General features: G+C 48.2%; 3 protein-coding genes and 1 long non-coding RNA gene across 4 annotated transcripts; all 4 read left to right on the top strand.

The window, feature by feature from the left end:
* The first annotated feature begins 14,757 nt into the window (after positions 1-14,757).
* On the top strand, positions 14,758-20,732 carry LOC144946523 (uncharacterized). The gene is made up of 5 exons (XM_078875490.1): positions 14,758-15,013; positions 15,895-15,995; positions 16,483-16,600; positions 17,355-17,447; positions 17,754-20,732. Exons 2-5 carry the CDS (start codon positions 15,926-15,928, stop codon positions 17,908-17,910), a joined length of 438 nt encoding a protein of 145 aa, XP_078731616.1. The 5' UTR covers positions 14,758-15,013; positions 15,895-15,925; the 3' UTR covers positions 17,911-20,732.
* Positions 20,733-26,494: 5,762 nt separating this feature from the next.
* Positions 26,495-40,195, top strand: STAR (steroidogenic acute regulatory protein). The gene is made up of 8 exons (XM_078875510.1): positions 26,495-26,651; positions 28,252-28,386; positions 29,396-29,550; positions 30,945-31,007; positions 31,189-31,284; positions 31,921-32,105; positions 34,075-34,168; positions 35,232-40,195. Exons 1-8 carry the CDS (start codon positions 26,588-26,590, stop codon positions 35,367-35,369), a joined length of 930 nt encoding a protein of 309 aa, XP_078731636.1. The 5' UTR covers positions 26,495-26,587; the 3' UTR covers positions 35,370-40,195.
* An 8,957-nt stretch (positions 40,196-49,152) lies between these two features.
* Positions 49,153-54,764, top strand: RACK1 (receptor for activated C kinase 1). The gene is made up of 8 exons (XM_078875489.1): positions 49,153-49,393; positions 50,316-50,487; positions 50,799-50,946; positions 51,637-51,732; positions 52,808-52,918; positions 53,131-53,271; positions 53,702-53,812; positions 54,553-54,764. Exons 1-8 carry the CDS (start codon positions 49,285-49,287, stop codon positions 54,616-54,618), a joined length of 954 nt encoding a protein of 317 aa, XP_078731615.1. The 5' UTR covers positions 49,153-49,284; the 3' UTR covers positions 54,619-54,764.
* A 4,219-nt stretch (positions 54,765-58,983) lies between these two features.
* Positions 58,984-62,743, top strand: LOC144946521 (uncharacterized). Its single transcript, XR_013639903.1, has 3 exons — positions 58,984-59,353; positions 59,996-60,088; positions 60,203-62,743. It is a non-coding gene; the product is annotated as an uncharacterized LOC144946521 (long non-coding RNA).
* The last annotated feature ends 7,261 nt before the right edge of the window (positions 62,744-70,004 follow it).

Here is a 70,004-nt window from a genome sequence, read left to right as displayed (position 1 = left end):
ATGATGACATTGATAACGCGCCAGATGTAGCCGACAAGTCAACAACTCGGAGGCGCGGGCGTCAAGTTCGTGGCCGCTCGACAGCGTCGTCCCGACGCAGACCGAGAGGCCTCTCTGCTGGGTGTTGCTGTAACGCCCGAGTGCATTTGACGTTGCGGATGTGCAAAGGGAACGAAGAGTTCCACACCGAGAGGACGACTGCAGAGAAACCCACGTGAGGCTGGAACAGTGTAGTGTATAGTGTAGTGTATAGTGTAGTGTATAGTGTAGTGTATAGTATAGTGTATAAGAGTATATAATAGTGTAGTGTATAGTAGTGTAGTGTATAGTGTAGTGTATAATAGTGTAGTGTATAGTAGTGTAGTGTATAGTAGTGTATAGTGTAGTGTATAGTGTAGTGTATAGTGTAGTGTATAGTAGTGTAGTGTATAGTAGTGTATAGTGTAGTGTATAGTGTAGTGTATAGTGTAGTGTATAGTAGTGTAGTGTATAGTAGTGTAGTGTATAGTGTAGTGTATAGTGTGTAGTGTAGTGTATAGTGTAGTGTATAGTGTAGTGTATAGTGTAGTGTATAGTGTAGTGTATAGTGTAGTGTATAGTGTGTAGTGTAGTGTATAGTGTAGTGTATAGTGTAGTGTATAGTGTGTAGTGTAGTGTATAGTGTAGTGTATAGTGTAGTGTATAGTGTAGTGTATAGTAGTGTATAGTGTAGTGTATAGTGTAGTGTATAGTGTAGTGTATAGTGTAGTGTATAGTGTAGTGTATAGTGTAGTGTATAGTGTAGTGTATAGTGTAGTGTATAATAGTGTATAGTGTAGTGTATAGTGTAGTGTATAGTGTAGTGTATAGTGTAGTGTATAGTGTAGTGTATAGTGTAGTGTATAGTAGTGTATAGTGTAGTGTATAGTGTAGTGTATAGTGTAGTGTATAGTAGTGTATAGTGTAGTGTATAGTAGTGTATAGTGTAGTGTATAGTGTAGTGTATAGTGTAGTGTATAGTAGTGGATAGTGTAGTGTATAGTGTAGTGTATAGTGTAGTGTATAGTGTAGTGTATAGTGTAGTGTATAGTGTAGTGTATAGTAGTGTATAGTGTAGTGTATAGTAGTGTATAGTTTAGTGTATAGTAGTGTATAGTGTAGTGTATCGTGTAGTGTATAGTGTAGTGTATCGTGTAGTGTATAGTGTAGTGTATAGTGTAGTGTATAGTGTAGTGTATAGTGTAGTGTATAGTAGTGTATAGTGTAGTGTATAGTAGTGTATAGTGTAGTGTATAGTAGTGTATAGTGTAGTGTATCGTGTAGTGTATAGTGTAGTGTATAGTGTAGTGTATAGTGTAGTGTATAGTGTAGTGTGTAGTGTAGTGTATAGTGTAGTGTATAGTGTAGTGTATAGTAGTGTATAGTGTAGTGTATCGTGTAGTGTATAGTGTAGTGTATAGTGTAGTGTATAGTGTAGTGTATAGTGTAGTGTATAGTAGTGTATAGTGTAGTGTATAGTAGTGTATAGTGTAGTGTATAGTAGTGTATAGTGTAGTGTATCGTGTAGTGTATAGTGTAGTGTATAGTGTAGTGTATAGTGTAGTGTATAGTGTAGTGTGTAGTGTAGTGTATAGTGTAGTGTATAGTGTAGTGTATAGTGTAGTGTATAGTGTAGTGTATAGTGTATAGTGTAGTGTATAGTGTAGTGTATAGTGTAGTGTATAGTGTAGTGTATAGTGTATAGTGTAGTGTATCGTGTAGTGTATAGTGTAGTGTATAGTGTAGTGTATCGTGTAGTGTATAGTGTAGTGTATAGTAGTGTATAGTGTAGTGTATAGTGTAGTGTATAGTGTAGTGTATAGTGTAGTGTATCGTGTAGTGTATAGTGTAGTGTATAGTAGTGTATAGTGTAGTGTATAGCAGAGGTGTGGACTCGAGTCATGTGACTTGGACTCGAGTCAGACTCGAGTCATGAATTTGATGACTTGCGACTCGACTTGGACTTGCATAACAATGACTTTGTCCCACCTATGAGATGTGGACTCGAGTCATGTGACTTGGACTCGAGTCAGACTCGAGTCATGAATTTGATGACTTGCGACTCGACTTGGACTTGCATAACAATGACTTTGTCCAACCTCTGGTGTATAGTGTAGTGTATAGTGTAGTGTATAGTGTAGTGTATAGTAGTGTATAGTGTAGTGTATAGTGTAGTGTATAGTGTAGTGTATAGTAGTGTATAGTGTAGTGTATAGTGTAGTGTATAGTAGTGTATAGTGTAGTGTATAGTGTAGTGTATAGTGTAGTGTATAGTGTAGTGTATAGTGTAGTGTATAGTAGTGTATAGTAGTGTATAGTGTAGTGTATAGTGTAGTGTATAGTAGTGTATAGTGTAGTGTATAGTGTAGTGTCTAGTAGCGCAAGGCGAGGCTCACGAGGCGCGGTGGTGAAGATCAGAGGCGGCTCCTGCTCGCGGTGACCAGCGAGGTGCTCGAGGTCAAGAGGTCATCGCGGCCAGTGCCCTCCACGCGTGCCACCGTGAGCCCAACTGGACGAGGGTTTTTTACTTCCAGCGCGCCTCGTCAGCTCGGCGTGGCCCTCTACAACCGTTGCCTGCAGGGGGTTGTCTGATGCCACGGGGGCAGGGGGGTAAGGGGGGTAAGGGGGGTACGGGGGGCATGGGAGGCAAGGGGGGTAAGGAGGGTAAGGGTGGTAAGGGGGGCAAGAGGTAAGGGGGTTAAAAGGGGGGCAAGGGGGCATGGGGGGCAAGGGCTGTCCACCCAAAGTCGTCCGCTTGTGCCCTCTGAGCGACTCATTCATGCCGCCAGCGCGCGGGGCAGGACCCCCTCGTGAGAATCGGATATCCCAGATCCACCAAGACGCACATGCTGCTGTTTACATGATGCAGGTTTCTTTTTGAGTTCGATGGCGCAACTATAAATGCGTCGCGAAACCCGCCACAGCCAGTAAGTAATGTATGTCACGTAAACAGAACCGTGGCGATTCGCCACTAGTCCAGCACTAACCGGTGTGTTGGAAAGTGAATCCACAACATTTACAATCTGAGTACGACGTTTCGTCAGTAATTACAACTAGCAAAATCAGGCGACGGCCAGTTGAACGACACATTTATATTTACGCGATCTAACCCCCCAAAACAAAGCTGTATAATGGATATTATTGGTGCGAAAGCCTACGTGTTCAACTTAAAAAGTTGTCATTTATTTGATTACATTGCCAGCGTGCTCCGCCGATGTTCTAAACGGAACGTCCCATTGTTCTTATTTACCACGTGTTTGGGCATTCACGTGGCACGGATGTGCGGCGTGCCGCGTCTCCAGAGATGCTCAGTCTGTTCCTGCCATACGGGGGGACATTTGCGTTTGCATGCGCAGATTGCTCTGTGAAGGCGCACGCACTGCGCACGAGAGGAAACGCTCTAAATTCAACATCGGCCCACGCAGACAATTGACACGGGCAATAAAGCACCGCAGGATCATTAACATTTCTGCGGGCACGCAATGTCGAATCATAATCAACATCTGAGGCCAGGTCAAACTCCAGCAGACAGCGCCACGCAGAGTGTGATGGGCAGAGGTCAAGGCGCAGCCCCTGCAAGATCTCGCTCTCACCGCTGCTGCGGACTGCCGCTCAAGAGGGAGTTTGGCTCGCTCACTCTTCCACCCTGTACGGTCACATCGTGGAAGAGGTGGCGGTGCCCACACCTGAGCGCACCACACGCAAGCTGTTCCGATCGAATAACTGGGGGGGGATTGGAGTTGACTTGCGCAATTGTTTCAACGCGCACGCGCATCTCTCTCTCATACACACACCCAACACACACAGACACACACACACCCAACACACACACACACCCAACACACACAGACACACACACACCCAACACACACACACACCCAACACACACACCCAACACACACACACCCAACACACACACACAACACACACACCCAACACACACACACACCCAACACACACAGACACACACACACACCCAACACACACACACCCAACACACACACACACACACACACCCAACACACACAGACACACACACACCCAACACACACAGACACACACACCCAACACACACACACCCAACACACACACACACACCCAACACACACAGACACACACACACCCAACACATACACACACACACCCAACACACCCAACACACACACACCCAACACACACACACCCAACACACACACCCAACACACACAGACACACACACACACCCAACACACGCACACCCAACACACACACACACACACCCAACACACACAGACACACACACACCCAACACACACACACACCCAACACACACAGACACACACACACCCAACACACACACACCCAACACACACACACCCAACACACACAGACATACACACACCCAACACACACACACCCAACACACACACACACCCAACACACACAGACACACACACACACCCAACACACACACACACCCAACACACACCCAACACACACACCCAACACACCCAACACACACACACCCAACACACACACACCCAACACACACACACCCAACACACCCAACACACACACACACACCCAACACACACACACCCAACACACACACACCCAACACACACACACCCAACACACACAGACACACACACACACCCAACACACGCACACCCAACACACACACACACCCAACACACACAGACACACACACACCCAACACACACACACACCCAACACACACAGACACACACACACCCAACACACACACACCCAACACACACACACCCAACACACACAGACATACACACACCCAACACACACACACCCAACACACACACACACCCAACACACACAGACACACACACACACACCCAACACACACACACACCCAACACACACAGACACACACACACACCCAACACACACACACACACCCAACACACACACACCCAACACACACACCCAACACACCCAACACACCCACACCCAACACACACACCCAACACACACACACCCAACACACCCAACACACACACACACACACCCAACACACACACACCCAACACACACACACCCAACACACACACACCCAACACACACACACCCAACACACACAGACACACACACACACCCAACACACCCAGACACACACACACACCCAACACACACACACACCCAACACACACAGACACACACACACCCAACACACACAGACACACACCCACTCTGTCTCACCCAGACACACACACTCAGTCTCACACAGACAAACACCCAACACACACACACACCCCTCTGTCTCACACAGACACACACACACCTCTCTCAGACACAGACACACCCAACACACACCCTCTGTCTCACACAGACACACACACACCTCTCAGACACACACACACCCAACACACACCCTCTGTCTCACACAGACACACACACCTCTCAGACACAGACACACCCAACACACACCCTCTGTCTCACACAGACACACACACACCTCTCAGACACAGACACACCCAAAACACACCCTCTGTCTCACACAGACACACACACACCTCTCTCAGACACAGACACACCCAACACACACCCTCTGTCTCACACAGACACACACACACCACTCAGACACAGACACACCCAACACACACCCTCTGTCGCACACAGACACACACACACCTCTCTCAGACACAGACACACCCAACACACACCCTCTGTCTCACACAGACACACACACCTCTCAGACACAGACACACCCAACACACACCCTCTGTCTCACACAGACACACACACACCTCTCAGACACAGACACACCCAAAACACACCCTCTGTCTCACACAGACACACACACACCTCTCTCAGACACAGACACACCCAACACACACCCTCTGTCTCACACAGACACACACACACCACTCAGACACAGACACACCCAACACACACCCTCTGTCGCACACAGACACACACACACCTCTCTCAGACACAGACACACCCAACACACACCCTCTGTCTCACACAGACACACACACACCTCTCAGACACAGACACACCCAACACACACCCTCTGTCTCACACAGACACACACACCTCTCAGACACAGACACACCCAACACACACCCTCTGTCTCACACAGACACACGCACCTCTCTCAGACACAGACACACCCAACACACACCCTCTGTCTCACACAGACACACACACCTCTCTCAGACACAGACACACCCAACACACACCCTCTGTCTCACACAGACACACACACCTCTCTCAGACACAGACACACCCAACACACACCCTCTGTCTCACACAGACACACACACCTCTCAGACACAGACACACCCAACACACACCCTCTGTCTCACACAGACACACGCACCTCTCTCAGACACAGACACACCCAACACACACCCTCTGTCTCACACAGACACACACACCTCTCTCAGACACAGACACACCCAACACACACCCTCTGTCTCACACAGACACACACACCTCTCAGACACAGACACACCCAAGACACACCCTCTGTCTCACACAGACACACGCACACCTCTCTCAGACACAGGCAGACCCAACACACACCCTCTGACTCACACAGACACACACACCTCTCAGACACAGACACACCCAACACACACCCTCTGTCTCACACAGACACACACACCTCTTTCAGACACAGGCACACCCAACACACACCCTCTGTCTCACACAGACCCACGCACCTCTCTCAGACACAGACACACCCAACACACACCCTCTGTCTCACACAGACACACGCACCTCTCTCAGACACAGACACACCCAACACACACCTTCTGTCTCACACAGACACACACACACCTCTCAGACACAGACACACCCAACACACACCCTCTGTCTCACACAGACACACACACACCTCTCAGACACAGGCACACCCAACACATACCCTCTGTCTCACACAGACACACGCACCTCTCTCAGACACAGACACACCCAACACACACCTTCTGTCTCACACAGACACACACACACCTCTCAGACACAGACACACCCAACACACACCCTCTGTCGCACACAGACACACACACACCTCTCAGACACAGGCACACCCAACACACACCTTCTGTCTCACACAGACACACGCACCTCTCTCAGACACAGACACACCCAACACACACCTTCTGTCTCACACAGACACACACACCTCTCTCAGACACAGGCACACCCAACACACACCTTCTGTCTCACACAGACACACGCACCTCTCTCAGACACAGACACACCCAACACACACCTTCTGTCTCACACAGACACACACACACCTCTCAGACACAGACACACCCAACACACACCCTCTGTCTCACACAGACACACACACACCTCTCAGACACAGGCACACCCAACACATACCCTCTGTCTCACACAGACACACGCACCTCTCTCAGACACAGACACACCCAACACACACCTTCTGTCTCACACAGACACACACACACCTCTCAGACACAGACACACCCAACACACACCCTCTGTCGTACACAGACACACGCACCTCTCTCAGACACAGACACACCCAACACACACCTTCTGTCTCACACAGACACAGACACCTCTTTCAGACACACACACCCAACACACACCCTCTGTCTCACACAGACACACACACCTCTCTCAGACACAGGCACACCCAACACACACCTTCTGTCTCACACAGACACACGCACCTCTTTCAGACACAGACACACCCAACACACACCCTCTGTCTCACACAGACACACACACCTCTCTCAGACACAGGCACACCCAACACACACCCTCTGTCTCACACAGACACACGCACCTCTCTCAGACACAGACACACCCAACACACACCTTCTGTCTCACACAGACACACACACACCTCTCAGACACAGACACACCCAACACACACCCTCTGTCTCACACAGACACACGCACCTCTTTCAGACACAGACACACCCAACACACACCCTCTGTCTCACACAGACACACGCACCTCTCTCAGACACAGGCACACCCAACACACACCCTCTGTCTCACACAGACACACGCACCTCTCTCAGACACAGGCACACCCAACACACACCCTCTGTCTCACACAGACACACGCACCTCTCTCAGACACAGGCACACCCAACACACACCCTCTGTCTCACACAGACACACGCACCTCTCTCAGACACAGACACACCCAACACACACCCTCTGTCTCACACAGACACACACACCTCTCTCAGACACAGGCACACCCAACACACACCCTCTGTCTCACACAGACACACGCACCTCTCTCAGACACAGACACACCCAACACACACCCTCTGTCTCACACAGACACACACACCTCTCTCAGACACAGGCACACCCAACACACACCCTCTGTCTCACACAGACACACACACACCTCTCTCAGACACAGGCACACCCAACACACACCCTCTGTCTCACACAGACACACGCACCTCTCAGACACAGACACACCCAACACACACCCTCTGTCGCACACAGACACACACACACCTCTCAGACACAGACACACCCAGCACACACCCTCTGTCTCACACAGACACACACACACCTCTCTCAGACACAGACACACACCCCCTCTGTCTCACACAACAACAACCGCCATTCGCCACTAAATGGCAGTGACGTCACCACGACGCTTGTGCCAGGCTACGTGCACGTTAAGGCCACGTTAAGTGTTGAACGCCCGCTGGCAGGAGGTCACGGGGCAGACCCAGGTGCCATGGGTCGACTGACTGAGATGACTCGCCGATGCACCACCTATGCCCCCTACTGTGCCAACGTGCTGTTTATCCGCCAGGGGGTCTGCTCGTTGTTGTGAGCGTCGCTCCTCTGCCTTCCGTTGTTGCTGGAGGGCGACTGCCTCCAACTGCCCAGTAGCGTCCTTCACGAGCCTCCTCCACTGAGGCCGATCTTGACACCGCTGGTACCAGTCATCGGCAAGTCCACTCAGCTCCACGTCCTCCTGTGCCACATCACTCCATCTCTTCTCTAGCCCGTGCCTCGCCCGTTTAGCCCACTCTATCGGCCGAACAAAAAGCTGTTTAGGAATGCGGTGGCTGGGCATGCGGGCTACATGACCCAGCCAACGCAGCCTTGCCTGCCAGAGGAGCTCACCGATGGGACTTTGTCCAGATCTTTCATGGATTTGTGAGCTCCTCACACAATCCAGCCTGGTTATACCCAGGATGGATCTTAGGCAAGCCAGCCTGAATGTTTCTAACCGGCGAAGATATTCCATTAGGGGGGTCCACGTTTCGCAAACGTAGAGGAGGGAGTGAATGACCGTGGCCTAGAAGACCTGAAGCTTCATGTGGAGCGAGAAACAGGGTAGCTTCCACACAGCGTTACGCAACCGATGAAAAGATATTGCCGCTCGACTGATTCGGAGTGAGACCTCTGCTGTTAAACCGGAGCCGGTCATGAGCACGCTGCCAAGGTATGGGAAACTCTCCACTCTCTCCACAACTTCCTTATCACCATTTGGAAGTTGTGGGGGTGGAGTGTCCGATGGTACAAAATACCCAGGCAGGAGCTTAGTTTTGGTGGGGCTGATGGTAAGGTCCCACCTCTTGTTGTCAAGCTCCAGGTTCAGCAGCAGCGCCTCCAACTCCTTTTGAGTGAGCGGCAATTACCAGATCATCGACATACATAACACGGTTGACCAATAGGGAGCCATCCCTTGACCACACCCGGACATCGATCAGCCTCCCATTGTATCTGTACCAGATGGAAATTCCTCCGGTACAGCCATCGAAGGCTTCACGAACTAGAAATAGATGATAAATAATGTGGGAGCTGGAGGACATCCCTGTCGCACCCCAAGGTGAACAAGGAATGGCTCCGACTCCCGGCCACGTAGTTTTACCCGGGCCTGCTCACCATCATGAAAGTCCTTAATGATTGTGTGAGAGAGTCAGGGACTCCGAAAGCACGAAGAACAACCCAGAGCCCATGCCTACTGATGGTACCATAGGCCTTGACTAGGTCAATAAAGCAGAGATGTAGGTTCTGTTGGAATTCCTACACCTCTACTGTAGCAGACGGACAGAAATATGGCATCTGTGTAAGACTGCCCTTTTCTGAAACCACATTGGGGCTCTGTAAGCCTCTCCTCAGCGTGCCTGGCAAGGCGATGTTGAATAATCCTTGCCAGGACATTTTTCAGCACACTGAGGCAGATGTCCCTGTAGTTGTTACAGTCTGTGTGGTCCCTCTTTTTAAAGAGGGGGGGGGCACAAAGGGCATCTTTCCAATCCTGTGGAACCCGAACAGAGGTTCAGACTTATTATTATGTCATGTAGGGCAGTCTGCGCAGAAACGCCCCCCCACCCCTCCCCCCTCAGCATTTCACTTGGGAGATCATCTCTGCCCGGTGATTTTCCTGGTGTTCCTCAACAGATGGCACCTCAGCCAGCCACTTACAGGGGGTGACTACTTCTTCCAATAGTTAAGGTACTGCAGCCTCAGCAGGGTCGCCTCACTTTGCCCCATGATGTTTACCAGGTTGAGGAATTTCCCCTTCACCAAGACCTCATATAAATGCTCAGCAAATCTGCAAACCTGTTCCTGGCGGTCGGAAATTGGATCACCTTTCTTACCCCTAATGATGGTGATAGGTGTGGCGTTGCAAGTTACTCCATCTCCCCAGCAACCCGCGACCACCACCCATCCTTGCAGTGTCTCACGGCTCTCCGAACCTCCTTGCAAAAGCTGCGGTAAGCCTCCTTATTCTCTGACGTGGGATGCTGTAGACGTTGAGAGTGGACCTGTCGCTTTTTCGCAACCAGCCTGAACACCTCCTCTGTCAGCCATGGTCTCTGGGGAGGTCTGGACCGTGTAGCCAAAACAGCCATTGCAGCTGCATGAGTCACAGTCCTAAACCTCGCCCATTTACCCTCGACATCAGGAGGAGTGGGGGACGATGCCAACCCCAAGATGCAAGTGATGATGACATTCTTGCTTGCAGCTTTCATCAGCTAGTTGAGATCAGGCCATTGTGGGTTTGAATGGGGTCCTGGGTGTACACCCACCACTGGAGTGGAAGAATGGCAGGCGCATCTTACAGATGACTAGCCGATGGTCAGTGGGCAGATCAGCTCCAGTGTAGCTCCTGGTGTCAAAAACATGGGCCCACATCCGCTGTTCCGTCACTATGTAGTCCAGCAGATGTTCTTGCTTGGACCCGGCATGCACCCATGATGTTGTGTGGATGCGCCGATGCCGGAACAGCGTGTTGGTAATTACAAGCCCATGGGCTGCACAAAAGTCTAGCAGCATCATACCGTTTTTATTTAGCTGATCTGGCCCATGCCTTCCAATCACTCCTGACCAGGTGCCAACATTATGACCAACTCGGCCATTAAAGTTTCTGGAGGAACCCCGAGGGTAAGGATTCAGTCTTCTGGCTCCACCACATGAAGTTTGACCAGGATACGTCATGGACGACTGTCCCCCCGGGGCCTAAGCTAAGGGTAATGAATTGAAGGTGGAGGGGTTACCAGCCCCCCGCACCCGGGCAGAGCCCCATTTGGCCGCTGTGGTGGCTACAAACGCCATGAGGGGAATGGCAAATCGAAACTCCCCCCATGGCACTGCTCACCACAGCGTTACCGTCTGGCTCCAACGAGGAGGTAGGGGGTTGTTTTGCCGGACACACACACACACGCAGACACACGCAGACACACACACGCAGACACACACACCTCTCTCAGGCACACAAAGACAAATATCCCCTGTATAGCCTGAACAGACTATTGGGGCACGTGCTGTTAGCGAGCACCTATGAAGGCCAGAACGACACACGAGGGGGTGGGTGGCCAGCACCACGCCCGGCCGCCTTTGTCTTCCCAGTGGCGATGTTTTTACGCACTACACAAGGTACTCATTTGAGGCTGAGTCGACATAGGGGAGACCCAGGACCGGTTCAGATAATCGTCACTGGTGTTGGCCGTGAGCGGGAATCGAACTCGGGTCGCCAGGTTCATAGCGCAGTGCCCTAACTGCTACACCGCCGCTCCTCAGACACACACACCCTCTGTCACACACACATACAAGTCTCTTAGACACACACACACGTCTCTTAGACACACACACACGTCTCTTAGACACACACACACCTCTATCTCACACACACCCCTATACATGCAGACACAAACTGCTATCTCTCACACAAAGTGAAGATGACCGATGGTCTACTCTGGAATGACGACGGAGTCAGAGCCAAGGGACGAAACGCCTCCCCAAGGACCTCCGCTAGGGAGATGGAGCGATGAAATCCGCTAGTGCGCAGCTTTTGGTGGATTACTACATCGTGGGATCGGTGAGATGGCGCCGGTTGAGGGGGAGGCCTTCATCCAGCCGTGGATGGACCCAAGGGTGGTGATGATGGTAATGATGATGATGATGTCGATGATGGTGGTGATGATGATGAAAACCACGCTGAGGCCTCTAGCAAAGCCTCTCCCTCTTGCTGGGCCGACCGCGCGATGGGCTCTGACTGCGAAAGTTCTTGCCCTCTGCGTCACGAATTTCGCAGAAGATGAGAGAGAGAGAGAGGGTCTAGTGGTTCATATGGAGGGGGCGAGGTTAATTCGTAGGATTACCACTTTTTGCCTTCCCCCGCAAAGTAATTTGGAACGTTGGTGAAAATCGAGAAGGGAGAGTGATTATTTGGTTCTTTTCGGTTAAGTCACGTCTAAAAATAAAATAATAAATTAAAATAACATATTACGACGTTTCGATTGCAACACAAGCAATCATCATCAGGTATAAAAGAAATAGCAACAAAAATCTAACTAGAAAACTATAGACAGACATACAAGCAGACAGACATCACAACGGCACACAGCAAGAGGACACACATCGGCACAAAGAGAGGGGTCGTTTCTGTGACGGTCCCTTAAATATAGAGAGGGGGGGCGGGGATGGAGAGAGGGAGGGGGCAGAGAGAATTAGCATATCAATGAGTGTACGGCCACGTACTCCTGTTGCAAGTAAGATGACAATGTGGAAGGGGCACGCAAAATTGAAAATTAGGAGACAGGCACACGAAAATTAAATAACCTAGCAAAATATCGAAATGTGATGTAATACAACACAGAGAGTCGGTTAACACACAATTAACGCATAGCCTGGTTGATTACGTGTTTCAAAATTTGCTAAGTTAGAATTTTAAGTGTGAAAATTCCGAAGAGAGGACACAGGCAGAGAGAACAAATAGCCAGAAAGAAAAAGGATAAGCTTATAACTTCCCCGTAGAAGCTCCTAAATTAAGGGAGAGTGAGTGAGTGAGTGAACGGGGGACAGCGGACCGCCCGGATGAGTCGTTCGGGGTACGCGCAGAGCCACTCTTGGGGTCACAGCGCCCTCTCGCACGCGTCGCTGGCCACGTCGCCTGCAAAGCTGCGGTCACGGCGGCTGCGTTCGTTGGTTCGTTCTGAACACGACGCTGAAGGCACCCGACGTGATGCGCGCGGCGCCAAGGGCGCGATCAAAGGTGAGCGATGAAGCCGCTTCGCGCGCGCGCGGTGCCACGTCTCGACGGCTCCGCACCGCGCGCTGACAGCCTCGCTTCGGACACCAACTCAATATTAGTTGAGGCATCTCTACTGCTGCCTGGACAGAGGCGTGTGGGGTGGGGAGTGGGGGTTAAGATGCTGGCACCGTCATTGCGACTACCGCGCCGCAAGTCGAGTGCGCCAACCGCAGCAGCAAAGTAAAAACATCAACAACACAAATACGAATTAAAATCCCCAAATTGGGCTGGAAAATCTGAAAGTCTGATGTGTGAACGAATCGCAAGTGCAACTCGTTACGAAAGTGACTTTCCTGCGGCACTGTGCAGACTTCGTGTCGGCGGTGAGCAGGAGGGGGCGCTCGATCCACAAAAATAAGAAATTGCGTTGCCTGAAAGCCACCCCTGCTCAACCACGCAACCCATCCCACGCAACTCATCCCAAGCAACTCATCCCACGCAACTCATCCCAAGCAATGCGACCCACGCAATTTAACCCACGCAACTCATCCCAAGCAATTCAACCCACGCAACTCATGCCCAAGCAATTCAGCCCACGCAATTGAACCGACGCAATTTAACCCATGCAAATCATGCCCAAGCAATTGAACCGAAGCAAATTAACCCACGCAACTTATCCCAAGCAATTCATCCCAAGCAAAGGGTGCTCAGTGAGCGATGTGGGGGTGGGGGTGAGTCTGTGAAGGAGAGGGGGGGCTCAGTGAGTGAGCAGGTTACGGGGAGGGGAGGGTAGGTTTGGTCACAATGGCATCGTGTGGTTGTGGTGTTGTGGCCGTGATGGCGTTGTGGTTGCATTGTGTTGCGGTGGTGTTGTCGTTGTGTCAGATTGTAGTTGTGTCAGGCTGTGGTGTTGTGCTGGTGGTGTTGCGGCCGTGTCAGGCTGTGGTGGTGTTGTGGCCGTGTCAGGCTGTGGTGGTGTTGCGGCCGTGTCAGGCTGTGGTGGTGTTGTGGCCGTGTCAGGCTGTGGTGGTGTTGTGGCCGTGTCAGGCGGTGTCGTGGTGGTGTCGTGGTGGTGGCGACGTGGTGGTGTCGTGGTGGTGGTGTCGTGGTGGTGTCGTGGTGGTGGTGACGTGGTGGTGTCGTGGTGGTGGTGACGTGACGTCGCTGGGTGGTTCCCGGACGGCCGCGTGGATTCCGGTAAATAGCTCGTGGGGAACTCCATAGAATCCGCGTCTCCCTCCCCCCCCGCCCGCTCAGAGCGAGCAAAGCAGCGGAGAGAGAGAGAGGACCAAGTGCTCAGCGGAGAGAGAGAGAGGGGACCGAGAACTCAGTGGAGAGAGAGAGGGGACCGAGAACTCAGCGGAGAGAGAGAGGGGACCGAGAACTCAGTGGAGAGAGAGAGGGGACCGAGAACTCAGCGGAGAGAGAGAGGGGACCGAGAACTCAGTGGAGAGAGAGAGGGGACCGAGAACTCAGCGGAGAGAGAGAGGGGACCGAGAACTCAGCGGAGCCTCCTGGGTGCCTCGGGTGAGTGCTGCACCGCACGCGGCTCGACGTCGATCAGCGTCGCCAGCGGTGTCCGCTTCTAACGACGGGCCCTGTTTGCCGGTGATTGTGCAAATTCCACATTTCTATGGCCGGGGGATTTGTGTGTCCCCCCCCCCTCCCGCCTTCAAATGCAACTGAGAAGGGGTTCCTTAGACGGAGTGTCGCGGGCCTCGGCGGCGGGGCTCTCGTGCTGATTTTGATCGCTCCGGGAAGAGACGGCGGCACGAGACGCGGCGCGTGAAGACGAGAGAGAGAGAGACGCGCGAGACGGAGGGGTGGCGATCATCAGGCGTAGACAGAGATGTGGAGGGGGGAGATGTAGACGAGATGAGCGAGATAAAGACAAGATAGGGACGGAAGGGATCATCCCGCGCGTCACATTGATTAGGAATCGAACTGAAGCCGATATTTGGTTCTCCCTGCTACTTTTTTTGTTTCCGTAATGAATCCGGGACCATCATGGGACCTCCTAGCTGCTCACCCCGAGCTCTCATTACTCTGATAGTGCGTTGTCTTTGAACTGTGCGCCTTTTGGCGTCATCTGGTCGAACACCATATGAGACTATAATAAAGCTGTCTCTGGTGTGGACCAATCAGTTTCGAGGACAATGCATACATTATTAGAGTATTGTTTTTTTGTTTGCATTTGACTGCAAGTATTGTAGTTAATGTAAACATGATTCCTTGCAAAAGGTGTCAGTTTTGTTGCCAGAAAAAAGGGGAAAACCCCTATTAATCCGGGACCACTTGAGCCGCTTGGGGCTCTGTCCCCTTCGCTCGCCGTCCCCTCCGTTCACCCGTCTCCCTTCGAGCGGGAGTGGTGAGCACAACGCCGCTCATCATCGCCGCACTGCCCACAGGACACCGCGGGACACGGAGGAGGAGGCCGCCATGCGCGCCTCGCTGCTCGTCGCTCTGCTCGCCGCGCTGGGCGCCGTCGTCGTCGCTGCCTTCTCGCCGGGTAAGAGGCGCCCGCGGCATCGCAACCAACCCTCGGCAGCTCCGCAGGGCGATCGATCAACGCTGCAGATCAAATGCGGCATCAATAGAGCGACATCTCAACATGTCAATAGATTAACATCTGCATATTCAACTAGTCATGAGGCTGATGTATGTCACGTGTTGTACTCACCATGAGGCTCCTGCATGCCACGTGCTGCACTCACCATGACGCTCCTGGTCTTAACAGTCTCACCGGCTCATCGAGTTCATTTATGATTGCGGATACTCCACCTGTGAGCATCGCCCCACTTGTTGTACATATCAGTGTCAGAGGTTCGTAGTTTGATGCCAGCGGCCGCCCTGGTTAATACCGTGGTTGTTTTACACACTAACTGAATTGTAGTGCTCGCAGTATTACCATCAAGGAGCACCAGCCGGCGTATACTCGTCGCTTAACCCGAGCTCCCACGCGCGCCCGTCTTTGTCTCCCTCTGCCTGGGCGCCAGGTTACTACGCAAGGTGCGAGTGTGTGAACGACCTCTTCACGGGCAAAGTCAAGCCCAGGTCGGTGCGCAGGGCGAGGCTGGTGGAGAGGAGCTTCAGCTGCAGCCACGAGGAGGTCGTGTGAGTGGACACGTACACCCGTGACGTTGTGTGCCCTTGTGTGACGGGTCCCCATATCGCCACCTGTTCCATCTGTGTGGGATAGAGTGTTTCCCCCTCGCGTGTTAGAAGGGGGTTTTCCCCTTTCTGGGTGCTCCAGTTTCCTCCCACCTGCAAACACTCATTAATTGGCCGGAGGCAGAGCTTAGGCAATTGTCACCATCATCCACCAGTGGATTTGACAAGGGACTGAAGAACGATACGTATTGCTGCATTATGAACATTATGAACATTATGAACAATATGAACATTATGAACATTATGAACATTATGAACAATATGAACAATATGAACATTATGAACATTATGAACATTATGAACAATATGAACATTATGAACATTATGAACGTTATGAACGTTATGAACGTTATGAACATTATGAACATTATGAACATTATGAACAATATGAACAATATGAACATTATGAACAATATGAACATTATGAACATTATGAACATTATGAACAATATGAACATTATGAACATTATGAACAATATGAACAATATGAACATTATGAACATTATGAACAATATGAACATTATGAACATTATGAACAATATGAACAATATGAACATTATGAACATTATGAACAATATGAACAATATGAACATTATGAACATTATGAACATTATGAACATTATGAACAATATGAACATTATGAACATTATGAACATTATGAACACAGTTGTTTTTGTGTGTTTGCTCTGCCTTGCAGAATCGGCATACAATGGGAGAAGGAAGTCGTCGATCTGTGCCTCGACACGAGCGTGTCTTGGGTGGTCAGCGCTGTGGACTGCATGCGGGCAAGGTGCGAGAGCGTGACCCACCACCACCACCACCACCACACCGCGCGCCCACCACTCGTCAACAAAGACAAAGTTCCCCCGTATAGCATTAACAGGCCGTCGGGGCAAGTGCTGTTATCGAGCACCTATGAAGGCCGCCACGGTACACGATGTGGTGGATGTCCAACACCACGCCCGCCCGGCCGCCTTTGTCTCTCCAGTGCGGATGTTTACACGCCGCAACTGGGTACTCATATAAGGCTGAGTCGACCTAGGGGCATCCTCTCGATTTGCGGCGGTTGACGTTCGCGTGGGTGCGTGGTCCTCAGCGGCTCTGCAGGCCACGTGGCGTGCGTGCAGAGGGCGCTGCGACGACACCACCGCAGGAGGGGCCCTGCGCCGACGAACGCGCCGGGGAGACGGCGCGGGAGGAAGCCCGCGGCCGGGAATCAGCGCCGAAAACCACGAAGGAACGGAGACCGCTAAACCGGATGTGGGTTACCGATTTTCAACGGCGACATGGAACTTCACATCCGATGTTATTCTCTCTTGCCCTGACAGCGTCGGCCTTAGCCTGGCCGCCGAAACGTTAACCGCTGGAGCAAAACTTGTGACCACATAACCGTGATGGGCCCGTCGGGTTTCCAGGCAAATGTTGTCCCTCAGCCATTGTTTAAGCAAGCAAGCCTGGACTGGTTTCGGCCATGCGAGTCTCGTCAGCAGAAACGGGCTTGTTCAATGCTGCTGTGTTGCCAGAGGCGATTGGAAGACGTGCTCAACGCGAAGCGACGATTACGCTCGCAATACGTGCAACGAGCCGTGTGTGTGTGAAAAGGTCCGTGCATAAGTTATGCTAGTGAGATGCGATGTTACATTTCGGCAGACGGAGAAATATTTGCACACCTGTCAACCCCTTATCAGTGCCCGAGCTTATTACAGACCAATTCAGACCTTATCGGTCACCGCGTGCCCCTCATACAGCTCAACGTTCATCCTGCAAAGCCCTATTTAATCGGCTGTACACCGTTTGGACCTGAAAACGCTCTTTCCCTGTACAAGAATGCGGTTAAAACGTATGCGTCGCCAGGTGTGTATTGGTTAATGTACTCCATGTATATTTTGTCGATGTTTTACAACCAATTCTAAAAGCGAAAATTCATCAGCGACGTCTTCCGATCTGTAACCGACGAGACACCATTTGAGAAGACGATCCGACATGTAACAAAAAAGAATTGCCACGGTAGGTCACGCAGCCTTTCTTAGTTGTGGACTTTACCTCGTGCGACAAGAGGCCACGTTGCTCAGAGCGTCGCCCCAAAAGTGGGAGCTGCGTCTTGCGCGGTATAGCCGGCGCGTCGACCTCTGCAGCCGTGAACGTGACACTTTTGGGGAAAATAAAAAGTAATATAAAAAAAAAACTTTTTTTTAAACACGCTTTTATGAGATGTACTAGTAATGGCACAACTCCAGGAAGTGGCCCTGAAGCTTGCCATAACGTAAGGCACCGTGGCCAATTACAGCCAACGTCAGTTGAGTGTGGACAATTATACCCAAGCCGAAACATAACATATAAAAAATAAAGTTTAAAAATATATTTTTTATTATAGAATATAGTGTTGTCATCAGTATGACATAAGTTTACCAAGTTTGCAGTCGATACCACATTGGGAAGTGGGTTAAAATTGAGTTACAAGATTTGAGGATACGACAACAACAACGACAACAGAGTGAGTTAATAAAAACGTGTAAATAAAGATGCGTGTTGGAAAACGAAACGCAAGACAACGTGTGTGTTACGGGGTTTTTTTCCCCTTCCAGACTTCTGTTACCCATCAGCGCGTGTTGAATACATTACAAATTCTGCGCTGGTTTCTCCCGTCGTGTTGTTTGTGAACTTTGCGCCGCTGTTAAGTCTCCGCGCGTGCTTGTTATGACACTTCCCACGTTTGTTGCCACCTCTCGCGTCCGGCGCGCTGGTTAGCGCGCACTGCCCTCTGAAGCCCAGTCACCCACGAAGTTCAATGTCCGCAACGGTGGCGAGTGACAAACGAACAGCGCTTGGGCTCCCCTTTTTTCGTGGCGCTGTATGCTCAAACAACCCCGATGAGTGTCACCGTGTGTGGCAGCCTTCCTCTCGCAGTGGATTGACACAGGGGGCTATTCACAGTGAATACAGTCCGGCGTTTAATCTCCACTCTTCTTCCTTCTAGCGAATGGGAAGTGCGTGCGAGCCACGCGTCCAGGTTTAAGTCCGCGAGCCACGCGACACATTCGGGAGTAGCCGCGAATTCAGTTTCATGTATTAGGTATAGAGCCCTGTGAGCCATTCGGCTCTTGAATCGGGTGCAGCCGCAACATACAAAAAACAACAACATGAACATGAAAACATCTTAAAGTGAAAGAGAAAAAAAAGGTGTCAGTTTTGTTGCCAGATAAAAGGGTAAAAAAACTATTATCATCTTAAAGTGACTATGCGCAAACAGAAAAATCCAGGACAAATCCAGCAAAAAACTGCAAAATCTTCCAGAAAAAGCACCGCACACCAACGCTGTGTGCAAAAATCCCGTGGGATGCAAGTCAAACAACAACAACCACAAGACAACTTAGATTAAAGCCATCAGTCTAACTCCGTACTACAACAACACAAACATGGCCCAAACACCGCTGACACCGCTCAGTCCGCCGGAGAAAGCGGGCGCGCAGGATGATGCAGTTGTTCGTGCGAACGGCGGTGCCATCGTCTGGTTCGGGCGCTCCGCCGTCACACCGTGGGCTGTGCGTGGTTAATGCACACTTGATCCCTTGCAAAAGGTTTCTATTTGGTGTTTGAACATCTTAACACCTCCTGTGTTATTGCCAGAAAGGGTAAACCCTATTTTGTATATGTGTAGTGTGATAGCGCCGGCTGGTGGACAGCAGCGGCAACTGCGGTGGACAGACAGCGCACACGCCGGTGAGGGCGCACACGCCGGTGGGGGTGTGAGCACGGTGTTGGCAGGGCGGAGGAACTGGGGCAAGGGTCACGGAGGACCCCGTCTGGAGGCCCCTGGAACCTGCTGGGAGGTTCGAGAAGGGAGGCGTGGTCAGGGCGGAGCCAGGCCACGCTGGGAGCATAAAAGGAGGCGAGAGTGGGAGCTCGAGGCTGCCGGTTCTGAGATTGGTCTCGTCCCGTCGTCGCTGCCGTGTCCGCTAGATGTTGCGCTACAAGAGAGCAGTTGGCTGTCTCAGTGCCGTCAGTGTCAGACTGCCGGTGTTGTGTACAGGCCAGGCTGAGCTACTGTGGAGAGTGTGTGGACGAGCCCGTGGAAGTTGTGGTGAATAAAGAAGGTGCCTCCTAGAAACTCTGTCTCCGAATCGTTGACACTACATGTATATACTTCGATACTGGCAAAAATGTCCCATTTCGGATGTCGTTTGTTGCAGTGAGTGTTCTAAAATGCGCGATGTCGCTGACCGAGTAAGTGGCTGTTTACCGGGCGATGTTTTTAGTAGGCAGGCGTTGTTGTGTCCGTGAGCAGGTGTGACGTGGTTGTTGTTGTTGAATATGCGGCCGTGGGCTGTCCCAGGACACGCGTTGCAACAAGGGCACTGCATGCCCCGGCCAAGCGAGGCTGGCTTACGGAAGCAAGCACAGTCGCTCAGGAAACCATCGCGCCTGTCGCCCACGGGGTACACACAGTGGCAGCCTTTGTGCAAGAGCCGCTACGAACCAAGAGACACACCACTGCATACCTGTCAACCCCTTATCAGTGCCTACCTTATTACGAACCAATTCTCACCTTATCGATCACCCCATGCCCTTATACATTTCAACTTTCATCTTACAAAGTCCCATCACAAGGGAGAGACACAAACAAACAGACCATTGTTTTCGTTTCCTGTATTGAAACGGCTGTACGCCGTATGGACCTGAAAACTCAATTTCCCTGTACAGGAATACGGGGTAAACCGTATGGGTTGACAGCTACGCAACACAGCACTTCCATACCCAACCTCCCACCCACGAAGAGTGCGCAATACTTGTATTGTTCTGTGTCAACATTTTAGGTGCTCGAGTCGTGTGAGTAGAATATAACATGTGAGCAGAATAAAAACAACGAACCTTGTTGCTCGATCGTCACTCAGAAGCAACACGTAAACATTGCGAGGACATCCCAGTGGCCTTACGCGCTTGTGGTAGCCAACGGCGTCTCTGTTCACAGCCTCACCCCTGCGTGGTCTCAACAGGGCTCGTTTACGCAGACGATGCTCACCTGAACGACGATTCGTGAAGCGGCGATATAGAAGGATAGGTATTGAAAGGGTAGTCCGGCAATGCGATGCGCTTCGACCAAAGTTATTCACGGTGACAAAATATTTTCTCCCCCGAAAGAAATTGGAGCGTAGAGGGAAAGGCATGAAATATTAATTGAGAAAATATTCGTTCTCGCATTTGAGTGTCCAATGGGAACGAGCTGCTGGGCACGTGATCATGTGTGACTAACGCAGGCTGCGAAGTTGTGCTCAGGATGGATGTGAGCAAGACAAAGGTGGCACGCAACAATTTTCTCAAGGATCATGCTCCCTCTGTCATGGGAGCACGCTGTTGCCGGTGACCACGTGGGCAGGTGTCTGGCACGCTGTTGTTGGTGACCACGTGGGCAGGTGTCTGGCACGCTGTTGTTGGTGACCACGTGGGCAGGTGTCTGGCACGCTGTTGCCGGTGACCACGTGGGCAGGTGTCTGGCACGCTGTTGCCGGTGACCACGTGGGCAGGTGTCTGGCACGCTGTTGCCGGTGACCACGTGGGCAGGTGTCTGGCACGTTGTTGCCGGTGATCACGTGGGCAGGTGTCTGGCACGCTGTTGCGGGTGACCACGTGGGCAGGTGTCTGGCACGTTGTTGCCGGTGACCACGTGGGTGGGTGTCTGGCACGCTGTTGCTGGTGACCACGTGGGCAGGTGTCTGGCACGCTGTTGTTGGTGACCACGTGGGCAGGTGCCTGGCACGCTGTTGCTGGTGACCACGTGGGCAGGTGTCTGGCACGCTGTTGTTGGTGACCACGTGGGCAGGTGTCTGGCACGCTGTTGCTGGTGACCACGTGGGCAGGTGCCTGGCACGCTGTTGTTGGTGACCACGTGGGCAGGTGCCTGGCACGCTGTTGCCGGTGACCACGTGGGCAGGTGTCTGGCACGCTGTTGCTGGTGACCACGTGGGCAGGTGTCTGGCACGCTGTTGTTGGTGACCACGTGGGCAGGTGCCTGGCACGCTGTTGCTGGTGACCACGTGGGCAGGTGTCTGGCACGCTGTTGTTGGTGACCACGTGGGCAGGTGCCTGGCACGCTGTTGCTGGTGACCACGTGGGCAGGTGCCTGGCACGCTGTTGCGGGTGACCACGTGGGCGGGTGTCTGGCACGCTGATGGTGGTGACCACGTGGGCAGGTGTCTGGCACGCTGTTGCGGGTGACCACGTGGGCGGGTGTCTGGCACGCTGAGGGTGGTGACCACGTGGTGTTCCGCGTGGAGCTGTGCGCTAGCACAGAACAGCGGTCTGCAACCGAAATAGCAATGAGCCATTTGTTTCGCGTTCGGTACAAACAAACAAACAAAAACTCGATATTTCATGATATTTCAATGCATGTTAATAAGAACGTCACGAAGCAGCCCCTAAAGAACCGCATGCGCCTCCACAGCGGCGGGTTTGCCGACCCCATGGCCGCAGCAGTTCCAAAAGGCGACTGCGACCGTGCAGCTCAAACTTGCGGAGCGTAGAGCAAGATCGCTGTGGCGGAGGAGTAAGCAGCAATTACACGAACTCTTGATTTGAAGCTTTCGTAACTGCAGGAATCCATACTCTTTGGTTATTTCGGAAAAGTCGCGTAGGTAGTAAAATATTAGATCACGACGTTTCGATCGCAACACAAGCAATCGTCATCAGGTGGGACAACCACAGCAAGAAAGAACTGCCGAAGTAGGCCACTTCAAAGAGTATCTCTCCTGAAGCCCCTGTCCCCGTGGCGAGCACATTGGCATCTCGCTCCTCAACATATCGCCACGGGCAAGAATGGACTAGAATGGCCCCGCCAACCAACGAGTGGCGCGCTAGCCTTAATAGGTGCTCGCTAACAACACTTTCTGCGCGGTGTGCAATATGGCTAGAGGGGGGGGGGTGGTCTTTATCTGAAGACAGGCAGCTCTGACGCCGAAGTTCTTCCCCCGCTCGCCTTGATCTTATCGGCGGCGCCTCGTCTATCAGAGTTGTCGCAATGGAGGGACCTTGACGTTCAATGGAATGAGAGGACAACTCCGTGGCATTGAATGTGGGCACACTCTCCCCTCCCCTCTACCCCCGCCCCTCCCCTCCCTTTCTACCAAAACCCACTCACCTCCATTATGACTGAAACATTTGGGGGAAGAGTCCCAGCGGTGTAAATGGGTAAACGTCGCGGTGAAGTCAAGTGCGGCTTGCTCGCGCCTCGTCCAACACGTCTGGCCAAATGCCCTCTCGAGGGGCTACCCAGCGAGTCATCTCCAGCGGAGGCCCCTTGCGCCGGCAGTGGCGAGAGCGAGCACTTGCAGTTGCAGGGCTGCGCCTCTACCTTGCGTGTGATGGAGGGCAGCAGTAGAATACCGTCCAATGCCCCCCCTCCACTACCTTTGCTCTATTCGCTGCTGGATGAGGCCTATCCGTAATAGAGGTGTTGGGCTATATCGCGTCAATATAAATGTGTCGTTAAACACAGGCAATTAGTAAGGTTTGTCGCGTAAACAAAGCGTGCCGATTCGTTACGCGTGCAGCACACCGGCGTGATGGAGAGTAAACACACGACATCTACAATGTGTAACCCCACAATGGGTTTACTCTCCGAGGCACCGGTGTGCTGCACTCGTAACGAATTGCCATGTTTTGTTTCCGTGAAAAACCCTTACTAATTGGGTGGTGGCGGGTTTAACGACGCATTTATATTTACGCGATCTCACCCAAAAAAACCTCTGTTAATGTCGAATATTGGTCGCGAAAGTCTACCACGTGCTAAAACTGAGGCCTATCTTTGTTGATCATGTGGATTGTTTGGCCACACGTCACCACGCGTGTCAACGAGGGGGGTGCATGGCTCTGGGGTGGCCCAGGATCCGTTCAGATGTCACACGCCGCTGATTTTAGCCGCGGCCGGGAGTCAAACTCAGATGGCTGAGGTTTTAGTTGCATGGCGCGATTCATTTTGCAGGAATCCCAGTTCTGAGATTTTAGATTGCTCTGCGCATCTTCCCAGTACAGTGGGGGGGTCGCCTTTCGAGGTATAAACAAAAGTGACGGACGCTTCACGAATCAGGGATGTTTTGGTTAATCTCTTTATTGTTGAATAGAGGCAGTCATATTTTTTTGCTCGAACGTAAATAAAAACACGCCCTGAACTTAATTTTGAAACAAAACATCAAACATATGAGCGCATCAAATATCAGCTGAAATTAAAATCCACGTAACCATAAATGTAAACAAACATCCGATTCAAGTCTGTCATCTCCATGTCTCTCTGCATCTCTTAGTTTCGTTCACAGTTATCTTCTTTCACGGCATCTGCATCTCTTGCCTCGATGTTTTCCGTCGTCGCACGAGGATTGTGTCCACTGAAAGTGGGCCGAAGCTGTATGTCTGTCTCGGGCCACCAATGGGCCTTGAGCTGGTGTTAGAAATTCCGCATTCACGTGACGAGCTGTGTGCAATTGTGCTGCTGTGTCTCGTGTACACAGCGCGTGTCATTGTCCAGAGGAGCGGGGAACCAATGTACCATGTGTTTAATTTGCGCAATTCTTCAACATTACTTCTTATATATATCAGATTTTAATATGTAATATATTATTCAGATTAGAGGTTTTTTTGGGTTAGATCGCGTAAATATATATATGTGTCGTTAAACCCGTCACCACCCGACACAGCCAACGAGTAAGGGTTGTCACGTAAACATAACGTGGCCAATTCGTCACTAGTACAGCACTAGTGTATAGTAGTGTATAGTGTAGTGTATAGTGTAGTGTATAGTATAGTATACTAGTACAGCACACCGGTGTGTTGGAGTGCCAAACCACAACATTCACAATCCGAGTACGACGTTTCGCCAGTAATTACAACCAGCTTCATCAGGCGACAGCCAGATTTGTGGACGAGTCCACCTGTTTCGTTCCTTGTATTTATAATAATTATGTAATATATGGTTATATATTAATATTATAATATGTATTCTATATTATTATATATAATATAACATATACTATTTATAAATCATATTTATATGCATTATTTTACGTGTAATATTTTTCTTTATTAGGTTTTTGTTGTACGCAAGCACGTAGGCCCGCAGCAAAACGCCGGGTGACAACAAACAAAACAACAAACAAAACAACAAACAAAACAACAAACAACGCTACGCGAATATCCGCAGGCCTATGCACTCGACGTGTTCCGACTGATAGTGGGGGATAATGGGGGGTGGATCATAAAATATCACAGATTGGGTCATCCAAAACTTCCGACCACCAACATCTGTGTCCGGATATCTGTGACACGGACATCTGTGTCCGTGTCACGGGACACAGCAAGCGGCTCTTCTGACCCTGCGTCGTGCCTCCGATGTTTGCAGGCATCGCTTGTGTCAACGTGGCCGGTGTCTCTGGGGACGAGTGTCTGCCAGGGACACAACTCTACGCCTCCGGACGTTGGCTCCCCTTGGGGCGATGCCAGCCACCGCTGCCCCCCCCCACCCCCTTACAGAGGGACACAGCCGCACGCACGAAACGCTTTTTAACCTTCAGGTGGAAAGTGTGAAATACAAATATACTCACTTTTTGATGGGTCTAATCGGCCTTGCGCGTGCGCGATGCCGTTTCAAGGCTTCGCGTGTCGCGGGCTCACGCAAGGACTGCAAAGATGAGGCGGAGTGATGGGTCTGACCGTGAGATGTTCCACGTGGCCTTGCGCTCATCTCCTCCTGCCGACCAATAACCTCCCCCCCTCCGCATGCCGTGCCAAGAAAGTGAACGTACGCACGCGCGAATCGACGAAGTGAATAAGATAACAAGGGCGATCGTCTGCCGAGGCGTCTCTATAAAGGGCGAGAGCTGAGAGGGGACGCGCAGAGGCGCTGCGAGCGGCATCGGAGTGAGCGAGAGTCGACGCGTGTGCACCATGCTCCCTGCCACATTCAAGCTGTGCTGCGGAACCTCCTACCAGCACTGCCGCACGCTCACAGGTGACGTGGTGCGCGCGCCTGTCACTGTGGTCCAGCGCATGTGCGTGTGTGTGAGAGAGAGAGAGAGAGAGACAAAGGCGGCCGGGCATGGAGCTTGTCACCCACCCCCTTCGTGTAACGTGCCGGCCTTCATGGGTGTTTGCTACTCGCTAACAGCAATTGCCCTGGCAGTCTGTTGAACGATACACTGGTGGATTTTTGTCTTGTGTATATTCCTGTATGTGTGCATGAGCATGTGTTTGTGTATCCAGGGATGGCTCCCTATTGATCAACCGCGTTGTGTATACTGATGATCTGCTAATGGCTGCACCTGGAGCGTGCCACTAATAGCCCCACCTAAACAAAGCACCTGTCTGGGTCATCAAATACTCCACCCCCTCAGCTCTACACGAGTGATGGGGCAGTTGTGGCCAGCTCTGGTTTGGCAGCGGAGGTCTCACTTCAAATCAGTGAACCGGTAATGTTGTTTGGAAGATCCCTGACCTATCGACTCCATACAAAGTTCCAAGTTTTCTCGACCACAGTTATGCCCACCCTTCTCTATGCTTTAGAAGCAGACACCCCTCTACTGGAACATCTGCGCCGGTTATAAACGTTCAGGCTAGCCTGCCTACGATTCATCCTGGGTTTCACTAGACTGGATTGTGTGAGGAGCTCCCAAACCATTGAAATATATTGACGCAATCCTACCATGTGAGCTAGCTGCTCCAGCAGACGAGGCTGCGTTGGATTGGACCACGTAGCCCGCATACCCAGCCACCGCATGACCAAGCAGCTGATGTTTGACCGGATAGACGGGGCTAAACGGGCGCGGCACGGGCCAGAGAAGGGATCGGCTGATGTGGCACAGAATGTGGAGCTGATCGGACTTGCTGATGATTGGTACCAGCAGTGTCAAGGTCGGCCTCTGTGGAGGCGGGAGGGAGTTTGTGCTATTGGGGCAGTCGGAGGCAGTCGCCATCCAACAACAGCGGAGGGCGAGAGTGGCGTGGGGCTAGTGGCCGCGTGGGCGTGGTTATGCGAGAGTGACGTGGGGCTAGTGGGCGTGGTTATGCGAGAGTAGGCGGGGCTAGTGGCCGCGTGGGCGGGGTTATGCGAGGGTGGGCGGGGCTGATGGAGGTGAGGGATGAACCGGCTCACCTTGAGTCCCCATTTGAGCCTCTTGGAAATGCGGCCGCTCTCTCGCGCCTGTCGGTCTCATGCCCCTCCGTTAACTCGTGCGGCAGCCGAATACGCCTCTAACTCTTTGGAATTAAACATTGGTGTTTAGGAGCACGTAATGGCATTTACCCCAAATAGCCATTCAATTAATTGGTGAATATTTTAATGCAATGTGTTCAGGGTCAATGATCTTGTTGAGTGTTCGTCAGTGATTTGCAGTCTCTGATAACGTGACGCAATCATCTCAATCCGCATCTTCATACAAACTCGTTCAGTCGCTTCGGTCTTCGGTGGCCGCTGCGTTCACCGTCAAACTTCGACGGTTTTCGTCTCCTGCCATTGTTTTGGTGATGCTGCCGCTTTGACCGACGGCGCCTGTCATCCGTGATAACTCAATGAAGCCACCTCCCCCCCCCCTCTCTGTGCGCGTGCACCGCAGGCGTGGGCACGCGCCGCCTCGTGCGCACCGCCATCCAGCACGACGCGCTCGGCTCGCTGGCTCGGCACGCATCCTCCGCCCTCGGCTCCCTGCGCGCGCCCGGCGGGGGCGGGGGGCTGCATCGCTTCCTGCCGGGTGAGGGCGCGGCTCGGGGCGCGGCGTCGATGGTGCGGGGCCCTGGGGGCAGGGAGTGCAGTGGGCACCTTCCCCGTCCAGGTTCTCCCCCTGGGGCCTCCTCCGACCCCTTCGGGGGCCCTGATCCACGCCGAGGCAATTGCCCACGGAGCAGTGCCGGATTATCCCAGTAGCACAAGTAGCTACATATGTAGCAGCTACTACATGTGTAGTCGCTGCTACACATGTAGTAGCTACATAATGCTACCGGCACCGCACTTTAAAGGGCCCCGCGCTAAATGTTTTCAAGCTATCAATTCCGGTTCAGTGATTCTGCACTTGCTCTATTACTATAGTACTATACTGCCTTCAAATGTTATGAACGACTGGGTGTTTAAGGTTAGCGATTTGTCGTATTATCTGGCCGTATAGCAAATGAAAACATGCAATTACTTTACTATGCAAGTAAAACATTTATGTGTTTTAATATTTATGTTTTATTTTAATTTAGGGCCCCTTTATAATATATGCTACAGGCCCCGCACTATCTTAATCGGCACTGCCACGGACCATAGGAATGTGGAGTGTCCACGGCCAACGGAGATGAGTGCCGTTCCCATCGCTCACTCTCCTCCCCTCGATGGGCCCTATGCCCGGCCAAAGATGATCGCAAACTGCGATGAACATCTCAGACGGGTGACGACGCTTACCAATCTCCTCGCTCGGTTCCCATGACGTCTAGACGCCCATGAAATGTAGGGCAGAAGCTTGAGCTGTCGAGCAGCAAGAGTCGTCTCCAGGAGCAATTGAGGATCGGTTAGTCCACTCGAATGTCCTCTGAAGCCAGGAGCTGGACCGACAACTTTTACGACATCGATGTATCGTGTGCCACCCAACCCGTATCCATACGACGCGCGTAATCGGACCGACAATGATCATCATAATTATTGAATATCCCAAATATCCCAGCTCTGTCATGATTGTCATCACGTGACTCCCCCCCCCTCCGTCCTCCTGTTCCGCCGGGCAGCACTGGGGGAGAGCGCGAGCCGCGGAGGCGCTGACGCCGCCGCGGTGTCCGACGCCGAGCTGCGCTACCTCAGCCAGGGCCGCGAGGCGCTGCAGCGGGTGCTCTCCATCCTGGACGGCGGGGACGGCGGCGCGTGGCACAGCGAGGGCGGAGAGGTGAGGAGCCCCCCACCCACCGGGCACTGGAGCCCCCCCCCCCCACCCACTCACCACCACCCCCCCCCCAACTCTCACCTCATAGCGAAGAGACGAGTGGATAACCCCGCGAGAGATACTCGCCACGCAAGTGTTGATGATTGTGGTTGTCTCCTTGTCCGCGTCTCTCCCTCCGTCTGTATTCATGTCATTCGTTATCCGTCTCACCTTTGTCTCTCTGCATCTGTCTCTCTCGCTCTCTCTATCGTTGTGTTTGTCTCTGCGTCTTTGTCCCTGTGCTTCTATTTGCGTAGAGATCGCAGGCTGTAAACAAACAAACACCTCTCCTCCCTGTAAAATTAAATGATTTCGTTCCACCACCTGCGTTCAACGTCACGTGACATCATGATGCTCCAGCACGTGGTCATGTTACTGGAGTGCGCTAAAGACAGCATGCCAGTGGCCGTCAAGTATCGGGTTCTCACGATTTAAAACTGTCATCTTCTCGTGGGATAGCCCACGGCACGGCCTGTGTGTACAGCTGGGGAATAGGAATCTCTACATGGGATGGACGGGCAGCCAACACATGAGCACACACATGAGCACACGACAAAGATCCCCCGTATAGCTTTAACAGCCTGTTGGGGCAAGTGCTGTTAGCGAGCACCTATGAAGGCCGGCACGGCACACGAGGAGGTGGGTGGCCAACACCACGCCCGGCCGCCTTTGTTTCCCGAGTGGAGATGTTTACACATCGCACCAAGTACTCGCTTGAGACTGAGTAGCCCTAGGGGAGGCCCAGGGCCTGTTCAGATAATCGTCAATGGGTGTTGGCCGTTAGCGGAAATCGAACCCGGGTGGCCAGGTTCGCAGCGCTACAACCACCGCTCCCCACACACGGCAGCACACACAACATTCGCGTTGTTCAATATTCACGACAAAAACCAGCAATAAAGAAGCCCTCGCCGCGGCAGAAGTGTCTGAGCGTGCGACAATTAGAAACAGTGGTTAGTGGCCGATAAGTGGTCGGCCTCGTGTGACCCGTCGTGCCTGGGTTCCGTACTCCTGAGCCACAAGAACCTACTTATTTATCCAGGGAAGCCACACTGAGGGTCCTGCTTTGGTTTTTTTTAATTTTAAGATGTGTTCAGTCAATCAACGGCGTTTATTGCACCGCGTGAGTGGAAACCGGAACACCATGGAGAACAACCCCATTCGTGCGAGGGGACAACACTCTATCCCCCTACAGATGGAAACAGACGGCAGTTAGTCCTCCCACTGTACCGCTTTGGGAAGGGAGCTTACCAACATTTGTGTGATCCACCAATCCTGGAAGACAAGCGCCGCTTGTGTTGTCGCCTGACGTCTTTGCAGCGCTCACTGAGACACCTGGCGGATGCTTCTGTCTCTTTCAGGGACAAGGAGACAGCGTGTCCAGCAAGGTGCTGCCGGACATTGGCAAGGTCTTCAAGCTCGAGGTTTGTCTGCGTGTGTCCGTTGAACTTCTTTCGCGACGCACATATCCAACCGTGCTCATCGGAGGTGCGGTGGAAGGACAACAGACACAAGAAAGGAGTTGCTAAATAAATCTGTGTTTTAAAAGTGCACAGCTCCAGTGGCTCCCTAACATCACTTTGTCATTGTCTTGTTGCTGCGCAGGCCGATGTCCCGGGCAGTGTGGACCAGCTGCACGCTCACCTGTTCGAGCAGGTGGAGCGCATGTGCGAGTGGAACCCCAACGTGCAGCAGGTGAAGGTGAGTCCTGCACGAGGGACACGGGGGGGGGGGGGGGGGGGGGGCATTGCGTTACCGGCGTCGCGTCAAGAGACGGGGGGGAAAAACATTATCATCATACACGTAGGTAAAAGATAAAATGAAACAAAATAAATGAAAACAACTAAATTAAATCACGACGTTTCGGAAGCAAGACAAGCATCCGTCATCAGGTATGACCGCCCCAGCAAAACCACTGCAGCATACGCTACGTGACTTTACCGGAAAGCTTCAAATCTAGAATTAACATTATCATCGCCATCAGGAGCTATTCTATATTTACCATTGGGTGAAGTCTTCTCATCGTCATCGTCACCATCATCAAACATTTTTCGCAGTGCTCATCTCCACTGGCCGTCATACTCCGATGATGGAAATTGCACTTTCCAGTTTCTATAAGAATGATGGCGACAGGATGAACTTCGCTCCGTCCCTTCATCGGAAACGCCATACGATGATTGATGTCTATGGGGGGGGGAGTGGGCGACCGGCCCACGCGCGAGACAACCACCGTCACAACGTGGCACCAACGGGGCAGAGTCGTGTGTGGCCCTCCTCGCGACCCGTCATCATGAAAATAAATTCCACATTTGCACGACGGCGTTCGCTCCTCTGCAGGTGCTGCAGAGGATCGGGCAGCGCACGCTGGTGACCCACGACGTGGCGGCCGACGCGGCCGGCAACCTGGTGAAGGCGCGCGACTTCGTGAACCTCCGCCACTCGATCCGCCGCGGCTCCACCTGCTACCTGGTGGGGGTCTCCACGCACAGCGACTCGGCGCCGCCGCAGGACGCCTACATCCGGTACGTGGAGACCCCGCAGCACGACGGTTGGGGAGGGGGGGGCCGTCACCCCCCCCGCCCCGTCATCGGGGGGGGGGGTTTGATGTTCGCGTTTTGAGGTTCGCGTTTTGATGTTCGCGTTTTGAGGTTCGCGTTTTGATCCCGGCGGGACTGCCCCCACCCCTGGTTCGCGGTGCGCGCACCACCAGCCACGCAGTGGAACCCCTCCTGACGAGCACCCCCTGTTAGCGAGCAATCCGTAGAGCCCAATGCGTAGTGTATAGTGTAGTGTATAGTAGTGTAGTGTATAGTAGTGTAGTGTATAGTAGTGTAGTGTATAGTAGTGTATAGTAGTGTATAGTAGTGTATAGTGTATAGTAGTGTAGTGTATAGTAGTGTATAGTAGTGTATAGTGGTGTATAGTGTAGTGTATAGTAGTGTATAGTAGTGTTTTGTATAGTAGTGTAGTGTATAGTAGTGTATAGTAGTGTATAGTGGTGTATAGTGTAGTGTATAGTAGTGTAGAGTAGTGTAGTGTATAGTAGTGTAGGGTATAGTAGTGTACAGTAGTGTACAGTAGTGTATAGTGTAGTGTATAGTGTAGTGTATAGTGTAGTGTATAGTAGTGTAGGGTATAGTAGTGTACAGTAGGGTATAGTGTAGTGTATAGTGTAGTGTATAGTGTAGTGTATAGTAGTGTAGAGTAGAAACCCTCTTCACGACCACCCCTGTTAACGACTAATCGCTTAACGATGGGTCTCCATAGAGCCCAATGTGTAGTGTATAGTAGTGTAGTGTATAGTGTAGTGTATAGTAGTGTAGTGTATAGTGTATAGTAGTGTAGTGCCTCCATAGAGCCCAATGTGTAGTGTACAGTAGGGTAGTGTAGAGCGTAGTGTATAGTGTAGTGTATAGTAGTTTAGTGTATAGTAGTGTAGTCTGCAGTAGTGTATAGTGTATAGTAGGGTTGTGTAGAGCGTAGTGTATAGTGTAGTGTATAGTGTAGTGTAGTGCCTCCACAGAGCCCAATGTGTTCGCTTAGCCACCATTTCCCTGTTGACTACGGACTGTTGTAGGTACAGTCAATTTTAATGAATTATTTGATTAATCACGTTTCTTTTATTAGTATTTGTTTATAATGTTGTCAGTATTTTTATGTATTCACATCCATTGTTTAAATGTTATAAAGTACGTTTTTGGGGTGATTATAGGTAACTTTCGATGCTATCGGAACGAACGAAACCTTTATAGTCTATTTCCTATTCTCGCTTAACGACCAAACCCATAGCTGTCAACCCACACGATTTACCCCGTATCCTTGTACAGAGAAATCGAGTTTTCAGGTGCATACGGCGTACAGCCGTTTCAATACGGGCACAAAAATGTGCCTATTTGTTTGCATTTCTCCCTTGTGATGGGACCTTGTAGGATGGACGTTGAGATGTATACGGGGCACGGGGTGACACCACTAAGGTCTGAATTGGTCTGTACTGAGGTAGAGCACTGATAAGGGGTTGACGGGTATTTTAATCACGAACGGTTTCGTGGACCCAATCCCCGTCGTTGAGAGGAGGAGGAGGATGGCCCACTGCGTGCCATGTGCCGTCTGCTGCACGGTCAAAGTTCAAGATCCCGTGGCGCCATGTGGCCACTGCCGCCCGCTGCCGTCACGTTGCAAACGGATAACTTGCTCGCAAATCGCTCGATTGGGGAAAATCCATTCAACCAAAAAGCGACATCCCGCCCATTGATAAGACGACCGCCGCTTGCAGGAGAGTGCCGCATTAATCCTCGTGCTGCACAGGGGCAGCTGCCACTGGAGAGTTGGCCACAGTAGGGCGCTGGAACGGCTGAGATGCGATGTGGCGCTGGTGATGACTTCATCTTGCACTTGAACGGGCACTCTGATAAGCACTGCAAGACGTTCCCAGCCCACGGTCGGTGTCGTGATTCGATCGCGGTCTGTTGGGTGGGTCTGTGTGCGTGTTAGGGGCGAGACGGGCCCTTCACTCATCATGCTGAGACCCTCAGCCAAGGACCCCAGCAAGACACACATCATTTGGCTTCTCAACATCGACCTGAAGGTGAGTGCACGGACACGTGCGACCCCTTGTGCCAATCCACGTGTGGAAGGAGGTAGATTACCACGCCGTGCAACTCATGGGGGCTATTTGAACGTACTTCGCCACGCCGGTCAGGGTGGGATGAAGGCAGAGAGCATAGACGCTGGAGCCGAGTGCAGTACAACAATAGATTTGACAGTTTAACACGCAGCAGGCTTTCGTGACCAATATTATTCATAATAAAGGTTTTTGGGTTAGATCGCGTAAGTATGTGTCGTAACCCTCCACCACCCAACACAGCCAATTAGTTCACGTGACAAATCCCTTACTAGTATATGTGGTTAATGCAGACATGATTCCTTGCAAAATACTTCAATTTGGTGTTTTTGCATCTTAACACAACAGTTTTATTGCCAGAATGGGTGAAGCCTATTCTTCACGTAGGACCGTACATGTCACTGTTCCCTTGACGTGACGACCCTTACTAGTTTGCTGCGTCGGGTGGTGGCGGGTTTAACGACGCATTTATACATTTACAGGATCTAACTCCAAAAACAAACACCTGTATTGTGCATGTCCCCTCTTGCTAGCAGCTGAACTCCACCCCAGCTATGGCGTACTGCCCCCTCGTGGACTGTGCCGGCATTCCACTACACACAGCCAAACCCTCAATTGTCTGTGCCCGTCACTTTAACACGAAGTCGGCACTTCGCGACCAACATTATCCATAAGAGATTGTTGGGTTAGATCGCGTGAACGTGGGTTTACTCTCCAACACGCGGGTGTGCTGTACTAGTCACGAGTTTACATGTTTTGTTTAACGTGACAAACCTTACTATTTGGCTGTGTCGGTTGGTGGAGGGTTTAACGACACATTTATATTCACGCGATCTCACCCAAAAACCTCTATTATGGATTACCCGTGCCGTGGTGGGTTTTCCTCTGGGCTCTTCAATTTCCTCCCACGCAAGTAGCAAGAACCTCGCCGAGTCTCGAGACTGGGCGAGGCGATTCTGGGTAATTTTAATAATTTCTGTTTTTTTTTCCGTGCGCGGCGCGTGTCGTCACCCGACGGTGTGTGCAGGGCTGGCTGCCAAAGTCGCTCATCAACCGCGCTCTCTCACGAATGCAGCTCGACTTCGCCACCAGCCTGCGCGCTCGCATGCTGCAGCCGCCGCACGTGAGCGTGGCCGCGAGCGAGTGCGCGCCCTTCATTCGCTAAGCTCGGCGCCCGGCTCCTCCGACCGCCGCCTCATGTGCTCGTCGTCCAACCAGACCACACGGCCCTTTGATATTTCACCTACAAGCGAGCCACTCCACCCAACGTCCACCCCATCCACTCGTAATCCACTGAACCAAGTTCCACCCATCGTCCATCCTACCCAACAATCACGTCACTGACACTGTCCTACCCCATCACCTAAATATCTCCCATCCCATCCCAAACCATCCTCCATCACCCCTATTGCACCCAACACCAACCACAGCCAATTATTACACTTACATCATCGACCCATCATTCACACAATAAATCACCCAAGTATCACCCACCCCACCGATTACGAACACCACACACCCCCCACCTATTAACCACTGCACCTGCCGTTCACCGACTACTCGCCCAACATTCATCCACCTATCCACACCCATCACCGAGCCAACCTACTATCACGCACCTACAACACAGCCAATCCACCCGTCAGCAACTTCAGCCATGGCCCACCTATAAATCCTGGCATGTCAGTCCCTCTGAAGTGTAGAGAATTTGCAGAGTCTGCAGGAATCGTAAGAGCATTCCGAACGAGCGGCGTGCCTGTTGAGTGTGCAGGTGGTGCAGTGGCACTGGGGACTACGATCCAGAGGGGCCCAAGTCCTAGGTTACAAAGGGGAGGGCATTTCATTTTTTTTTGCAGAAGGGCCCATGCCAGCTATACTGTACACACTGTTCCAGACATTCTCCACCCAACTGAAGTGAGATTTCGGAGTGCTTAGAGCTCCAAATGTGTTCCAGAAGTTCATGATATAAATATGCGCGTTGTGTCGCTGAGGTGTGCCGGCTCTTCAGGGTATGGGGAATCCCAAAAGAATTCAAACATTTAACGAGGCAAGTTTGTCTCAATGGAGTTTGATGACTCTTGAGAGTGTGTGGGGTTGTAAATGAGCTCAGTAGGTTGATTTGGCACCGGATTAGTTGTGTTTTGCTAGGTTTTGAGGACTGTACTGTAGCTGTAACAGTAGCATGCAGCCGATTGCACGTGTGTGCAACATTCAGAACGGGAGCATTAATGTAGTGTAGGCTTAACTAAAACAAACATGGGAACCAAAGTTATGTTTCGCATCATCTGAGGAAGAAGTGAAGAGGCCAACTGATGTGTAACATTCATCAGTTTCTATACTGGTAACTTCGTGACGTCGTTGATAAATATGAGAATCTTCATTAGAATTTCCTCAACAGCATGAGACAATATTCTTCGAAATTTTAACATCCAGATCACAAATAGTATATATTTACGACTTGTGAACACAACACATGGCCGTGCTGAAATCGTCCCAGAGTGTGAAGCTGGCTCTAATTGTCTTGAGTCACCCGTGCATTGCATCGTCTCCTACGTATCGTGGGTCACCTGGGAAAGTGAGATTGAGGGCTTGCGACCGATTCGGTGTGGGTTTAGTGAGTTGTTCTGTGACCACCTACACTGAAAACTTAAACAAGTAAACCCGTAAAAACTAAGTTTTTCACTATAAATCCTTTATATGCGTGGCATCGGGGCGGCTAGAGTCCTCTCGTCCTCTGGCTTGAGATGGCTGCCAACTATGGGTCAGATGATTGTCTGGCAGCATTAAGCAATTGGTAATTAAATATAAAAAAAAAATCCCTAAACAGTGTAAAATTTTGGAAAAAAAAATTCACGAAAATGCATTGTCACGCACAACGAGTCTGTGTGCAAAATGTCAGCTCGATTGGATCACGGGAAGTGGGTTAAAAAACGACCGAAAGATTTGCACGGTCCTAAGCAAGCAAGCGAACTTAATATAAAGGATTTAAAAAGCAGTGGTACAATGTGCCAGAGATGTGATACGGATTGGGTTAGGTGGAGGACCAGAGTCTGGTTGTCGAGTTGCTGCTAGGGTCTTCTTGTTAAGTGTGATTAGGGTTATGGTTTGGTTGGATAGTGTGGTTATGGTTATGATCTGGTTGGATATTGCGGTTATGGTTAGGGTCTGGCTGGATAGTGAGGTTATGGTTAGGGTCTAGTTGGATTGTGTGGTTATGCCAGTGTCTGATTGGCTAATGTGTTCCACGCCTGACAGTTTGCTCCTCCCACCATTTCCACATAAGGTCTTGGGCCCAAACAAATGGCATGTCCTGCTGTATTTGCCAATGGTGCATTTCCACCTAAAATCCAAACAAAACGTGAAGCAGGTCCCCAGTGTTCATACCACTGTGAACCTCTGTGTTCAAATCTGACCTATAACCTTTAGATAATGTAAATATTCATTTAAACAAGATAAACATACGACTTGTAACGCATTTTTCAACAAAGGGAAGTTGTCAGGCTAAGAACTACGTTTTAAAACATGTGCAGGGATATATTAAGTATTTAAATGAAACATGGCCAATGGTTTGCTATTGTGTGCAAGTCATTGCATTTTCTAAAGCATGGTTTGTGTGTCTTAAGTTATTAACTGAAGTATACATGTGATGTAATATGATATGTGTAACCCATTATTTATGCGGTGATGTGTCGTGTGGGCTGTCGGCCGATATAGTTTGTAACACTGGACTTTCTCTGTAAGGAAACCGCTGTTAGGAATCACAACAGGCGTGACATACGCTACGATGATTATAACATAAAGTGATGTTAACGTCACCATTCACATCTTATATACTAGAGAAGAGCTGTTTTGGGTTGCATTCTGATTAAACGGGAATGCATTAAACTCGTAAACCTTACAGCTTTTAGGATAACAAAATATATACAACCTTAGAAAGCTACCTAATATGTCCTGCTCTGGTAGGGATTGGTTAAACGTTGTTGGTGAGTCACTAAGGACTTGGCTAAAGCCACAGTTGGGAAGAGGCTATAAGTTACAGTCCAGTCAGAGGATTGACACATCCATTATAGTATATCCAGCGTCAGGTAACAAACTCAGATTTATTAAATCCAGGAAATCTCCACCGAGTCTCAAGACACTTTTGTTTCAGGACGACCGTGCATTTGGAGGTTTAGAGTTTGGCTTCATGTGGAAGCCCGAGTTCCCGGAGAGAACGCACGTTGCGCTATGAGGGAACAACAACCAACGTGCCATTAATACATGGGTTCACAAACACACTCGCTGTACTGCTGCCATATCCTGGATTTTTGGGGATTTTTTGTTACAAATCTCTGCACGTTATTTCGAGAACAGTCTGGATTAAACGTCGCCTCCGTATTTTCCGACAATCATCAGGAGCTACCAAGAGCTGGCAGGATCGTTTGAGGGTGGGACATTGACTTCTGTTTTCTTGTCCGAAGTGGCATGACGTTTTGAATGATGGCTCTTCAGAAAATAAATAATTAAATTGGTACAAAAATCGAAAAAATTCTAAGTTTAAAAGTTATATATTAACAATATATATAAATATATAAGTAGAAAAATGTATTATGTATTTAAGAATGAAAACTTCACAAGTTATCCCTTGGTATGACAGGTGGTCAGATAGCAATGATAACCGAATGTTGAACAAATTGACATTCGCTAAACTTGTAATTATTATTGCAAAGAGTGGCAATTGCGTGGGGAAACCTTCATCCAGCAGTGGATATAAAATGCCTGACGATGGCAAAACATTTAGCAATTCATATCCAATTACTGCCGATGATGATGCACATTCGAAAATGTATCAAACACTTTTGTGGCCCACATTCCATCGGGACGAAGACGAAAACAATTCCTTTCATTTCAGGCCACGGGCTATTCGATCACCCCTTATGCTGCGAATGTCCATGCCGCAATGTATTTGTGACAGCTGCCGGTTTGCGCCAAAGCTAAACGCAACGTGGGCGGTGCAAACCTGGGCGGTGCACATGGCCCAGCGGTCGTGCATTCGCCACTATTTGCAGAGGTTCGCATCCAGCGGCCGCCCTGTTTATGATTGCAGGTGTATTCACCATAAAAAATATATACATGTATGCGCGTGCCGTCTGCTTCACGGTAGGCTTTAAAGATCCCACGATGGCATTCGCAATGAGTTAGGCCATTGTGTCCCAATGTCATGGTCCAAATTTGCCCAATTTGAAAATAGATTACAAAGCGACGAGCAATTGTCGGCATTGTCCTGCGAAAAGCTTGCGAGGACCCTCCTGCAAAGGGGGACTCAGTGAGGCTCTCCTTGGGTAGACAAGTGACATAATAGCTCCGAGTTGTCCTCTGCCCAAACTAGGCGTCAAGTAAGCGCGTGTAATTAATGCGTCTGTGCTTAATTAGTGCTGTTATTAGTAACAGATTAGTAAATTGGCTGGCTGAAGTCATAGAGCGCGCACATGGGTTATATATCTATTTATCTTTCTCTTGCATAATTCATATATCCGACAGATTGTGTTGAGCATTACCATAAAACATGGAACGTGAGAGTGCGTTGGCCTAGCATTGAGAAATCTCACGATATCTTTGTGAACTGTGGCTTTTGTGGTATGTTTACACCGTGCCGCATTGAGATGGTTGCCACTGGTGCCCTTGCATTAAGCGTAGTAATCTGGGTGTAATGTGTACCGAGATGTGTGGAGGACATGTAGAGAGAGCGACTTCAATATTACAATGCTCTTTCCTGATTTAAATTATTTTAGTGGGGTAGTTAAACAGTCCACGGACCACGCTATATATTGATGTTTAGAGTCATTTATTTTCTGGGGCGCATTCACGGTTCCACTTCATCGAACAACCACGAAGATCAACGGTCGCACTCGAAGTCAGAGACGCCCGGTCCGTTCAGCAGTTCAAGCGCTTCGTTCTCAGATTTGCTCCGTCGCATCGCGCTGCTCCAATAAACGAGAGGCCCTATCCCTGCCCGTGACTCGAGTCCGCTTTCTTTCACAGCGCGCGCGCCACGCTGCGCTGTGCTGACGACGGCGTAATCATGAGCGTTAGACATCATAGATATGAATCGACAAATCCTCATGCTTCTCTTTTAATTACACGATAATCCGGTGGCATCACTAACGCTGTTACTTGTTGCAACTTAAGGTGTTTTACTCTTGAAATGAAACACAAATCTCAGCATCTTCGTCGCTGGTAGACTTCACAGCTGTACGTGGCACGTGACGAGGAGCCGCAGCGAGAGCGATACGGCACTGGATGCGGTCTTTGAGGATCACCGATCCATGCTCGGGACACAGCCCACCGACTCGGTGTGCGCGTCTTTGACCGCTGCGTCCTTTAATAAACATTTTCAATAAAAAAAAAACTCAGTTGTACAATTGTTTCTGCAAAAGTCGACTCCCATCGGGACTTTGCTGGGCCGGGATAACGAGCGCGGTTGATCCGGCTGGCCATGCAGACCCGTGCAGGGTGGGGGGCTCTGTCGAGCCGTGCCCTGCGAGTGATAATAACTGAACTAGCTCGAGTTCAGGGCAACGATTGTTTGTGGGGGATGCGCGGCAGAGTCGTATAGAGCGTCGAGGGTTTTTTCGACGTAGACAGCGTACCGACCCGGCAGACCTGCCACGCGATGTTGGTCGGTTAACTCGGCGGGCCGCGAGGGTTTAGGGCGTTGTTGGGGGTTTCCCCCATCCATAATGGAGGGGGTTTTTTGGCGAAACGTCGTACTCAGATTGTAAATGTTGTGGCTTGGCTCTCCAACACACAACCGGTGTGCTGTACTAGTGATGAATTGGCACGTTTTGTTTACGTGACAACCCTTACGAGTTGGCTGTGTCGGGTGGTGGCGGGTTTAACGACACATTTATATATTTAGACGATTTAACCCCCAAAAAACCTCTATTAGGGGGTTGAGGCAGGATTATCGGTGGGTATGTTAACGGACATAGACACGGAGGATAACCCACCCGACGTACCGCCAAAGCACGCACAGGGTGAAAGAGGCCCCCGAATGGTGCCGATAAACCAGTGACGAGTCAGGCGACTCGAAATCAAACACCGACTGTCAATGGGTCAGAGCGCTCTGCCCTGGTGCTACGATTTCGGAAGTCACCTCTCATTGAACGGTGTGTTAGGAGAGCGCTTTTTCTTTAAATGGCAGAAACAATTGCACAACGGAATTTTTTTTATTGAAAATTTTTGTTAAAGGACGCAGCGGTCAAAGACGCGCACACCGAGTCGGTAGGCTGTGTCCCGAGCATGGATCGGTGATCCTCAACAACCGCATCCAGTGGCGTATCGCTCTTGCTGCGGCTCCTCGTCACGTGCCACGTACAGCTCTGAAGTCTACCAGCGACGAAGATGCATCTTCAATGGGAAATTAGTTCTGGCCCAGGCTGAGATTTGTGTTTGATTTCAAGAGTAAAACACATTAAGTTGCAACAAGTAAAAGCGTTAGTGATGTCACCGGATTAGCGTGTAATTAAAAGAGAAGCATAAGGATTTTTCGATTCATATCTATGATGTCTAACGCTCATGATTACGTGCGTATATTGGTGCATTTGCGATGTACAATGTATGCCAGTGATATGTATCGTGTTCATGTTGCATTTTGGCTAATGGAGCAAACAAAACATCGAATTAGGAAAAACAATATTAAAAACCGGATGGATTCTTGATATTCGATCGTAACCATGACATCGAGACGATAGCAGTCTACGTAAACAATGTTGAGTGAACCCACAATAGTTGTCATAACGACATAGCCGACGGAACTTCAGTGTTTACACTCATCAATGACGCTTCAAGCTTGTGTCAGATTCGGCAGCACACTGTTACGGTGCGTGTAGAAAGAGCTGCTTGCGTCTTTGATGAAAACTTCTGGGTTTACATCTGAAAACTGAACCCAACGAAAACAATGTCACTTGCGTGAAAATACTTTTACACGTTTTATTATTTTACATCGGTTACTGTTCTGGTCTAAGGTTTGTGTATTTGTTTCAACGTTAAACGCAACTAAAACGTTTTATTCTATTTTACCAGCCATATAGCTCTTTTTTCAGAAGCGACCTGGCCACAAATGATAACTCAACGAAGTGGATTATCACCAAGTGGAAATTTATAGCAGCCAAATACTACAAAGGTCAAGTTCCTAAACGTGCAGGAGAAAATAGGAGGACCCAGAAAAAAGAAAAAAAACTACAAATATTCAGGGAAAGTAGTCGGGATCGAACCCATCGATCCCACGACCTCCATGGATACGAGGCGAGGGAGTTAACATCTCGCCACGGTGGCCACGTGACTGCCAACGCTGCCTGTGATCGTTCTTAGTCGTCTGTGGCAACGTCTCAAAACCCGACGTGGGTCACCCGGACGTGACAGATTGAGACAAACGGGGAGCGGATTTAGCGAGAGTGGGGGGCAATGAGGTCAAGAGGCCTATTGGTTTCGCAGCCCAGGGAGCTATGGGATAAACAAAAAACCAATGTATGTACAGTATGTTGAAACTTCTTTCGCACCGTACGTAGCCAACCGTGCTCATCGGAGGTGCGGGGGAAGGCCAACAAAGAGACAAGAACGCCAAGTTTGAGGGTCGAGTATTAGAAGGCGGTAATTGAAGGAGGGCGATCTGTCATGCTGCACGTAACCGTCTGCGTGGTCACATTGCGTCACAGTATTGCGTCATGACAATTGGCGCTCCACGTGGCAGTCAACTACAGTATCTAGAAAAGGATTATTGTAATGTGTTGCCAACAGGGCTACATAGGGGCCGTCCATAAATTACGTCACGCGATTTTGGACAATTTTTGACCCCCCCCCCCTTCGTCACACGGCGTCACAAAAAGTCAGATCCCCCCTCAAATATGACGTCACAAAGCTCTGCCCCCCCCCCAAATCGCTTTAAACTATTTTCATTGTAGTGGCGCTGTACTCTGATGTTGTAGGAGAAAACATTTATTTAAAAGTCTATTTAATTAAGTTGAACGTGTTGTCTATATTTATTTAAAGTTGCGCATTTTGATATGACGTCACATTTCTCAACCCCCCCCCCCCCTCCATTGTCACACATCGTCACAAATGTCTGACCCCCCCCCCCCTAGGTGCGTGACGTCATTTATGGACGGCCCCATACCTGTCCGCCCCTTATCAGTGCCTGCCTTATTAGAGACCAAGTCAGACCTTATTGGTAACCCCGTGCCCCCTTATAAATCTCAATGTTCATCTTACAAAGTTCCCATCACAAGGGAGAAACACAAATAGACAAAGCATATTTCGCCCGCATTGAGACGGCTGTGCGCCGTATGGACCTGAAAACGCAGTTCCCCTGGACAAGAACACGGGGTGAGCCGTGTGGGTTTAGACAGCTGTGCGGTGAAGCTGACGCAGTAGTCCATGGGAGAGAACGCGTACTGTAGCGGTGTTGCGAAAACAATCAATCAAATTTGATGTGAAGCTTTCGTGACTGCAGGAATTACTGTTTGGTTCAATCGGTAAAAGCACGTAGAAAACAAATAAAATTAGACAGTAAATTAAATGATTTAATTTACAAGAATACGGGGTAACAAAATATTAAATTTATTTTCTATTATTTAATTTATTTTCTTTCTACGTGACTTTACCGAAAGAACCAAAGAGTAATCAATCAAGTCTTTATTTCTACAGCGCTATATCGTGCAAAAGATGCAATTCAAAGTGCTGTAAAGATCATATAAAACATTGTTAAAATAATACATCGCAAGAACAATAAATGCAAGTTCCATACAAAAAATAGCATTATAATAAATTCCTATTGAAAGCATATAAAAATAAAACACTATAAAATAATCTTAAGCAAGTTTAAAAGGGTACTTTTTAGATTTAACTTAAATTGCTTAATGATTGCGAAGGCAAAAGCTGTACAGAATAAAATGCAGACTCGTCTGCCTGGGGTAGAACCCCCCCTCTCGCACGCGTGGACTATCCCCGCATGTAAACCACTCCGGTGATTATTGGCTCGAGAACACTTTAATGTATAAGGGACCGTCCATAAATGACGTCACGCGATTTTGGACGATTTTTGACCCCCCCCCCCCTTCATCACACGGCGTCACAAAGTCAGACCCCCTCAAATATGACTTCACAAAGCTCTGCCCCCCTTCCCCCCCCCAAAAAATAAAACATGCTTCAAATCGCTTTAAACTATTGTCATTGTAGTGCGTATTTAATGTGGCGCTGCACTCTGATGTTGTAGAGGAGAAACATTTATCAAAATGCCTATTTAATTAAGTAGAACGTGTTGTCTATATTTATTCAAAGTTGCGCATTTTGATGTGCCGTCACATTTCTCAACCCGCCCCCCCCCCCTCTTCACACATCGTCACAAATGTCTGACGTCATTTATGGACGGCCCCTAAAAGGAACGCAGAGCTTGGGCAATTGTCTGGCGCGCCGGCTCCGCGCCGCGTGTGGCCGTAGTCGCCTCTGGCGCGAGGCGATAACTCTCCTCTGAACCCCGAGGAGAGGACCAACCGCGTGCGCTTTCTTAGAAAGTTTAAAGTTAAAACAAACCGAGTATCGTAGCTGCAATGAGGCAGGACGGATAGGGTTGAGGAGGGGTGCAATTGGGCGAGGCAGGCATTACAGTGGGGAAGAGAAGACCAAAGGAGAGGATCACGAGACGCTGCTGGCAGGGAGAGCTTTGGCGGTGGTCAATGCGCACGGCTGCGGGGTCTGGCGGAGGGCAGAGCGCCCTGAGCGACGACGCGCCATCTCGCGCTAGAAACATTAACATAAGTTATGATAATTTATGATCGCGTGATGTTTTTAATATAAATTATGCTAATGCCGGGGGGAGAGCCAATCAGCGTCAAGGGGCGGCGGAACGTGGGCTTTGTCGATCTACAAATTGTCTCTTTCGAACCAGAAATCAACACACGTGCGTGGCTGTGTTCGAGATTGGCGTCGTTTAAACGTCTCTCTATTCTCGTGTAATCTTGCTGTGGGATCGTAAAAAAAATACTTCGCGTTCCGGTATTACTTATATGGGCAAAGCCACACCTAATTACTCGACATTTGAGCCTAAATCGTTAACAAAATGTGTAATTCATTCAGTCGGCATCCTGAATAGAGGTTTTTGGGTTAGATCGCGTACGTATAAATATGTAAATATGCACATGTCGTTGAATCCGCCACCACCCGACAGGTTTGTCACGTAAACAAAACGTGGCCTCTTCTTGGTTCTTGGCTACAACGCAAGCAGCCGTCATTCTTCACCTGAGGACGGCTGCTTGCGTTGTGGCCGAAACGTCGTGATAATTATTTCATTAAGTTTTATTTTTATTATTTCCCTTCTACGTGACTTTACCGAAAGAACCAAGAAGATGAATCCCTGCACCTGAAGACGGAAGCTTGTGTTGCCTCCGAAACCTCGTGAGTTTTATTTTATTTTACTTTTATTAATTGTTTACCTACGTGACTTTACCGAAAAAACCTAAGAATATGAATCCTTGCAGTCACGAAAGCTTCAAATCTAGAAATACGAATATGAATCCCTGCAGTCACGAAAGCTTCAAATCTAGAAATAAGAATATGAATCCCTGCAGTCACGAAAGCTTTAAATCTAGAAATACGAATATGAATCCCTGCAGTCACGAAAGCTTCAAATCTAGAAATAAGAATATGAATCCCTGCAGTCACGAAAGCTTCAAATCTAGAAATACGAATATGAATCCCTGCAGTCACGAAAGCTTCAAATCTAGAAATACGAATATGAATCCCTGCAGTCACGAAAGCTTCAAATCTAGAAATAAGAATATGAATCCCTGCAGTCACGAAAACTTCAAATCTAGAAATACGAATATGAATCCCTGCAGTCACGAAAGCTTCAAATCTAGAAATACGAATATGAATCCCTGCAGTCACGAAAGCTTCAAATCTAGAAATAAGAATATGAATCCCTGCAGTCACGAAAGCTTCAAATCTAGAAATACGAATATGAATCCCTGCAGTCACGAAAGCTTCAAATCTAGAAATACGAATATGAATCCCTGCAGTCACGAAAGCTTCAAATCTAGAAATAAGAATATGAATCCCTGCAGTCACGAAAGCTTCAAATCTAGAAATAAGAATATGAATCCCTGCAGTGACGAAAGCTTCAAATCTAGAAATACGAATATGAATCCCTGCAGTCACGAAAGCTTCAAATCTAGAAATACGAATATGAATCCCTGCAGTCACGAAAGCTTTAAATCTAGAAATACGAATATGAATCCCTGCAGTCACGAAAGCTTCAAATCTAGAAATAAGAATATGAATCCCTGCAGTCACGAAAGCTTCAAATCTAGAAATACGAATATGAATCCCTGCAGTCACGAAAGCTTCAAATCTAGAAATACGAATATGAATCCCTGCAGTCACGAAAGCTTCAAATCTAGAAATAAGAATATGAATCCCTGCAGTCACGAAAACTTCAAATCTAGAAATACGAATATGAATCCCTGCAGTCACGAAAGCTTCAAATCTAGAAATACGAATATGAATCCCTGCAGTCACGAAAGCTTCAAATCTAGAAATAAGAATATGAATCCCTGCAGTCACGAAAGCTTCAAATCTAGAAATACGAATATGAATCCCTGCAGTCACGAAAGCTTCAAATCTAGAAATACGAATATGAATCCCTGCAGTCACGAAAGCTTCAAATCTAGAAATAAGAATATGAATCCCTGCAGTCACGAAAGCTTCAAATCTAGAAATAAGAATATGAATCCCTGCAGTGACGAAAGCTTCAAATCTAGAAATACGAATATGAATCCCTGCAGTCACGAAAGCTTCAAATCTAGAAATACGAATATGAATCCCTGCAGTCACGAAAGCTTCAAATCTAGAAATACGAATATGAATCCCTGCAGTCACGAAAGCTTCAAATCTAGAAATAAGAATATGAATCCCTGCAGTCACGAAAGCTTCAAATCTAGAAATACGAATATGAATCCCTGCAGTCACGAAAGCTTCAAATCTAGAAATACGAATATGAATCCCTGCAGTCACAAAAGCTTCAAATCTAGAAATAAGAATATGAATCCCTGCAGTCACGAAAGCTTCAAATCAAGAAATACGAATATGAATCCCTGCAGTCACGAAAGCTTCAAATCTAGAAATAAGAATATGAATCCCTGCAGTCACGAAAGCTTCAAATCTAGAAATAAGAATATGAATCCCTGCAGTCACGAAAGCTTCAAATCTAGAAATACGAATATGAATCCCTGCAGTCACGAAAGCTTCAAATCTAGAAATACGAATATGAATCCCTGCAGTCACGAAAGCTTCAAATCTAGAAATAAGAATATGAATCCCTGCAGTCACGAAAGCTTCAAATCTAGAAATACGAATATGAATCCCTGCAGTGACGAAAGCTTCAAATCTAGAAATACGAATATGAATCCCTGCAGTCACGAAAGCTTCAAATCTAGAAATACGAATATGAATCCCTGCAGTCACGAAAGCTTCAAATCTAGAAATAAGAATATGAATCCCTGCAGTCACGAAAACTTCAAATCTAGAAATAAGAATATGATTCCTTGCAGTCACGAAAGCTTCAAATCTAGAAATAAGAATATGAATCCCTGCAGTCACGAAAGCTTCAAATCTAGAAATACGAATATGAATCCCTGCAGTCACGAAAGCTTCAAATCTAGAAATACGAATATGAATCCCTGCAGTCACGAAAGCTTCAAATCTAGAAATACGAATATGAATCCCTGCAGTCACGAAAGCTTCAAATCTAGAAATAAGAATATGAATCCCTGCAGTCACGAAAGCTTCAAATCTAGAAATAAGAATATGAATCCCTGCAGTGACGAAAGCTTCAAATCTAGAAATACGAATATGAATCCCTGCAGTCACGAAAGCTTCAAATCTAGAAATACGAATATGAATCCCTGCAGTCACGAAAGCTTCAAATCTAGAAATATGAATCCCTGCAGTCACGAAAGCTTCAAATCTAGAAATAAGAATATGAATCCCTGCAGTCACGAAAGCTTCAAATCTAGAAATACGAATATGAATCCCTGCAGTCACGAAAGCTTCAAATCTAGAAATACGAATATGAATCCCTGCAGTCACGAAAGCTTCAAATCTAGAAATAAGAATATGAATCCCTGCAGTCACGAAAGCTTCAAATCAAGAAATACGAATATGAATCCCTGCAGTCACGAAAGCTTCAAATCTAGAAATAAGAATATGAATCCCTGCAGTCACGAAAGCTTCAAATCTAGAAATAAGAATATGAATCCCTGCAGTCACGAAAGCTTCAAATCTAGAAATACGAATATGAATCCCTGCAGTCACGAAAGCTTCAAATCTAGAAATACGAATATGAATCCCTGCAGTCACGAAAGCTTCAAATCTAGAAATAAGAATATGAATCCCTGCAGTCACGAAAGCTTCAAATCTAGAAATACGAATATGAATCCCTGCAGTGACGAAAGCTTCAAATCTAGAAATACGAATATGAATCCCTGCAGTCACGAAAGCTTCAAATCTAGAAATACGAATATGAATCCCTGCAGTCACGAAAGCTTCAAATCTAGAAATAAGAATATGAATCCCTGCAGTCACGAAAACTTCAAATCTAGAAATAAGAATATGATTCCTTGCAGTCACGAAAGCTTCAAATCTAGAAATAAGAATATGAATCCCTGCAGTCACGAAAGCTTCAAATCTAGAAATACGAATATGAATCCCTGCAGTCACGAAAGCTTCAAATCTAGAAATACGAATATGAATCCCTGCAGTCACGAAAGCTTCAAATCTAGAAATACGAATATGAATCCCTGCAGTCACGAAAACGTGGCCTCTCTCCGAGGGGGCGGGGCTTCTCTCAGGGGCGGGGCGAGGGCGGACCGGGAGGTGTGGCGGCGTCGTCCACAATGCACCGCTGCGCGTGACGTCATAACCCGTGTTCGGCCCCTTCTTCCGGTCTTTTCGCGCGAGGACGCCATTGAGGCAGTAGAGCGGGCGCCGAGCGCTCACGCAGCAATCCGCATCCATCCGCGCGCTCCGAGCCGCCACCGCGCTTCATCATGACGGAGCAGATGACCCTGCGCGGGACCCTCAAGGGCCACAACGGCTGGGTCACGCAAATCGCCACAACCCCGCAGTTCCCCGACATGATCCTGTCCGCGTCGCGAGGTGAGAGAGAAGGAGGGATGGTGCGGCCATGGCCGCCGTTACTCTCGTTACGCCTCCGCGCTCCTCTCGTCTAAGTCCACGTCTATTAACGCTGTTACGTTACTTACGCAAGGCGTCTGAGATAGTTTTTAAATAATTGTAAGAAAAAAAACTGTCCGGCTGTGATGCTTTTATGATATTCTTGAGCGTGCCGTTAAGCCTGGGCCTGACCCAAGTTTGGAGTGCGCGGGGCCAGGTGGTGATGGTGGTGGTGAGCGTGGTGGTGGGGAGTGGTGGCGATTTGGGTGAATTGTTGGTGGCAGTGGGTCTCGCCAGGCTTCCCACACGCGTTAACGAAAGACATTGAATTGATGTTTGAACCCTGAGATGTCCCATGCGTGTAACTTGTAAAACACCGGCAGTGTCTGTTTAAAGCTCTGTTTAGCAACGCGTTACATTACGCAACTTATGCAAGTGAACTCCAGTATAATTCCGAAGTACCGTAGATGCATGGCAGACTTGCACCCAACCCATCATCCCAGCTTGACTTGTTGAGTCTTAGTGCCTAATCGTATTCACTTTAAACCCAGAAGCCCTCAATGTAACTAACCACTGTATGGGAACACTAAACGAGTGGCGTTCCTTCATTTTCCTTCAACTTGGCCGAGGCCGAGGGACGTCTGCGATGCAATATCCGCGAGGCCTTGTTAGCGAGGCGTTGTGCCCCGTGGTCAATCCCGACATTGAGGGCCCGGTTTCATGGCTGCGCATTTGGCGTACGATCAATCAGACCCCCACCAAGTTCCGTATGGAGAACAGTCCAGCCGGCTTCCATCAACAGATAACTCCGTCAAACGTGTCCCACTTAAAGCACGAACCTGCCCTCCCCAACGTTCACCAACAATCCCACCCCACACACACACACACCTGTTGGACTTTGCAGACAAGACGCTGATCATGTGGAAGCTGACCAGAGACGAGACCAACTACGGCATCCCACAGCGATCTCTGCACGGCCATGGGCATTTCGTGAGCGACGTCGTCATTTCCTCCGACGGCCAGTTCGCCCTCTCTGGCTCGTGGGATGGGACCCTGCGTCTGTGGGATCTCACCACGTGAGTCGTAGCCCCCAAAGTCTCATTCACGAGCGAGTGCGCGACTTTGACGGCTTCTGTTAGTGCCACCCGCGTGCACGTTTCATTTTGGGTACAATTTTTGTGAACGAAAAATCTCTCCTGAGCGCACGTTTTTAAATATTTGCTGGGATTTTAAATGCTGTTTGTTAACGCAACTAGCAATTTTTATTTGATAGTTGCATTTGAAGTGTGTGGATCATTCAAGCTACGTTAGCATTTTTCGATGAACGTGAACTTGTGGTTTTTTGGGGAGTTGGTGCTGGTGGTAACATTGTGCTCTGATGGTGCAGGGGCACGACCACACGCCGATTCGTGGGCCACACCAAAGACGTGCTGAGCGTGGCGTTCTCCGCTGACAACCGTCAGATTGTGTCCGGCTCGCGTGACAAGACCATTAAGCTGTGGAACACCTTGGGTGTCTGCAAGTACACCATCCAGGTCTGTTGTTGCGTGCCCGGCATGTTGCTGGTTAATGCTGCAGATTGTTAAGATTACTTTTAAGTTTCAGAAGCAACTTAAAACATCACATTTTGTCATCCAATTTATTGGAAGATATTTCAGAATACAGTACTGAATAATGATATTGTAATCATTGGACTTTTTATTCAGAAATGCCTTGTTCCTTTTTAGCGTATGTGCTGTTTTGTGTCCGTGAGAGAACTCATCTTTTCAAAGGGGGGGTGCATTTCTGGCCCAGTATAATAACAGTGTTATGCTTGACCAATTCTCTTGCTATTTTTTTAGTCCAAAACTGGCAAATTCCATAAACTTAAGTGTATATTTTGCATATAATTGGTATAAATTGTAAATTAAATATATTTTCTCATTCCCAGAATTATTATCTATGGTTCGTTACATGCCTGTTACGTGCACATCATTTCAGTGGCATGGCACTGCATTTGCAACATTCAGTTTGTGGACAAGCGAGCTCTGTGCAGTCCTGTTTCAATTCATTGAAAAGGAGTGTATGTCATGTCAAATACGGTACTCGTATTGAGGCTAATAGTTCTACGATTACATTTAAGTTTTAAAAGTTTAAGTAACATGTGTTGGGAGGTTGTAATTGGACAGGAGCCTGAAATTAACTTCGTTGATCGTTGACAGCAGCACATTTGACTGTTTTCACAGGAGGATGGCCACACCGAGTGGGTGTCATGTGTGCGCTTCTCGCCCAACAATAACAATCCCATCATTGTCTCTTGTGGCTGGGACAAGCTGGTCAAGGTATGTCGTTCATAATCGTCAGAACTCGTATCTCCTTTATCCATGACCGGATAAACGTTCCCCCCCCATGTATGCTGGCATCTGTTGCATGATAGCACACACTACTAGCTAGCTTCTGAACACGAGCCGATCTTGTCATGCCATCTCTGGTTGTTTTCCTTGAGCCGTCACTCAGCCTCAACCCCTCGCCCCTTGCTCTCTCCCTAAATGTCCCGCCCCAAGCCTTTGCTTTGATGGTCCTTGATGTTTCTAATTTGCATTTGCTCTCAGATTCATGCGTTGTTTCGGTCAGTGTGCACTTATCAACTCTTTTTCCATTTGTATTGCCCAAAACCATGTTTTTGATCCATAATTCATAGGTGATAACTTTCAATCTGTAACTTTCTTGTTTAGGCACATTGCTATCTCTTCATCAGAATCTTTATACTAGAGAAAGCTGATGAGCTATACAAATCTTTCACAGATGTCCAAATTATAAAGTGTTTCCAAAATCACTCCAACTTGTTGTCTCACTTATTCATTTAATCATTTTAATCTGGTTCACCTTCAAAAATAGCCCCTAAAATGTTTTGTTTAAGCTATATCTATTTTGAGCCCAACTATTATTTTATTCAGTTTAAATAATGTTAAATTTGAGATGGTTTCCGCCGGTATCTTTGCTCAAATGGTATCTACTTGCTGGTTATTCTGTCCAGTCATCCAAGAAAATCTGCTTTGAGGCTTGTAGGATTTGGATGTTTCTTTGCAGTTTTGTTTCCCTTTTTAAATTCAGGAATGATTGTTGCATCAGTCCATGATTGGAAGTATTACAATTATATGTAAACATTTAGTAAATAGGTTCAAACATTTGGCTCTGCTTGTTTGATGTTGTTGTCCCACCTTCTTCAAGCTTTCATTTTTTTCATACTGAGGGTCAATGTTTAAAAGTAATTTGCTAAATTGTTAACTCTCTTGTTACGGAGTTGTATATTAGATTTGTAAATCCAAAAAGTCCAAGTTGAGCTGTATTTTACGTGTACTTTTATACCCCATGATGTCATAGTTAACAGTTATGTGTTTTGTGATCTGAATGAAGGTGTGGAATTTGACCAACTGCAAGCTAAAGACCAACCACATTGGCCACACGGGCTACTTGAATACAGTGACCGTGTCTCCTGATGGTTCCCTGTGTGCCTCTGGTGGGAAGGTATAGTAGATGCTGGCATTGTTGACACCATTTGTGCTTCACCCAAATTTTGTGACGACATTCACTCACGCACCCAGCATGCCGAAAGAAACCACCACACAAACACAACTTCAGAGGCACATGGGAATGAATAACCATGATATTTTATTGAGAAAAACATTTGCTTATCTTAAGAACTTCCTATCAAATGTAAATTGTGTGTGTTCCTGTAGGATGGGCAAGCCATGCTGTGGGACCTGAATGAGGGCAAGCATCTCTATACACTAGATGGAGGTGACACCATCAATGCGCTCTGCTTCTCACCAAACCGCTACTGGCTGTGTGCAGCCACGGGGCCCAGCATCAAGATCTGGGTAAAATGCGAGCTTCTGCACTCTCCTCTCTTGCTTTCATTAAAACCTTGTCATAGATTGAGAGACACCCAATGATTATTCCCAATCACTACCCATCTGACCTCTTTTGGAGGAAGGATTACAAGTCCTGCAATTATGAGGGTGATCTGAATAAGTTGAGTGTGCAATAACACATGTTTCTTTGTAATGTGAGAATGTAATATTTTATTTTAAATGCACCTGAAATGTCGTGTATAGTAATGGAGGAATGCCCATCAGTTCACGCTAACAACTTTGTTGGTTTATTTAAAGATAACAGGTTGAGACTGACCATCAATATCCTTTATCGCTCAAGTTGGGAGACACAGCAAGTTCCCATTGTGCGAACCCGACGTCTGCTGTGTGCGATGGTGTTAATTGATTTGCTGCTCCTAACTCTGTGGCCGTGCAGGATCTTGAAGGCAAAGTGATTGTGGATGAGCTGAGGCAAGAAGTGATCAGCACAAGCAGCAAGGCTGAACCACCCCAGTGCATTTCCCTGGCCTGGTCTGCTGATGGACAGGTAAACACTCCATTCCTTCCACTCTTCTCCAGTACGTCTTGTTAGACGCATAGTCGTCTGGACTACATTTGTGCAGAAACTCATTTTTCTTAACCCTTCTAGAATATTTATATATGCATCGGTCACACCACAATCATCTATATCATACTACTGTTTATGGAAAGCTGTTTGTCATTCCGCTTGCATCTCAAGAACCATAATTAGTATGAGGACCAGCAGACCTTACAAAATCGCCTTTCCAAACTGTACATTTGCTTTTTCATGAGTTATGGTTTGGCTTGAAGAGTGGGCCAAACGTCTACCACAGTGATTGGTTTGTCTGCTAGACATCTGATTGTAGATGGTCGTATCACAACATTTATAAACTTGTTTTTCTTGTGGATTGGAAGTTTTCCATAATTACCAAAAGTAGTATGAGGCTTTGAATGGCCACAGTTTTCAGCATTGGCCCAGCTTTACAGACTGCTCGTCCGATCTTCCAATGAAACGTCCTACAGTGAAGACACCCAATGATTATTCCCAATCACTACCCATCTGACCTCTTGATAGAGGAAGGGATGACAAGTCCTGCAAATATGAGGGTGATCTGAACTGAAGCAACTGCATAACTTGTGTGCATAAGTCCTGAATTTACTGCAGCCTTTCGAGGTGTGATTAGACATTGCACAAAAGGAGTCACTGAAAGGCTAATGTGTTAGATTTTCAAAAGTTACAATTTTGTTGTATTTTTATGTTTTCAGACTCTCTTTGCTGGTTACACTGACAACTTCATCCGAGTTTGGCAGGTGACCATTGGCACTCGCTAAGACCTGTCAAAGGGATGTGCTGCGACATGGGTACAAGCACATGATACGGCTCATGAGTGTGAGACTATCACATGGCATTGGCCATTGTCATCATCATTGGTGTGCTTGCACTTGCTTTTTCAGTGCTCAATAAACAATTGAAAACATTTGTTACCTGTCCCTTTTATTTTACTCACTAAGTGCAGTGTCCATGGTGCTTCAATCTCAAATCTAGTCCCCATACCAGCTTATTCAGCCAACTCGGAATAAATGTGTTTTGGCGGTGACCCTGAACTATTAGTTTTCAGCCACCCCTCCCCCATTCCACGCCTCTGGTGGTAGAACAGCCAAGTCTCCATCTCCCAAGAAGCAAGGCCAACGGTGCCGTAAAGCCTCGCGCAGCAGCAGCACGCTCGTGTGGTGGTGGTGGCCATGCACGTTGCCTGTAGTCTGACACACTGGAGGCGAGGGTTGGGTGGATCGCATTGCAAAAAATACTTGCCGTGGGCGTTGAGGTCCCATACCATGGCTTGCCAGAAGAGGGCAGTACTGTACAGCTAGTGCACTAATCTATTTACATCTTCAGGGATGGTGTTGCCCCCTCGCACATGTATCGCTGGAACCCTCAAGTCGCGACCCCAACACCCTGGCTGTCTGCTTTCACTAATTTCTCCTTCCACCCATCCGCCACAACAACGGTAACCCTCTGGATAGTTGCAGGACTTAGCGGAGTGTTACAGGGCCTTAACATCCCTCGTCATCGCTTAAAGTCACGCGAGGCCTTTTGGAGCCATGCGCTTAACCTTCAACAATGTGCGTTAAACCCTGATAAAGCTTGGAGAGCTGAATGGAGCTAAAATTAACTTGCAAACTCTTTGTAAAATACCTAACGCAGATAGCTAGCTGGTTTTGATCTTCCCTGAAGATCATGGTCCACGCTGAACTGCATCTGTACAAACCATGGCAAATGTGGATACCTCGTGGACAAATGGAAAATTTAACTCTGCAATGTGCGACTGGTCTTCCAGAACAGACCAACAAAGATACAATGCCCGATCCACATACAAAGTGGACGTTGCAGTGATGCACTCTGCTGCTCCGACAAGGGTATCTGGTTTGACCACCTGAATGTGAAATTCTAGTTGCTCTGCATCTACATTAGCCGTATGAAGGAAGCACCGTTCTATGAAGTCCCATTAAAGAGGCTTCAAAGGAACATGAGACTGGATGGAGGTGAGACCTACCCACTTGCTTACGAACTCTCTCCCTGACTCGCTATCCTACTTTTACCCACTTGCCTACCTACCTACTTTACCTCGCCTCTCAACCTGTCTCGGTGCCTGCAAAATGAACGAATCACACGGACGTTCCCGGCAGAGCCAGGGGTTTTTTTGGTGGGTTTGGGAAGCTTTGGGGGGAGGGGTGGTCTGGAGTTTGTCTGGGTGGAGGGGGGTGAGATTTGCGGGGTTTGGTTACATCAAACTTGTTTAAGACCATGTTTCAAGCCGAAAGTTCCAATTTTTTTTTATGTACAATTTGAAGCAAGTGGTGCAAGGCTGTGGATGGCCACATTTTTCAGCATCGGCCCAGCTTTAGAGACTGCTCGTCTGATCTTGCTTCCATTGAAGCGTCATGCAGTGAGACACCCAATGATTATTCCCAATCACTCTCAATCTGACCTTGATAGAGGAAAGATGACAAGTCCTGCAAATATGAGGGTGATCTTAACTGAAGCGACTGCATAACTTGTGTGCATAAGTCCTGGATATACTTGCAGCCTTTCGAGGTGTGATGCAGACTGCACAAAAGGGGTCGCTGAAATCTCATGTCAGATTTTTTAAAGTTAAAATAATTTATACTGGTAGGAACCTAATTGCACCAGCCCACAGGGGATTATTGTGTCTGTTGTGCAGGGAGGTGCTGAGAGGGGAGGGGCTGGGTGGGGGGTGGGGAGGGGCTGGTCACCCCGTGGTGCCCCAATAAAACTCAACGTTTAACCTACGCACGCCGGCTTGTGCCTGCCCTCAGTCGAACATTTGCGGAATACACCACGCCGCCGTTGACCCTGGCCATTGACCGAGTAACCCAACGTTCCTACCAGCTCCCTCCGCAGGAATGTGTTTTGTATCTTTTCTGATTCCATTCACAACTTCATCCGAGTTTGGCAGGTGACCATTGCCGCTCGCTTAGACCTATCAAAGGGATGTGCTGCGACATGGGTGCAAGCGCACGATGCGGCTCATGAGTGTGAGACTATCACATGGCATTGGCCATTATCATCATTGATGTGCTTGCACTCGCTTTTTCAGTGCTCAATAAACAAGTGAAAACATGTCTTACCGTCTGTCTCTTTGAGCTCACAAAGTGCGGTGTCCATGGTTCTTCAAAATCTCAAATCTAGTCCCCACACCAGCTTATTCAACCAACTGAATAAATGTGTTTTGGCGGTGACCCTGAACTATTACAGTTTTCAGCCCCCCCCCATCCCACGCCTCTGGTAGTAGAACAGCCAAAGTCTCCACCTCCCAAGAAGCAAGACGAACGGTGCCGTAAAGCCTCGCGCAGCAGCAGCACGCTCGTGTGGTGGCGGCGGCTTTGCACGTGGACGAGGGTTTGATGAATCACAAAATATCTTGCCCTGGACGTTCAGCTCCCATACCATGGTTTGCCAGAAGAAGGCGGTGTTGTACAGCTAGTGAACTAATCTATTTACATCTTCAGAGATCGTGTTGCTCCCTTGCACACATTTTTGCGGTCCGGGGTGTGTCTCGGTACATCAAATCTTTTTTTATTATTCCATGTTGCTTTCATTCGCAAGCCCAAAGAGTCTCTAATCCATTGCGGGGAGTTTCCAGTTCTAAATCGAGGAGTCTTCCAACGCTGTCAGAATCTGAATATTTCTAACTGGAGGAATCCGATGAGCTATGATGCTCTTTTTACAGATGTCCAATATGGGCAGGTCAGCAACAAACAATACAAACACGGCAGAAGTGCAACAGAGATCAAAGGTTAGCAAGAAAGTCACTCGAAATAAAAAATAAGTGTCATATATAGTCCGATTTTAAACACTGCTTGGACTGAACAGCAAAACAACAACAATCTCAGACCACACCAAGACAACACACTGCCTCTATAAAATGTCACGTTAAATGAAATCATTGATATACAGCTCAGGATCTAAGTTGCAAATCACGTGGGCACATGTGGCTGTATCCAGCACTCATCTGCATCAGGATATTTAAAAAATGAGGATTTATGATGGGGGGCCGTCCATAAATGGCGTCACGCACCTGGGGGGGGGCAGACATTTGTGACGATGTGTGACGGGGGGGGGGGTTGAGAAATGTGACGTCACATAAAAATGCGCAACTTTAAATAAATATAGACAACACGTTTTACTTAATTAAATAGACTTTTTGATAAATGTTTTCTCCTACAACAGAGTGCAGCGGCACATTAAATACGCACTACAATGACAATAGTTTAAAGCGATTTGAAGCATGTTTTATTGGGGGGGGGGGGGGGGGCAGAGCTTTGTGACGTCATATTTGAGGGGGGGTTTGACTTTTTGTGACGAGGGGGGGGGGTCAAAAATCGGCCAAAATCGCGTGACGTCATTTATGGACGGCCCCATGGAATTGGAACTCCCAAAATGGAATTGGGGTTCCTGAAATGGAATTGGGATTCCTGTAACCCCAGCTAGGGTAGGGTTAGCGGTTTTGGATAAGGGGTTAGGGCTATAGGGTTGTGAATACAGGATATATACACTATAGGTTCTACATAAGTTGTAAATGTTGTGGGTTTACTCTCTAACACACCGGTCTGCTGTACTAGTAACAAATTGGCACGTTTTATTTACGTGACAAACCTTACTTATTGGCTGTGGCGAGTTTAACGACGCGTTTATATGTAGGCGACCTCACGCAAAAACCTCTTATTGATAATATTGGTCGCGAAAGGCCTACGACATGTTACACTGAGGTTCAATAGAAGTCTCGCGATGCCCTCTGGTGGACAAACGCGTAACTACAGCTGCTGTGTGACAACTGAGCAGACAGCCCTCCACACAAACAATGCACGAGTGCGTCTACTCATCCCATTAGCCGCACAACATTCTGAGGGTACATCCCCATCAGCAGCATTGATTCAACACAAGCAACACCCTGGAGAGCAATACTCAGGGTCTCGTTGTCAGTACAGGCTCTGCTTGAAACAACACTGGTATCACTGCAGAAGTGTGTACAGGAAGAAACACATTTCTGGCGGAGTTCGCTCTTGTTTAGAGACAACAGGAAAATCACGTGGCTCAGAAGGTGCCAGTGATGCAAGGTAAGAGAGTAAGTGGAAGGCAGAATGAGAGGTGGGTGGGGTGGGGGCGATGTGGTCAGGGCCGGCCCGAGGCATAAGCGAACTAAGCGGCTGCTTGGGGCCCCCTGGCCACCAGGGGGCCCCCGAATCGTTTTTTTTTTACAATTAAATAACTTAAACAAGTGATATAAATGAATTAATGAATGAATGAATAAATGATTCAAGACAAGAAAATTCTGTCGACAACTGCTGCTTTGTCACGGCTCACGGATGTCACGGCTCATTGACAATTCGCGTGGGCGCGGGCGCGGGCGCGGGCAGGTGCGCGCAATTGTACGTCACGATAATAAATACGCCTAAGCCATGTCACAAAAAAGGACGTATCCCTCTGGTGCCGAAAAAAGAAAAAAGAAAAGGACCGAGGAGGAGAAAAAAGAGCGAGATAAAGGTATGTTTGCATTATTATTTACAGTATGTTTTGTGCAGCAGCAGCACAAATTGTGCTCACGTCACTTGAGGAAGCAGCTAGCTAGTCATGACTCATGATATTTTTATAAGCCATAAAAGTGGTAATATAACGCACCAGAGCTAAATCCCCGCCACAACAGTGAAATGTTATTAATATACATTTATCTAGGTAGTAGGTGTGTATTTCACGTTGATAGATATCGGTTTAAGTTGGAGAAAACAGCGATGACAAGCTTAGCTAGCATTGCTGTTTGTGTTGAAGTGAATATTCCAGCTTCATAGGCAAAGCACGTGCGGTCTCTGCTTTAAGATCTTTGGCAAGCGATGGTATTGATCTTTATGAGAAAATATACCAAAGCCATGTTAGGTGGGGAGACTTCTGTAATGAAAATAGACTTCAATTTTATTAATATGGTGGCAACTGATGTAGCAGTGCTATCCTCATATTTATAGGCTGCAGTAGATCACCATGTTAATTTTTCACCATACTGCAATTATGCCTCATTTGCCAATAGAATATGAATTGTTAGGTGTGGTGTGGAATTGCTTAGTAATGATGGAAAAATAAACTCATTCTGCTCGATCAACTATGCATTTATGCAATGCTATTTTTTTTTTCCAGGAACACTGTTGAAGTACTTTGGAGCACAACCAATTTTACCTGCCCCTACTGACATATCGAGTGTCAGAGCCTCCACAGCTGATGATACAGCAGGTGAGGTTTTTCTTGATGGCAAATGGTTACATAGCCTGTTAATATGACATGACACATTTAGCTTTTTATTTATTTATGTATTTATTTGTTTGTTTGTTTATTTTATCATTGCAGGTTCATCCACTGCAGAGTTACAAGCGACTGAAAGCGAGGAGCAGTTACAAGCGACTGAAAGCGAGGAGCAGTTACAAGCGACTGAAAGCGAGGAGCAGTTACAAGCGACTGAAAGCGAGGAGCAGTTACAAGCACTTACATTCACTGATACATCGGTTTCAACCTCAGCCAGCATGACAGGTCAGTTAATCTAAAAGTTTTTGTTTTGTGTTGGCTTTACTATAAAATATTCTGTGTTATGTTATTTTATAATTCTATTTTTTATTTTTATCTAATGTCCCTACAGGTCCTTCTACATCTCCACCCACTGCAATAGATTTCCCATCTACTCCCTCAACAAGCTCCAGCTATCAAGATAGATCAACAGCTCCTCCAATTGACCCAGTTGAATGGTCAGCATTCCTGTCAGACTCAGAAAGGACTGATCTGGTAAGAAGAGGGCCAGTGCCAATAAGTGACACCTTTACCTTCCCCAAGAAATCAGATGGACGAAGCTTTCACTACCACTACACATACAGACAGTTAGTTAATGGGGAAAAAATCAAGCGAAGCTGGCTAATTTATTCAAAGCAAAAAGATGCGGTTTACTGCTTCTGTTGCAAATTATTCACAAGAAAGTCCACAAAACTGTCAACAGAGGGACAGCGTGATTGGGTAAATGTAGGTGCTTTGCTGAAACAGCATGAGAATAGTCAAGATCATTGCAGTAATATGGTGAAGTGGAAAGACTTTGCCCTCCGTCTTTCTAAGCAGAAGACTATTGATGCAACAGAAATGGCCCTTTTGGAGGCAGAAAGAAATCGTTGGAGAGATGTTCTCATTCGTTTGATTAGTATCATTCAGTCTTTGGCGGAGAGGAATCTTGCACTCAGGGGGTCTGTCGATACTTTGCATCAGGCCAACAATGGGAACTTCCTTAAAGAGGTGGAACTGATGGCAACATTTGACCCGGTGTTAAAAGACCACATCAGACGAATTGATAGTGGAATGCAGCACAACACGTACCTGGGTAAGACTATCCAGAATGAGCTGATAGAGTGTGTCAGTGACAAAATAATTGAGGTAATGGTGGCAGAAATCAAGGACTGCAAATATTATTCAATTATTTTAGACTGTACACCTGATGTTAGTCACCATGAACAAATGTCTGTTGTGGTGCGCACAGTCACTCTGGGCAAAACACCAGAAATAAAAGAGCACTTTTTAGGATTTCTGATAGCTCCAGAATCCACTGGCCTGGGTTTGTCCAATCTAATCCTTAACAGGCTTGAGGAATTGAACATCCCTTTTCAGGATTGTCGGGGGCAGTCCTATGACAATGGGGCTAATATGAAGGGAAAAAACAAAGGTGTGCAGGCTAGGCTATTAGTTAAGAATCCAAGAGCTTTTTATGTGCCTTGCAGTTCTCATACACTAAATCTGACCGTTTCAGATGCGGCTAAAGCATCAACGGATGCTTCTTGTTTTTTTGGAAATGTGGAGAAGCTGTACAATTTGTTCGCTGGGTCCACTCAAAGGTGGGCCATCTTACGGAAGTTTGTTGACATCACCCTCAAGTCCTGGAGTGAGACACGCTGGGAAAGCCGGATAAAAAGTATTGAAGCTTTGCGCTACCAGTCAGAGAAGGTGAGGGAAGCCCTGCTAGAACTGAGAAGTAAAGCGACTGACCCTGTAGTGGCTGTTGAAGCCAACTCCCTTGCGGAAGAGATAGGTTCATTTAGGTTTCAGATTTGTTGTGTTGTCTGGTGTGACATTTTGTCTAAAATTAACATCACGAGCAAGCTTCTACAGTCAACCAACATGCAGCTTGATGTAGCGGTTAACCTTGTAAAAAAGAACAAAGGCGAACTTATCAGTTACCGAAAAACAGGCTTCTGTGATGCACAGACATCTGCTAAAGAAATTTGTGAGCGGATGAACACAGAAGCAGTGCTGAAAGAGAAGCGATTGCGTTCTACAAAAAGGCACTTTGCCTATGAGGCTGCAGATGAGCCGATAGTGGACGCTATGAAGAGGCTGGAAGTGTCATTTTTTAATGCTGTAGTGGACCGTAGTATTCTGTCATTGGAGGATAGATTTAAGTCTCTAAGTGAGGTTAAAGAGAACTTTGGAGTGCTGCTCAATTTTAGGGAGCTAGATCAAAAGGTCCGGAGGGAACAATGTGAGCTTCTTGGGGAAAAACTCTCTTGTGGAGAGGAGGCTGATATTGATGGTAGCGCACTGGCAGTAGAGATAGAGAGTCTTCCTGAACTTCCCCAAACTATGATGACTGCCTTTGAGCTTCTCACATACCTCTCACAAAATGAGATGTGTGAGCTTTACCCAAATCTTTGGGTAGCTCTCAGGATAGCCTGCACTCTGCCTGTGTCAGTTGCCTCAGCAGAGAGGAGCTTTTCCAAGCTCAAATTGATAAAAACATATTTGAGATCATCAATGGCCCAGGAAAGACTAAGTGGACTTGCAGTCATTAGTATTAATAACAAAGTTGGCCAAGCAATACCATACAATGATGTCATTAGTGACTTTGCCTCCAGAAAAGCTAGGAAGGAACGATTTTGAGGTCATTGTTGTACAGTTGACATTGTTGAACCCTTGCTGTTCTTATGTTTGCTTTCATTATTTAAGTATCTTTTTTTTTGTAACATTCTATTTTTGATTAGATTAATGTTTGTCTATTTTGGTTTTATTTAAAAGATTGCACATTTAATGCACATTTGCAAATAATTTATTTAATATGTTTTTTGTGACCGTTTGTATTCAGAAGTTTTAATAAAAGAGTGAAGTATTTTAAGTGTTGTTTTTATTTTTTATTAATACATAACCTCACTGTATTCGTTTATAATATTCGCTATAACATTATAGTGTGACATTTGTGTCAATAATCTTCTAGCACAGATGAGTCTGCGTGGTGGGAGGGGGGCCCCCAAATCAAATTCTGCTTAGGGCCCCCAAGAGGCTCGGGCCGGCACTGGATGTGGTGCGATCGGAGCGTGGTGGCCCGAGGAGCATCATGAGAGACGGCGCAGGAGAGGGCGGCGTGGGGAAGGTTGGCAAGGACAGCGGAACACGCCACGTGAGTGGGAAAAACGCGTGGAAGAAGAATAAGTGTGTTCATCTTCTTGGTTCTTTCGGTAAAGTCACGTCGAAGGGAAATAATAAATAATAAAACATAATAAAATACAATTCTCACGACGTTTCGGCCACAACGCAAGCAGCCGTCCTCAGGTGAAGAACAGGTCTGTCGGAAAGACAGCGTCTGAATGAACACCACCAAGCTTGGCAGCGTATATTTAAGCTGGGTTAGAGGAGGAAGGGCGCCTTGACAAAAGAATTTGCATATCAACAGATGAATTTAGCATATTTATGGAATGCGTAGGAGGTGGGGGGGGTCTCAAAGTCATATTATGCCCGTGCATTATGTACGATTAGCAGCAAAAAAGGGAGGAAGTAGGGTTAGCAGTAATAAAGGTGACTTTACCGAAAGAACCAAGAAGATGAATCCCTGCAGTCACGAAAGCTTTAAATCGAAATTTAATTAGTGTGTTGTACATGACTCAGCAGTACACAGTGCTGCACAGCCTCGCTTGAACCAACGCTGATGAACTGCCAGGTATTGTCAGATGTGGGCTCTAGTTTCAGCATAGAACTCGATAACGCGATGCTGCAGATGGTTGGGCGGTGAAGCTGCGTTGACAGCGGCGCATGAACAGAGCAAAACAACATCTCAACATATTCGTCAATGACGCTGTGGTCTTAAAATAACAACGCGTGCAGGCGACGTTTCGACAGTGGCCTTTCTGTACATATCAGCGGGTTGTCACTTCACCAGCGGAGACTGCCATGGACTCCAATGCTAAAGGCTCCCAGACACTTAAATGTGAAATTCTCCCATAGACTTCAATGTCAAAGGCTCCCAGAGACCTCAATGTTAAATTATCCCGAAGGCTTCAATGTTAAAGGCTCACATCGACTTCAATGTTAAAAGCAACCATATACTTCAATGTTAAATTCTCCCATAGACTTTAATGTTAAAGGCACCCAGAGACCTCAATGTTAAATTCTCCCGAAGACTTCAATGTTAAAGGCTCACATAGACTTCAATGTTAAAGGCTCACATAGACTTCAATGTTAAAGGCTCCCATAGACTGAATGTTAATGGCTCACCTAGACTTCAATGTTACATACTCCCATAGACTTAATGCTAAAGGGTTCCATAGACTTCAATATTAAATCCTCCCATACACTTAATGTTAAAGGCTCCCATAGACTTCAATGTTAAAGGCTTCCATAGACTTCAATATTAAATCATCCCATACACTTCATGTTATAGGCTCCCATAGACTTCAATGTTAAAGGGTCCCACAGGCTTCAATGTTAAAGAGTCCTTGAAATTTCTGATTTCTCTATAGTTTCTCCATTTTATGAATATAAAAAAACCGAAATACTGCATATATTTTACAAAATACATTTATAAATAACACTGCGGCCTCAAAATAAATCAAACGTAGGCGACGTTTCGATGCAATGGCCTTCATAGCACATGGAGTAAATTTTGCACGTGCACCACTTCCAACGCAGCATTTACCAAATAATGTGTTCCCTTTCGTTTGAGAGTGGTATCTACCGTATCAATGTATTCGAGTGTGGCTTTAGTTGAGGTCGCTTCAAAGGAGTCTAGCCAACGTGGCACTGTGGTTGGCATGGGAGTCAAATTATTCCTCTCATCCGTCCGGGCACATTTGAATGAGGACCGCTGCGTGAGAGGTTGCTCCACGGAAACAATGAGCCCTGGCCATGGAAACGTGGAGTTTCCACCACCGTCTCAGGGGCGCATATGTACACGAGTGCAGCTTTTCTGTTCGTTCGCGTGAGCTAAGGACGTCACGACTCGACGTCCTTCACGATAGCAATTGCCACTTAGATGTTCGAGTCTTGGCCATGCTCTTGCTTATTAAACACACGGCCACATTTCGCCAGTGGTCTTTCCACTGGTGGATGAAGGCCTCCATCCGTCCTTTCTATCCCTCACTGGAATGCGATGCCACGACCATCTCGCTCCTGCACACGAGCTGATCCTTATCGTACTTCAAATCTAGAATTGATCTTTATCGCTCCAGTTCAAATCTAGAATTGATCTTTATCGCTCCAGCTCTGTGATGGTCATCCCCCTCCGGCGTCTTCTCACCCTCAGCTCGCACTCCATCACCAGGCCCCGTCCATCGGCCGTCAACTCTGCGTGTGACGTGCCCTGCACAGGCCCACGTACTTACCTCAATGTTGTAGCTCATTTTTCGCTATTGTCTGACCCACGTGGGCCTCCCTCTGACTCATATGTAGTTCCCAGCATGCACCTTCTTCGTCTGCATACTTTTCAGCTTTTGTAAAATTTTGGTTGATAGTGTTCACGATTCCGATCCATCGATCATATAGCAAGACATTTGCACTGATTGAAAACGTTTCTATTCAGGCGGATTGGTATTTTGCTTTTCATATTTATGTTTTCAAATACACTTTTATCTGCTCTTGCTCGCCACTTTATTTAATTATTAGGATCCCGGACTGCCTTCAAGAAGTGCCCGAAATAAAAACATAGTCCTGTGTTGAGCAATTACTTTATTCTCTTCGGCAAACTTATCGTACACGACTTGATTCGCTCACATTTATCTTTGTTCTAACTTTCTTAAGTTTTTAAATAATGTCGATTGGTTGTTATAATGACTGTGACATCAGCACATCTGAGACGGTCAATACTTTGCCCCAGTTATGTTTATACAGCTTGTGTTTATTTTAGTTAATGTTTATAAAAAACGACGACTTAATAATATATATAAAACTTATAAAAGTAATTTATAATGCTGGAAAGGGCACATATACAATACATTAATAATGCGTTAAAAATCATTGTGTGTCGTTTACACTTTAGAGGACATAAATCCAAACAGCTGACAAAGGCGAGCCCACCATGTGCGTCCGTCAGTGGGATGGTGGCCACTGGTCCAGACGAGTGGTCGAGTGACATCCAATTGTAGGTAGGGTGAGCTTCGTTCGCACCGTACTTCGCCAACCGTGACAATCAGGAGGAGATGGAGCAATGTGGCCAGCTGGCGTGCAGGTGCTAGAATTGTTCCATTACAGAAAACATTCCCAGTCAGTCAACCCACGGCACCTGGGTCTGTTGCGTGACCTGCCAGCGGGGCCTTCGACATTTCACGTGGCCTCAAAGTGCACCTAGCCTGGCACAAGCGCCGTGGGGACGTCACCGCCACTTAGTGGCGAACGCCGGTTGTTGTTGCTGTTGTTGTTGTCACGGAGCCACGAGAGATGGCGACGGCTTGCGGAGACCGACATCAAGCAGGGAATGTAATGTGGTTGACGACGATGATTATTAAATACGTTCTGTAAGAGCAATTGTTATCAGGAGCCCTTCGAACTGAAGGATCCATAATAGAGTTGTTTTTGGTGAGATCGCGTAAATAGAAAAATGTGTCGTTAAAACCCGCCACCACCCGACACAGCCAACTAGTAAGGGTTGTCACGTAAACAGAACGTGGCCAATTCGTCACTAGTACAGCAAAGAGCCAAGGGTACTCAGATTATAAATGTTGGTCGCGAAAGCGTACGTGTTAAACAAACTGAAGGACGCATGCAGATGTGGTAGTAACGTTAGGGCAGAAGTAAAAACTAAATTTACGAAACTGGTTTTTCTTTCAAATTAAGTAAAATGTTAACACGTTCCGCAGACAAGGTGAGGAGGAAGAGGCGGAGAGGCAAAGAGGTGGTGTCAGCATTGCTTTTCATGTCAACGCATTTTACCTCTTCACTTATGAACTTTACTCACATGAAAAAAAAAAATCCAAACACCAATTTAAAAAATGTGTATCATTTCTCAATGCAGTGCTGGATGAAGATTTCCCATTCCAAGTCGGTTCTTTGAGAGTGACAAAATGGGACCTCTTTTGCCAAGGCCCTATGTTGTAGCTGCTCACCCCGAGCTCTCAATACCCTGAGAGTGGCATTGTCCTTGTGCTGTTCGCCTGTTGGCGTTCTCTGGTCTGACACCGGTGAGACTGGGCCCTAAAGCGGGCTGTCTCTGGTGTTGGCCAATCAGTTTCAAAGACGATGCTTTTTTTTTATCAAAGTATGTTTTGTTTTCATGTTCACCATAAGGGGCCGTCCATAAATGACGTCACACACCTAGAGGGGGGGGGGTCAGACATTTGTGACGATGTTTGACGAGGGGGGGGGGTTTGAGAAATGTGACGTCACATCAAAATGCGCAACTTTAAATAAATATAGACAACACGTTCTACTTATTTAAATACGCACTACAATGGCAATAGTTTAAAGCGATTTGAAGCATGTTTTATTTTCACAATGGAAATATGGTTTGGGAGGGGGCATATTTGAGGAGGGGTCTGACTTTTTGTGACGCCGTGTGACGAGGGGGGGGGGGTCAAAAATCGCGTGACGTCATTTATGGACGGCCCCTAAGTACTTGTGGTTAATGCAGATCCACGATTCCTTGCAGAAGGTATCCATTTGGTGCTTGAACATCTTAACATCTGGTTTATTTCCAGACAGGGTAAAACCGTTTCTCATTGTTTCATTATTTGAGAGTTGTTGGACCCGACTTCACCGCACTGGTTCGTGTGGATCCGTGAACGGTTTGGGGGAGGGCTAGAGACGGGGAGCAGTACCGGTTCAGATTTCACGAACCGCTGATGTTATCCATGGCTAGGAATCGAACTCAAGTTCCTGGTTCATAACGCAGTGCGCTCACCACTGCACCGCCACTGCGCCTGCGTGTGGTTTTGCAAGCGCTATTAGCGGCCACCTTTCAAGGGCAGCACGCTGCACGAGGGGGTGGTGTAGCCAGCACCTCGGGGGATCTCTGTCTCTGTGGTGTAGTATGTTTCCGCAACAAAGATAAAGATCCCCCGTATAGCCTTAACAGACTGTTGGGGCAAGTGCTGTTGGCGAGCAGCTATGAAAGCCGGCACGGCACACGAGGGGGTGGGTGGCCAGCGCCACGCCCGGTCGCATTTTGTCTCCCTCTAGTGGTGATGTTTACGCACTGCACCAGGTACTCATTTTATGCTGAGTCGACCTAGGGGATGCCCAGGACCGTTTCGAATATTCGCTACAGTTATTGGTCGTGAGCGGGAATCAAACTCAGGTCGGTGGGTGCGTAGCGCAGCGCGCTAACCGCTACACTACCGCTCCCCACTCCCAATACAGCACCACGCACGCCTGTTTAGCGCATTTTACTTTTGCATTTCTCTACAAAAGCAGTATAGTCAGCGGACCTTTACATCATTGCACCTAGTACTGGACATTGCCGCTATGAAGCGGAGGAAACAGCAGCTTCTTTGATATGAAATTCCGTTCATGTTGTTCATTATAGAGCCTCGGGGGCAGGCACGTTAAACCACTGGTTTTAGACAGTACTTTGTTCAACTCTTGTGTTCACGCATTGGCCAATTGGAACTTAACAAGACCCGTCTGTCAGTTGATCAACATAAGCGTGAAAGAAATGTGCGTGCCTGTGTGCAAGCGTCCTATTCCTACAGAAATTGCGCCGGTGTTGACAAATTGGGGTCCCAATGCGGCCAGAGTGGCCATGCGAACATCGTCAACGTTGTTTGGTTGACCTCTGACATTTGAGGAATTAAAATAAAACCGTTTTACACGAACACCCGACGCGAATCAATTTAAAGGGATTACCACTAAGCCCTTTAACAGACACGCATGTGTGCCGAAAGGCACTTTACATTGACTTGTGTGACTGACCAATTAAAGCCAATGAATGATTATCAAGAAGATAAATATGCCCCCCCCCCTGTTCTTTTGTATCTGTTGCCCTCCTCTCTCTTCCCCCTTTCTGTCTCGACGTCTTTGCGGCGTCTTTCCGCTGCACGCTGAGATGCAGTCGTGCTTGTATGTCACGTTCAGTTTCAGCGCCTTTGCCAACCCGCTGTTGGACGAATGCCTCCCCATGCTGTATTAGTCATTGGGATTGTTTGACCATACTTCACCACTCCGGTCGGTGGTGCGGGTGGGTGAAGCGAGGGGGGCACGGGAACGGTTCAGATGTCACTCGCCACTGACGTTAGTGAGTGGCCGGGGATAGCACTTGGGTAGTGCGCTAACCACTGCGCCACTGCTCCACCCCTGTCAGTCGCAATCAAGTGCAATATCGATGCAAACGTCTTGATCCTCGTCACTTCTTGCTCCACTACACGACGCGTTGTCGAGTCAGCCAGACGTGACATCACAGTCCCTGTGCCTGACGTCCGTCACGGGCAATATCATTCACGACTGTTCGCCCAGATGGCGGCGTGATGTGGGTTAGTGGGAAGGATATAGGTTCAGCTCCCAAATCAGGTGTCACCCCCGGCCATCATCCCTCTGGTACGTATTAAAATCAGTCCCTTTTTTTGTGGGATAGAGGTTGTCTCGTGGAGAGAGAATGGCCCCTTCCAAACTAACGTGACATTTGGCTCAGAGCTGCCGACTGCCTGTAGGTGTTTAAGCAGCACAGGGAAGAAACTCTTTGGACCAAACCGTCACCTTGATGAGAGTTAATTTTCGAGTTTTTTTGACGAAAAATTTTCCAACGAAGTTTTCATCGCCTGCAGTGGGGCGAAATCGCCAAAGCGATGCATTTGGGCCATTCCGTCAAGTCTTGAATCTCTCCCTTGAGCTTTTAAAGTGGGCAATTTGCCACCATCCCCTATGGGGGGCAAGCACTTCATACCCGCCGTGCTAACCTAACCACTCTTGAGAAAATATCAGTGGTTTA

This window comes from Lampetra fluviatilis, chromosome 41 (assembly GCF_964198595.1).
Source record: "Lampetra fluviatilis chromosome 41, kcLamFluv1.1, whole genome shotgun sequence".
NCBI classification, from domain to species: Eukaryota; Metazoa; Chordata; class Hyperoartia; order Petromyzontiformes; family Petromyzontidae; genus Lampetra; species Lampetra fluviatilis.
The sequence above is the reverse complement of the archived record's forward strand: the minus strand, read 5'-3'. Positions and strand labels throughout refer to the sequence as shown.

Coding starts and splice junctions, on each gene's coding strand:
- LOC144946523 (XM_078875490.1), top strand. CDS start 15,926: ATGCGCGCCTCGCTGCTCGTCGCTCTGCTCGCCGCGCTGGGCGCCGTC. Junction 15,996..16,482: donor CGTCGCTGCCTTCTCGCCGG/GTAAGAGGCGCC, acceptor CCTGGGCGCCAG/GTTACTACGCAAGGTGCGAG. Junction 16,601..17,354: donor TGCAGCCACGAGGAGGTCGT/GTGAGTGGACAC, acceptor TCTGCCTTGCAG/AATCGGCATACAATGGGAGA.
- STAR (XM_078875510.1), top strand. CDS start 26,588: ATGCTCCCTGCCACATTCAAGCTGTGCTGCGGAACCTCCTACCAGCAC. Junction 29,551..30,944: donor GGCACAGCGAGGGCGGAGAG/GTGAGGAGCCCC, acceptor TGTCTCTTTCAG/GGACAAGGAGACAGCGTGTC. Junction 32,106..34,074: donor CCGCAGGACGCCTACATCCG/GTACGTGGAGAC, acceptor TGTGCGTGTTAG/GGGCGAGACGGGCCCTTCAC.
- RACK1 (XM_078875489.1), top strand. CDS start 49,285: ATGACGGAGCAGATGACCCTGCGCGGGACCCTCAAGGGCCACAACGGC. Junction 49,394..50,315: donor GATCCTGTCCGCGTCGCGAG/GTGAGAGAGAAG, acceptor TGGACTTTGCAG/ACAAGACGCTGATCATGTGG. Junction 50,947..51,636: donor TCTGCAAGTACACCATCCAG/GTCTGTTGTTGC, acceptor CTGTTTTCACAG/GAGGATGGCCACACCGAGTG.